This window comes from Dipteris shenzhenensis, chromosome 9 (genome assembly GCF_047967505.1).
Source record: "Dipteris shenzhenensis isolate YYH24624 ecotype China chromosome 9, Dip_SZ_1.0, whole genome shotgun sequence".
NCBI lineage: Eukaryota > Viridiplantae > Streptophyta > Polypodiopsida > Gleicheniales > Dipteridaceae > Dipteris > Dipteris shenzhenensis.
The window spans coordinates 10,393,221-10,465,309 of record NC_141604.1 but is presented as its reverse complement, the minus strand read 5'-3'; the positions used below and the strand labels follow the sequence as shown (position 1 = coordinate 10,465,309).

Below are 72,089 nucleotides of genomic sequence, written 5' to 3'. Positions count from 1 at the left end.
GACCAAAACAAACTCATGGTCTACTATGCAGACGTGATCGAAGTTATTATGTTGATCTATATGTGTTTCTATGGAAAAACCTCACGCCCAATTATAGAGTACAACTTCTAGAAGACACATTATGATGCATGAGAGTGCCCCTGAGATAATCTCTAGCTCTTCATGATCGCCACTATGGGAGAGCTAGCATGTAAGGTCTCTTATGATCGCCACTACGAGAGTGAAAGCAAGAAGTGATTCTTCTTATAAGTATAAACTGCTTGCCGTTATATCCTCTTACTGCCATAGCTGATTGAAGCAACATGGATCTCTGTTACTGTTATTAAAAATTTTTAATTTGTTTACAAGAATCTACAAAGTGCTAAGTCATTGAGTCTGGATATACCGATCATCAAGCCAGATACCTGTGTCGTTCCCATGAGTATAGATTATGATATATTCAACCACTAAGATACAGTCACCAAGACCCCATAGGCATCCCAGACAAGCCAACTAGGAGTAGTACTTTCGAGCGATTGAGTGAGAAACCAAGTAGTTGCAAGCCAGTTCAAACTTCAAATCACTCTATCGATACAGTACTTCAAATCAAAGATTATGCTAATCATGGGACCTGGAATGCAAAAGGTTCATCCCATAGGAAGAGGCTGGTAGCAGCTTGAACACTAGTCCTTCAATTTCAATAGTTTTCATCTAAGAAGCTGTTACTTATCTCCCATGCTCCACAACCTGCCGGCATGGCAAGCTCTAGACTCCATTGATGAGTGTTGATATCCATTGCTTCTTTGTGCTCAATGTGGAAAGGACTTGTGGAGAAGAAGATTGATGAAGAAATGGGAGAAGATGCACGATGAAAGCCATACGTCTATAGTAGAGCCTTGGGCATTCATGTTTGTTAGTGGAAGGTCTTCAAGGGAAGGAAGAGAGTCATCTATAGCAGTGTTTTTTTATGAGTGTTGCATGGAGGACCATCGTCCCTTACACCTCATTCAGTGTGTCAACTCCTCGAGCCCCATGTAGATGTCTCCTTAGCTTAGTGACATGTTGACGGCATACAGGAGACTACATGCTTACTCCTTGGATAGGGTGTATCTTGTGGTTGTATCCATGTCATTGATTCATAAAGATTTTCATAGATAGGGGCATCTAAGTGACTGTGTTGTAAGGTAATCCCCTTGGTTACTTCAATTGCCCTACAAACACTTAAGTGACTTTGTTGTAAGGTAAGGTCATTCATATGTTGTCCAAGCAACATAGGTGTGGTCATCCATCTCACTCATTGTAGCTGATGTGGTCTAAAATTATTTTCACTTTTGAGGTGAATACCAAAGAGGAAGCAAGAGCAAGACCAATTAGGTCTTTTTATATAGTCCCCATACAAGGAAACTACAAAGATCCCCAAGGTATAATAAATATATAGGGTCCAAGCATATACCATTAACATTTGACCCATTATGGTTCCAAGGCAAAATCCCTCTCCATCATTGCATAACTCATGGGCTCCCTATCAATAGTAATTCCGAGGAAGCTCCAGTCCTATATATCAAATAAATAATCATGGTCATGCTATAAAGTTAAGATTTCAATCAAGTCTATGAAAGTACTGCAACGTGCAAGATAGTAGTTAATAAACCCCTGGCCTTCAAAGTAACCATGATGAATTGGTTCCCGATGTTCTTATGGACAATCAGATTGCTTATAACTGCAAGAAATGCAAGTAAACCTAAGGGGATTTGTGTGTGTGTGTGTGTGTGTGTGTGTGTGTTTAGATTTAATAATCCCATCAATAAATGAACCATACAATCAATTCAATCATTTGGATAATAATAAAAAGTTGCATATAATAAATGGATTGAAATTTATAAGAAAATGAAAATTGACATAACTTTGACCGGAGTAATAAGATTAGCAATAGAATTTTTCTTTATATTGAGGTTGTAAATTTAAGCAAAGAAAGGGTGAGAGAACATAAAAAGGGCTAGACAGAACCTAAAATAAAGGCAAGAAAAGGAGAGACCTAAAATAAGAAAGAATTAAATAATAAGTAAAAATAGATCATAATAGCATTAAAATACGTTAATCTAGAAATGGTACGCTAGACAATAGACTTTTAAAATTAAAAGCTAGAAACAAATCAAAGATTTTCCTATATATACACAACTAGACAAAAGATTTTTAGAAATAAATTATAAAAGCTAGAAACATATAAAAGAAATTCTATATATAATTGTGTACATATAGAGATAGATATATCAATAAAGGTACATTCTCATCATTATAATGTAATAAATAAATATATGCATATTATCAAAATAACCTTAAAGAAAATTAGTATTTCAAGTAAAGGGAAAGGAGGGAAAAAATAGGTTAATAAAGTTTTAAAAACATATATAAACAATTAACGTATTAAAATGCTTACTGGCATTAAGAGAGTAAATTGCTAAACATAACTATAGAGGAAAAAAGGGGGGACAATATTATATATATATATATATATAAACACGGTTGGAAGGAGTTAAAAAATAGAAGAATCAATAAGGGAAAGTGATTAGCGACCGTAATTAGAGTGGCACTACAACCCAACATGTCGAACATCAAAGTGGAAGGTAAGGCAAGGTGGTAATAGGTAAAGATAAAGGAGTTGTAGTTGAGTGACCATAGAATGCTCAAAACACAAGCTTCCGTGCAAGCAAGGAAAGTCACAATGACCCAGAGATCGGGCAAGCAATGAAATTGAAGAGCATAAGGCTTGTACCGTAATGCTAAATGACGGTCGTAAGGTCATCAACCTACGCAAGCATCTAGAGAGATCATCGAAAGATAGAGACCACTGAGAGAGAGTTCTTGAGACAAAGAACTCATTGAGAACATGATCCTTCAGTTCATGAGAAAGAAATTGTGGAAGAGAGAGAGACTCAAGTGAGTGAGCAAGAGTGGGACAAAATTAGAGCCTGATGAGCAAAAGGAAGGCACTACGATTAGAACGAGGTAAAGCAAGTGCCAGAGAGCACGACAAGGGAAGATACTTTCTCTATGTAAAACACCGCCATCAAAAGAGAAGGAGTGAAAGAATCAGAGAGAACAAAAAAGGTACGTGAAAGTAGTAGGCTGTTTTGGAGACCTTAAGCAGCCATGAAGGGAGCCTGGCATTAACGAAGTGTATGTAGTAGGAGAGGATGCAAGTCAAGGCTCCAATCGTCGAATAGAAGAAGATCATGAGGGAGAATGGACCTACTTGTCCATGGCATTAGAGAAGAACACAGAGGAGGACAGAGTTAATATAGAGAAGGTAGCTGCTACAATGAGATAAGGAGAGGTCTTGTGGCGCTACTGGTCTAGCAAGGTGGTGGGAATGTGTAAGCTATTTTTTGCAGTGGCATTATCATGCCAACCATAAAGAAGAGGGCGATGGTAACGGCCACACTAAAGGAAGGAGGTGGGAATGGGTGGTTTTGTTTGAGGGTTTGGGAGTTTTGGAGAGTTGAGGTTAGGGTGGGGAGTGTAGTAATCCCATCAACAAGGAGGGGGGGGGGGGGGCGAGAATTAGAAGGTATAGTGAACTTTAATATAACTAGCGAGAATTGTTAAAAAACACCAATAAAAATTTAAAAATCCCAGAGATCTTAACTTAAGCCAAAAGACTAAATAAGAAATGTGTGTGCAGAGAAAAGGGGAAAGTATTAAGGGGGGGAAATAGTAAGTAAAAAAAGTACACATTAAAGAAGGGTGGAAATAGAACTCTTGATGAATAAAAAGGGATGGGGATAAAGAATGTGAGTTAAATCCCTTTCACTTATAACTATAAATCTTTTATGCTTCTCCAAACAACCTTTTAGGCCTCTCTAATGATTTCAACAACTTTAATGTCTACAAGCAAAAGTGACAGTTACTCAAGCAAGGTATAGTTTAAATACTAAAACCGAAACATTAAGGGGCTAGGGTAGCTAAGGTAGCAATAAAGGGGGTTTTTCATAAAAGAGGGGGGCAAGGAATTGACAATTCAAGGTGAAATTACAATTTATAAGCATAAAGGATTAGTTAAGAGGGACTATTTTAAAAAGAGGATAATACATGGAGGGGAAAAAAGGGGGAAGGTTTACAAGGCTTACTTCAGGGGAGAAAAGGACTAACCAAAATAAAGAAAGGGGTTATCTAAGGGGGGAACACCAAAATTCAACAATGTTAGAGTGGGAGTTCAGGAGGGGCTAATTTTTGTGGGCATCATGATTGTGCATGTATAAGACATGGGAAGTGTGTGTGTGTGTGTGTGTGTGTGTGTGTGTGTGTGTGTTTTTGACTGATCGCATTCCCGCAGGTCCGACACACAATCCAAGTGAGGGCAATAGTCCACCCATCACAATGGATTGGGTCGGACTACTGCCCTAGATAGAATTAAAAATAATTATAATAGTGATTTCTTCTAGGGCAACTTACTATCGATTACCCTATGTAGTGGATCTAGATCTGTGAGGCAAAAGTAAATAAAAGTATCAATCCTCTCCAGCCAATTGGTGGAGGATGGTCAAGTTTCCATAGTCATGGAAGAGTCCTTATACTAGTAGGTCAGGGACATTCATAGAGTGTATCAAGTGAAAGACGCTCACCCAGTTGGCCGAGGGTACCAATCCCACTTCGAGCTTTAAGATAGATTCTCTCTACTACATGTAGACTTTTTGTGAATATCAAACATGTGAAGAGGAATCGTGTCTTCTTGTAGACCTTCCATATCATGGGCAATGGATGCATCAAAATAATTTCATGTTGCTCCAAGCATCACAGCCTAGCCTCGAAGGGAAAGGGCTGGTCCCATAGTACCCATGCCACAATCAGGCATGAAACTTAAACCTGTCAAAACAAGTCAACCCAAGTATATGATGGAGAGGAGGTCTTATTGGAGAGCAACAAAGAAAGGGAGAACACCGAAATTGTGGGTGCTAACTCACCCAGATCAAGGTAAGCTCTTATTATGTATGTATGGTACAAAGGGGTATAGACTGGGCCATTGGCCTTTACCCCAACAACCTCCCACTTAAAGGCCAATGCGCCTTTAAGGGAGAAGATGGGCATCCTAATGTTCAGCCCACTCCTCATCTTGTCCGCTTGGCTGAGTTTCACATATGGAGACAATGGAGTACTTATGGAGTTCCCCCTCTCCATATTGAAATGCTCAAGTACCTTGCTAATGTACTCTTTTTGTGACAAATGAAGGAGTTTCTTGTTCCTATCTCGAACAATCCTCATGCCAAGTATGTGACTGGCATCATCCTTCATGTCAAAGGTCTCATGCAACCTTTTCTTCAAGGCATCCACATCCAAAGTAGATTTCCTAGCAATAAGCATGTCATCAACATATAAAATCAAAAAAAGAAGGCTGCCATCTGATGCCTTCTTTGTGTAGAGGCAATGATCTATCTCACTCCGTGTGTACCCTTGAGATCGCATAAATGCATCAAACTTATGGTACCAGTCCCTAGGAGCCTACTTCAACCCATAAAGACTTTTCTGAAGCTTGCATACCATTCGTTCTTTGCCCTGCACAACAAACCCCTCTGGCTACTGCATATAGATGTTCACATGAAGATCTCCATATAGAAAAGTTGTTTTTACATCCATTTGGACAAGCTCCATGTCCTCTCTGGCAACCAATGCAAGCACTATACGAAGGGTAGTCATCTTTACCACTGGGGAAAAGATCTCATCAAAGTCAATACCCTTCTCCTGCTTAAAACCCTTGGCTACCAACCTTGCCTTATACTTAGGCTGTTGTATTGTTATGAAATTGAAAAATATTTATGTCACCCCTTAGGGTTAGGGCTAGGATTTGTCACTTGGCTGTATCTCAATAGTGTAATTTACACCATTTTAAACCTGAATGAATGAACTCTAGAATTCGTCTTGATGATAGTTTTGTCAAATTTGGCTCTTGATTGGTTAGTTACTAGCATAACATTCTTCACAAAATTTGCCAAGGAATCTCAATTTCGGAATGCAATGTCCATATTTTGGATCTTCATTTGGGATTTTTAAAATTGACATGACCATATCTCTTGTACCATAACTCTAAAAGTGGCATCGGTTGATAATCTATAGAAATGGAATGAAGATTTGGAACATATAACACATCATCAATACATCCTTTCTTTCCTATGAAATTGTCCATTGGAAGTATTGTTTGTCTTGAATATGGTTCAACCCTTTGAATAAAATTCAATGTGTTGTCAATATTGTAAATAACATTTTTAGAACCTTTTATAGGTTTTATTTTAGTGAACCCTTTTTTTTTGTCTTATTGTGGAAGATGTTTCTCAACTATCAATGTACCATGGTCTTGATTGTCATATCTTGTATGATCTTACATTCACTTGCTTTTGAATACTCAAATTCTTTTATACATTTTCTAAATTTTACTATCATTATTCTTATCTTATTCTTGACTAGCATAGTGATTTTGATTATACTATGTCCATGATAATTACGTCTTCTTTTGAAATTGTTGTGGTATTGGTCACCTTGATCAAATTTCTTCTTCTTATAATGACATTTGATAATATCCAAACTTGTGGCAATGATTGCACTTAATGTGTGCAAAATTGTTTGGAGATTTATCCTTTTATATATACTATGAAATACGGCTTCTTTGCTGCTTGCTTCGTTGCTCCCTCCCCTCTCCTTGCTTCACCCTGCTTGCAATCTCCATCACCTCCTTTCCCTTCTTGCCCTCCCCACCACATAGCTCCTCCCCCATGTCCTTGGTTTCCTGCTTGCCCATCCCATGCCTCTGGTGTCCTAGCCCTTGTAGCTAGGCAGATGCTCATTTCCACCACCTGGGGCTCGTGTGCTACCCATGGACTTGTGTGGGGTTGATGGCTTCTCCAACTTGGCATAAGTAGCAACTAGGAGGGCCCACCCCTTGGTACCTTGAGAGGTTAACCAATATCCCCCATGAGTGGCAGTGAAGTCTTGTATGGTGGGCCTCCGAGTGGGACGCTCTTCTAGTGCTCCAAGATCACCTTTGGAGGGCATTTTCTTCAACTCCATAATTCTCCCCTTCAGGACATCTTCAAGCTTCCTCTTTCTCTTGGAACTTTGGAAGGTAGTTCAGCTCCTAATTTCTTCTTGGAGCTCTCTCGTGGTTTTTCTTTTAGGTTTTTTGGTGTTGTCTTACTTGGAGCAGCCCACAAGTGGCCTTGGGGTTGGCGGTGTTTCTTTGTTTTTTTTAAGAGCCTCTCCACACCGGTTCTTTGAAGGCGAGGCCTTCATCCCCCTGCTTAAAGCTCTCTTTGCTGGTCCTTTTTAGCTAGCCTTTAGGGACGTTCGAGAGGGCCTTCCTCTCCCAGCCTCCTCTTTTTCCTTTTCCTTCCTCTTGCAACACAACATTGTGTTTTCTTCTTATGATTAAATCTTGGCGGTGTCCTTGGCCTATCTTGAGGGGCTCACATCCCTTGGCTCCACAAGATATTTAATTTTTTTCTCTCTAGATGACAAACACGAAGTGAAGAAATCCATACAGTCACTTCAGGATAGGGCATTCGTAGGCAGGATAGTTGGCCTCATGCTAATAGGAGCCACCTTAGTGTTTGGATCCAAGTGAGCTTAGCATTGGATGGGGACACATTTAGGAGGTTACCATCTATGACAGAGGGGTGTTGCCCACCCTGGACATGAGAAATCCATATCTGCAGGGCTGCCTCTGTAAGGTCCTTCTCTGTGTACCCTGAAATGAAAGCAGTGGATGCCAAAAAACTAATTTTAAAAGCTGCACCCTATCAAGTCATTGCAGGACAACTATACAAGATGGGCAAGGACAAAGTTTTAAGAATATATGTAATGCCCCATGAGATCATGCCAATCCTGAGTGAAGTCCATGAAGGCATTGTAGGAGGACACTTCCAAGGGGAAGCCACAGCAAGAAAAGTCCTCCTCACAGGCTACTAGTGGCCAACACTTTGGGAACATGCCTATGAATATGTCAAAGGCTGTGATGTATGCCAATGCACTACTAAACCACAACACAAGGACTTCAATCCCCTAACAACAATTGTTGCACAAAAACCATTTGAAAAATGGGGGATTGACTATGTCGGTCCCATCCATCCACAGCAGAGCAAAGGGAACACAGGCACGCCATATGGATTAAAGCTAAAGCAGTCAGAAAGACAGATGCTAGAAGCACAGCAAGATTCTTATACGAGAATGTGATCACCGAATTCGGATGCCCCATTGAAATTGTGCCCGGGATAGAGGCACACATTTTGTCAATTAGGTAATCCAAGAACTCTTGTCTAGCTTTATGATGGTAATCCATAGAAAAAGCACACCCTACTACCCCCAAGGGAATGGACAAGCCGAATCCACCAACAAAATATTATGCATTATCCTCACCAAGGTAGTAGAACCACAGCGTTCTGATTGGGCAGAGAAACTAAATGCAGCCTTATGGGCATACCGAACCACACTCAAGGTCAGTACAGGGAATACACCTTTTCAATTGGTGTACAGCCTTGAAGCTGTAATCCACTGAGGCAAGATTGACACCAGAACCTAAGGCTACATCAGCACTAGCACCACCCATTGACACCATGCCAGTCCATGAGCCACAAGGGGAGCTAGTGCCAGATCAACAATATGACTATTATACCGAAGTGACTGAAATACCATTGGAACAATCCCCAACAAATACTATAGAATCATCAGGATGGCTACATGGGCACCAATCGTATCAGTAGTATCGCTAGTCCTCCTCACCGTCTGTCATTCTCCATCATCAAGCTAGCCAAATGCTCCAAATGTCAGAACTATTCACTAGCTTGGCCAAGGCCAAGGACGAACATACACAAGAATTGGAAAGACAGACTACAACAGTAACGGAAGACCAATTCTAGGGAATTGCCAGAGAGGTCAAGGCACTTCGGTTGCAAATAGATGAGAAAGAGGTTGAAGAAGTGCGCATGAACCAAGCTCTCTAAGCTTAAGAGAATGAAGTAAGGGATGTTACCTCCAACCTCCACCAAAGCCAAACACAGCTGACAGCAGCAGTACAAGCTACGGCAATCCTATAGACCTCTTATGGCTACTTGACCTCTGCACATGCTCAACAGATGGAGGCACTGGCACAAGCTCTGACTCACTCTATCCACAAAGAAGAAGAGCTCCAGGATTCCCAAGATAAGCTTGAAGACATGCAACAATCTTTGGCAATATGCACATTTAGCATTGAAGAGCTTACAAGGGACTACAGAATCTTAAAGGAACAACTTGCTACCGCTAAAGAGGCCAGCACTTCACAAGCACAAGTCTTGGACCAATGGTCCAATACCACTGAAGTCATTCCTCAACCAGCGCAAGTGGGAACGGTGGTGTACCGGAGTTGTGGCTGCTCTACAAGTGAAAGATCACCTCAACGCACGAGTGCTTATCCAATGGAAGCAACTCCAAATCAGGATCATATCCGCTCATCCAACAATCAAATGGGAACGTTCCATAGGGACCAAAACTCTGCGCATAATTTGCCAAGACTTGTCCGAAGATGAGAAAAATATCTTCTACCTATCTATACATGCCGGGTTTATAACACTTAGGATGGATGCTTTCATCGCATATGTATGCCTCATGGGTAGTACTCTCCTCAGGGTTGTTGCTACTTTGTTGCCATTACTACATAGGCCATCACTATTATTTGCAAGGGATGACATAACCGACATCCCACCCTTGCAGTTGATGATCCCATCGCACCAACAAAAAGAAATGTCAAAGATGACATGGCCTATCTCACATCCAACTTCCCATATCTAACCACTCTCTATGCCAACCTCATACTTACCCTTGTTGCTACTACCACCCTCTTAACCTTCCCTGAGCTCCAGCCTAACATCTACTCCCTTCATCATCTCTTTGCTCATGCCTCTCACCACTTTTAACTAACCCAACAGTCACAAACTTACGAGCCCCTCACACCTAGCTTCTTCCCTTCCCTTGCTAATCCCACCCTCGAGGATTACCAAGCTACTCAAACCATTTGCCCAGTTCTTCCCCCCCTCCTGTGTGATCCCCCTCCCACAACTAACACTCTTCCATATTTCTCCCCCATGTCCCCAGATTCTCTCCTTGCCCCATTATCACCTTCGACACTACTTGTGCTGCCATCAGCACAAAATGACCCAGTATTTGATTTTGAATATCAAGATCTGGATAATCTAATTCACACTCCCATGCCAAATACCACTTCCCAGTAACCGCATCAAGGAATTTTGGAGCAAATATCCTGATATGAAAACTTGAGGTGGATGGACCCTGGACAACTTCCCTACCAACCTTCATCAGCGTCAATTAGTGAAGATTGGATAAGTAAGTTGGATCCCCAACCTGATTGGTGCCGTCCCAAGATCTTTGATGTAATCTACTTGAAAGAGTACCTACATGCACCTCCATGTCTCAGAATCCATCCCAAGTTCTATGCAGTTCCATGACATTACATATGGGAAGCCAACATACACACTTTGGGTGAAGATCGTACCATTAATTAGCCAATGATCGAACCATACCTTGGTGTAGAATCGAATATCCAAGGCACACTGATCCGAGCACTTCAGCAGCATGAGAAAATAATGTGTGACAACATTGACCGCTTCCTTCACCAGAGTGCTATCTTCTGCAAAACATTGGAATACATTCTGGAGGTCCCCAACCACATCGACCGCCATTTGCCCCCACTCAGTTTCAATCCCAATGAACGGATTGACGCTCACCGACTCTATCAAAGAGTCTTCTTAGAAGCACATTACATATCTCTGTTCGAACAAATGGTGGATATAGGCTACCTGGAAATAGAGCAAAAATTGTATGGTGCCAAGGCTTTACAGTAGGATTGATTGCAAGACACAAGTTCCACATCCTTGGATTTCGTGCATGGCATCCCAGCTACGTGATCACAATAAGCCATAACTCGAGGACGGGTAATAAAATGGATCCGGGAGTATGTTGCCTTTGTGCCAACATGTACTGTACTTAGGTAGTACAGAATGTGTGTGGAGAGTAGCGGCAAAGCTCCGCTTGTACTTGCATAAGGCTAGGAATAATCTCTCTTAGGAATCCTCAACATGCATGTTCTACATGCAAGTCCTACATGTAACTCCTACATGTGAGTTCTACTTGTGCAACTCCTACATGCATGTTCTACATGCAACATGCAACTCCTGCATGCAACTTGCAACTCCTATATGCAAGTTCTACATGTAGAGAGAGAATGTCTTACAATTCCTACATGCAAAGAGAGAACCTCTCCAACTTGTATAAATACCCCATAATGGAATGAAGCCCACACTCTTTGTGGCGTTGTGTTGAGTCCTACTTTGGTATTCCAAGCAATTGTCTCCAAGTGTCCATGCTTCCTTGCACTCCAAGTCCAAAAGCATGTGCTAACCTTGCAACTCCTCCTCCCCTCTCTTCCAACCTTGCAACCCATCCTCTCCTCCTCCTCCTCCTCCTCCTCCTCCTCCTCCCTTTTCCTCCTCCCTCCTCCTCCTCCTCCTCCTCCTCCTCTCTCCTCCTCCCTTTTTCTCCTCCCTCCTCCCATGCTCTTACACCTTCTTCCTCTCCCACTCCTATGCTCCCCCTAAACCCTTAGTTCCTCAACCCTTAACCTCCATGATCTACGAGGGAGACGAGTTCTCCACCATGTACTAGACCCTGAACCTTGGATCCTCCTTCTAACCCTTGAACCTCTTCTAAACTCTGGAACCTCTCTCTCAACCTTGGAACCCCCTTCTAAACCCTGAACCTCCGTCTAACCCTTAAACTCCTCCTAAACCCTTCAACCCCCAATAAAGGTGAAAGCCTTCATTACCCCAACCATGATGATGCACGTTCCTTTCACACATGCATGCACTATGTTTGCTTACCAAGTGACAAAAAGCCTTGGAACCCTACATACTAAGAATACCTTGCTCTTCCTATGGAAGCCATAGGAAAGAGCCAATAATACAAGACGTCAAAATTCTCATCTTTTGGGCCAAAAGAGGAAGCACATTAACTGGCTACCTGTTGTTGCCCAAAAGATGAGAATTTAGGATGCCCCAAATTCTCATCTTTTGGGCCAAAAGAGGGAGCATGTTAACGGGGGCATCCTAAATTCTCATCTTTTGGGCCAAAACAGGCAGCCCATTAACACACTCCCTCTTTTGGCCCAAAAGATGAGAATTTTGACGTCCTATATCTTTTGATTTACAAATCCAAACGGGGTCATGTTACATATCAAGACGAATGGCAAGGCATGATTTAGATGATTATCATGACCTTTTGCACCATTTAGTAATATTTCATGCATCAAAATGTGAATTTAATAAACATTTAGTTGATTTGTTGCATCAGATCTAGAGGAAAGTTTACCTAATCAGGACCATGTCAATATGTTGTCTATTTTGGCTTCTACTATTGACTTCTATAAGCAAAGATTGATTTGTTTTGGGATTTAATTCATTTTAATGAAAGGGATGTACTTACTCTTTAGATTTTGTTAGATTGGTAGGATGTAAGAGTGATTCATTAGGGATGGATTTTTTGCAAACATAAAAATATGGGTTTTGTTCCAAGAGTGAAGAGAGTTTGAAAAACCAAGCATTCAAGGAGTCCTATGAAACTTTGACTGGTGTGGAAGATTTCATTGGTGATCTCACTTATGTTGGTGGAGAGAGAGAGAGCTTGATTATGAAGGATTACAAAAAATTGGATGAGTAAAAGTGAGCAAAGATAGGGTGTGTCTTTAGTAATGATGCCTTGGCAATGACATAGGTCCAACTCTCTCATGTAATTTGAAGAACTTAGACAGTTTTGCTACTAAAATAAGGGATTTTCCAATCTATTATTGTTTTTTTTTTGGCTCGCTTGCTTTTTCTTGCTCGCTTTTTTTGGTTCGCTCACTTTTTGGTAATCCTCAGTTCCATACAACTCAATGCTTTTGCCTTATTTATATATTTTGTCCCACTCAACTAAGTTTTTGGCACATTTGTCTACAGTCTTAGATTTCATCAATTAATCCATTCATTGAACCTTGAACATGGCTCTCAGTAGCAAGCGTCATAGTCTGAGCCCTATAGCATGTCCATCTAAAGTTCTTAAGTCCTTGAACTGTGGACACAAAAAATGGATGAAACAAATCAAGCACTACCAAACCCAAAACTCAAGATCCAAATGAAACAAATCCAAAAGCCAAGACAATCCACCTTTAACCTAAAACTTTGTAAGAGGGAAAAGTGCATCCGAAACCCTTACCCCTCAAATCTGAGACGTAGACTACCCAAACTCAAAGTCCAAGTGAACTTAGACGTTACCATACAACATATAATGAGAAAATTTAGAGCCTAGGTGCCATAACTTGTGAATATCAAACTCAAAACCTGCAAGTAGTAGTGTGTATATGTATATGCATATGTATACATATATGTATATGTATATGTATTTGTATTTGTATATGTATATGTATATGTATATGTGTATGTGTATGTGTATGTGTATGTGTATGTGTATGTATATGTATATGTATATGTGTGTGTATGTGTATGTGTATGTGTATGTGTATGTGTATATGTATACATTTACATGGATGATATTATAGCTCACACAACTTTGACATTAAAATGCTCAATTGGTTAACAAAGATAAGCCTTCCTTTTTTAGTATAGAAGGTTGATCTTAAGCACAAACCTTTGATCTTGGCCATGATGAGCCTTTCACAATATAGCTAACCCAAGACCTTAAAGCTCATTCAACGGAGATGGGTTTAGCTTTGATTTCAAAAGGCTCAAGCTAAGTGTAAAGGTGCTTAAGCTATAATCAGAAAGTATCCAAATGGTTTTTCTACCATTGACTTAGCAATTTTCTAGGATGACCTTACTTACACATTCATTCATCTTACATTGTGAGGAGGTAAGGATTCTTTTTTACATGCATTTGTTCTACCCATCATTATGAGCTATGAACTTATGATGGTTTTACTCAATAGATATCTTAAAGTCGTTTTCAAACCCAAACTCATGGATGAAAAGTGGTATATGAGATTCAAGTTACGGCTAGGACGTGATGTGTGTTTGAAGATGTGGAAGTGGATCAAAAAATGGAAGATGAGTAAGTGAAAGCTGACACTTCTGATACACCCCATGCATATATTGTGAAGTTTGGCCTAAAGCAAGGGTTTCTCGAATGATTATGATTTCGGAGAAATTTGTTTACATTTTTTGAAGATGTACGTGACTTGGCTACAAATGATCGGGAGGATGAACACCAACAAGCTCAAGAGAATGAAAATAAAGTATCATCTAAACCTTCTCTTAACTAGATGGTCAATGATGAAGACAGACAAGCAATGATGGGTAAGTTGTTTTTTTGTTTAGGATATGAAATTTCTGCAATATCTCAAACCTAGAGCCTCAGGGATAGAAATCTCATTATAGGTGGGATGGATTTATGTTGGAACATTATCCAAGCAAATTTTAGAGAATTTAAAGTTGATTTCACATAGTTCAAGAGTGAGAAAGGATTCAAATGATTTTCTACCATTGACACAAGAAGGTTGTAGATGACCTTATAGATACACTTACTCAAGACTGCTGCAAATGATCAATGCAAGATTTATTTTATGATCTAGTTTATTGAAGGTTTTTGTTGATATGGCCAAGGCCTTAAGGGTGACACAAAGTGAAGATTCTATGTTCAATGCAATCATAGCTCTTTTAATTTAATGAGAAGGGTAGTGAACATGCATGGCTTTGACAACGTATATGCAATCCATAAGGTTCTATTTTGGTCAACTTGGTTGCACAAGAGAGAGCTAATGGAAAATATATGATGGAGACAACTAGGTAGAGTGAGATAATAAAATCAAGGCAAATGTCGTGATAGAAGGCACTACACCGTTAAATCCAAACATATTAATAGTTACAGCACTAGTATTGCCTACATAGTCAAAGATGCTAATCTTGTGAAGGGTCTTGATTATGATTCCTAAGATTAAGAGCTTGTTATTACTGCAATATTGATGGTAACTTATTTGATTTGAGTATTTGGAACATTGGGGGACTTAGGGTTAGCTTTTGTTGATAAGCAACTACCATCTATTAAAGAAGGGCAGCCTATGATTTATGTAAATAATAAAGCATTGATGTGTAAACTTGTTTGAGAGGGGTGAAGTCCCTTGGAGGAAGGACAAATGTATCATGTGCATCGATTACTACATAGGTACATGATGAGGTCAATTGAGAGGATGATGGAGCAACATGTTCAAATTCCATGGAAGAGGCTGATGAATAATCTATGCAAGATGCTTTGTTTTACTTAATGGAGCGTTATATTTTTGTGTGTTCTATCTTCTTGGTTCCATTAATGATAGTCAATGCCATGTCCTTTGCTCTTCAACAATAGCAAAGTGTGGGTTAGGGTAGTTTTGCTTAAGTGTTACTTGATGCTTATACATATGTCTCACCACATCATACTCTATCATTGTTAGTTGGTTGGTGTAGTTTTGCTCAAGTGTTAGTTGATGCTAGTATGTAGACCTCACAATATCATACTCTATCATTGTCATTTCACCTCCCTATTAACGCTAACTTCTCAGAAGCTTTTGGAATAGTAACATGTACCCACATAAGAAGGATGAACACTTCCTTGTATTCATGTTGTAGAGCGTGTGTGACTTACATGGGCCATAGCCCGTTGGACTCCTTGACAAAGGTGTAACATGTAAGCTACATGTAGAATTTGGCTCGGTATCAAAATAACAACCATATACATTAACCAACTGATGGCACCTTGGGTTACTATAGAAGTGGTAATGAAGTAAAACGATGGAAACCCACCCTAAATGGGACACCCATAGTCTTTCTTCCACGAAAGCATTAGAGTGCCCACCATCCAAGGTAGGATTGCAAAAAAAAAACAACAATCATATCCTACTTTTTGGTAAATAAGAGATTTGGGCCCATAGTTATCCGAACAAGTAGCACTTGCTCTCTCTCTCTCTCTCACACACACACGCACACACACACACACACACACACACACTTACTATCCCTTCCTCCATTGGTTTGGCCACTTGCTCATTAGTTCTCCCCTACAAATTTTTCTAATTTCTTTTCCCTCAAACTCCCTTATTTCCCCTTAATTTGTCTCTAATTTTCTCCGTATTTTTCTCAATCTCCCTTGTTTTTCCTAATCTCTCTCTCTCTCTCTCTGACTTTCTCTCTACATCTATCTCTCTCTACCCTTCCCCTGTCTCTCTCTACCATCTCTCTCTACCCTCTCCCTATCTCCTTCCTTGGGTTTTTTAATCTCCTAAAACCCCCACCCCCAAATTAAACCCCTCATTCTTTTCTCTCTCCTTATTTAATAATAATTATTTTTTTCATAGTCCTTTATAAATTTCCCCTTTCCCTTCTCTAATTTATAAACTACCCTTAAAAACCCCCTTACTTTCCTTTTATTAAACTCTTTCTTGCCCCTTATTTACTTCGTTTATTATTGCTCAATTTTTTAGTATTGCTACTTTCCTTTATTCCTTCCAAACAGTCCCCTTATTTTACTTATCTTTCCTTTTTGTTCCCCCTTTTCCTAATACCTTGTTTACTATCCTACTTTCTTTTCCCTTAATGTTTTCCTCTTGCCCTTAATTTCTTCCTTTTTTATTCCCTAATTTCCCTTACTAATTTATCCTTTCTTGTCTAATTTTTTCATCTCTTATATATATACTCTTGTCTTCTAAATATCCTAATTCCCTTATCTTTTTTAACTCTAGTTAATTGTTAATTCATTTTTTGCCCTTAACTAACCACTAGGAAAATAATGTAAATATTATTGCCCCCCTCACAACCCACCTAACGACTCCCTACTCTCTAGCTCCCCTGATCCAATTCTCTGCATATACTTGCTTTCTTGACCCCCTTCCCCGACTTAGACTCCCTAGCCTATATAAGCACTCCTACTCTAAGTCTAATCTCACCGTTCTAGTCTCTTCCAAAGCTGCCTCCACAAACTTTATGCCCGCTTCTACCACTCCTCCCTGCTAACAAAACTCTTGCCCAATACCCCCCGTTCTAGTACCTCTCTCATTTTCACTTTCTCTAGACTACCTGACTGCCTCGCGGCTCCTTCCTATCCATAATTCACTACTACTCCAAACCTCGACTACTACACTACCTCTCCATTACTGCTATAAGTGCCTTGAATGCGTCGCCGCTGCACCTCTGCCTTCTACGACCTCTACTGCTAAGCTACTCCAAAACTCCCGTGTTGCCCCCAAACTGCTCCGTCTTCTCACTGCGGCTCCATCATACGCACACGAGTGGTGTTGCTCTCAACACGACTCCCATGATTAGTTTTCCCCATACCTTCCTCCGTCTACAACAAGGGACTCTCAGGTTCTTTATCTCTTAATTACTTGTTACTTCTTACCCCCCCCCCCCGGCCTTTCCCTTTTTCCTTTTTAAATATTTGCTTTTTAAAATACCCCTCTCGTTCCCCCCTTAATCTTTTTGCTTCTACCCCCTTTTTGTCTATCTTCTACCCCCCCCCCCCCCCCCCCCTCTTTTTGTCTATCTTCCTAAAAACCCCTTCTCTACTCCTTCCCCCCCCCTTTCCCCCCCTTCTATATAACTACTTCACGTTTTAATTTAAACCCCTTTTCTTTTGGCCGCCCTTTTTTCCTTTCCCTCTCCATTAACCCCTCCCCTTCCTCTCCAATTAAAATTTTATCCTCCCCCCCCCCCCACTTTTTTTCCTCTCTAAAATTTCCCTCTCCAAGAATATAATCCCCCCTTCCAATTTCCTCCTCCCCTACATTATATCTTCCCCCTCTCCCATCTTTTATTTCTCCCCTCTAAACTTACTCAACTTGTGCCATCTCTTAACAAAATTAACTACTCTTTATCTCCCTTATTAACTATCAATTTTGTTTCCTTAAAAACATTTGTCGTAGATTAAAACCTTCTCTCCATACTACCGAACCTTTTTCCACACTTGAACCACTCAACCAAACCTTTTTTCCACACTTGAAGAAACCCATCTTTTGTATTTAACTCATGCTGGTTTGGTTCATGGCTAAGCTTTTAATTTATTATGACCCCGATAACAAGGGAGGAGGGTTTATGACACTTGTCTTCCCAATTGAAGTTAACCTGGTTCTCATCATGTTTTCTTGTTCGATGGTGGTAAATAGGCAGACTCTCCTCTTCAATAAAAGTGATGCTTACCAGGACTTATCCAAGCTCAACTTCCATACAGTCTCCACAAAGTCATTTTTACAAAAGTGCCCACTGCTAGTTTCCTTTACAGTGATTCACCGACTTGCACAAACTTTTTTGTTAATGCAATTATTCCTATTTCATTGTCTAGCTTCGCTCTTTTGTCTTTTCACTATGCAAAGGGGGTAAAATCTTCCACACACACACGCACGCACACACACACACACGTGTGCCCGCATGTTAATGACGAACAAAAACTTATGGACTCCTCTTAGTGGCACTCTTGTTAAGAGCACTCTTGGTAATGTTTGTCAGGCAATGCCTTCTAGCAAGTAGTAAGTACTCTCGCTAAGAGAGTGACTTTAAATGTATTTGCAAATCATGCCCCTTTGAAATCCTCTCGTGAACAAGAATATTGGCCATTGCAAGTTGCAAACTCCAAGACCTCACAACACCAAGAGGAAAATGAGTAGATGCTTTCCACAAATTTTCGTAGTTTGGGTAAAATCTTACTCTCTTTCAACTCAGGTGATCGTGCGTTCACCCACTTGAGTTGATTGTCTGTGTTTAAATCCTTTGAGATGCCTCCTTGCTGCTTGGCGGTGGTGGTGTAGCCCTCGGGTACATGTGCCCCTCGTAGTTGGCCATGGGTGTGTCAAAATTGTAGTGGTTTTGTATGACAAACTAACAACATGAGAGAGTCTACCTGGAGCAACCTACGGGAATCCTCGACTAGGGGCAGGAACACAAAGTTGCATGCAACTCAGAAGGCTCGCCATGGGTCTAGTATTTAAAGAAAAGGGTAGCAGAGCATGTCTTTCCCATCATGTAAGTAGCCATCCAGATAACGCACGGTCACGTGTACTCTCAGCTCACTCCATAAATCTTTCCAAGGCATGTAGCCGGTGGATTGATGAGAGGTTTGAGAGACAGGGTACTCGTAGTGAGAGAGAGAGAGAGAGAGAGAGAGAGAGAGGAGTAGCTTTGCTTTCCATTGCATCCACATAACTCGGAGAGAGAGAGAGATGTGGTGCCCATTGCATCCGAAATAACTATAGGGAACTTGTCCAAACATCTTGGAGGAGGCCAAACGAAAGAGAGGGGATGACCGGAGAGGTCACGGGCAGCTGGAGGGACGAGAAGGATTTAGAAATAGTTAGGATAGGAAGAGGGGAATCGGGGAGATGCTCGAAAGCAATACGCTTTTGGGCAGCCTAAGGAAAGTCCCTCTTCCATTCATAGATATATCAAACACCCCACAAAAATCTACTCCCACTTTGCTTACCTTGCAGAGCCTTCACTCCTTCCTCTCTTTCTCTCTCCCCCTCCCTATACGCATCCTTCCCTCACTTCCCGTCTTTCCTCTTCAGTTTCCGGTTTCCTCTTCACCCAATTCTTAGATTGCCCTTCCCTGCCTTTTGGGCTTGCTCAGCACGGGCCTTAGGGTCGCTTGGCGGTCTGTAAGCTCTCTTTCCTCCCTCATCTTGCCCGCTTTGTTTCGACGGATCAGAATCCAAATTCCTGCTTCGCTTGATTTGGATTACTTTGACGCGGCTCTCGGTTTGGCTAGTTCTAGTTCAGCAGCTTGCTTGACCAAGTAAATTGCATCAGAAGCACCCATATAAGATCGGCGTCACATAGTTCCGATCGCAAACAGCGTACGTACTAAAGAACCGTGAATTAAGGGTTGCTTGCGCTTTGACCTGTGCAATGGATCATTCTGAACCTGGTCACGTGGAGATGTTTATGAGCGTCACGGGCGCTTCGGAAGCAGTGGCCTTGCAGAAACTTCAGGTTAGTATTATTAAGTTTGGCCTGTTTATGATGCACTTGCAAAGATTGGCTATTTCTTAATTCCCAAAATCGGGCTTGAATTCTTTGGTTGATTGTGGGGAGGGAGGGATACGTATCCTAATTTTCCGAATCAGCACGACAAAGTATGGGATTTTGAAGTTTTGTGGAAGATCAAGAGAGTGCAGGATTTAGTGGAACGACAACAGGTGTAGGGTGATTGAGGGGAGGAGAGAAGGTAACTCATGCCAGCATTAAATTTGGACAAGTACACATGCGACTGATTGATTTGCTCAATAGTTAGCGAAACCGCTCTCCAATTTCCAAATCCCAATCATGACACGACTTGCTCTATTTGACTGTTGTAGTTGTAATATTCATTCCTTTCGTTGATTTACGTGTTTTCTGTTGTCGTCTTTTTTGTTGTCTTTTCTCTTCTGTCTGTACATTGGGAGTTGTTGGGCTGCAGGTTCTTGTTCTTTGCTCATATGTTCAATCAAGAGTTGGCACATTGTTTTGTTTTGTTTCGTTCTTATATATATTATACCACAGCTTTGGTGTGATGATATCGCGTATCACTTCTTTGAAGGCAATGGCTTTCTAGAAGTGCAATTGTATTTAAGGATGCTTATTAGTAGTATCATGCGCCGTCCATGCGCTTTGAGGAATTGGATTGCTATTCATGGCTCAAACACAAACTGACACATTGTTTTGTGTATTTGATCTTAATTACACTTGTAATGTTAGAGCTGACGAATGTCAGAGCTGTGGCCATGAATTCGGAGTCTCTTTGTCCATGCAGAGATACCGATCAGCCAGTTCCTCTACTAGAGCTTGAGGAAACAGATTGAAGGAATGCTCTTGTAGCATTGATGTGCCTACTAGCGACTTCCGCTCAAATAGTAAATTCTTCAGGATCACCTCTGCCTCAAAACATGGGTGTATATATGCAGGTGGATCTAATTCGTAAATAGGTTCTTCCTGAATGGCTACAATCAATTGGTTGGCGTTTCAATTTGCTTTTAACAATCCCAAGTCGTGCTTGTTTTGGGGGTAATCATACTGATATAGGAGGGAATCTTTGGCATGTGATCCGCCTGTTGCATCTCTCTCTCTCTCTCTCTCTCTCTCTCTCTCTCTCCTTGCTCTTTTTTGTATTCGTCATGGGTGTTGATGCCCGCTTATAGGCTCCACCCTTCAGCTCGTTGTATCAGGTTCTTTCAATCTCATAGCCCCTTCGGACCTCCCCCCCCCCCCCCCCCCGACCCCAGGGCATTATCCCAACTTTCTGATGGTATGCTCCATATTGAAAAAGAAGAGGACTTGTCTCTGAATAAGTAGATTACATAAGCTCAAAATTGAGTTGCAGCATGCTAGTGTTCACAGGAAGCTAAGCCTAATACTAATACTAGGGGGAAAAACCTCCTAACTGGAGGGAAAATTGTCACAAGGGTGTGTTCACACCACACTACAGTACAAGTACTTGTGAGCATTGCCCTTAGAGGGACGAGTTTGATTTGGGAAGAGAGGGAGAGAGAGACAGAGACAGAGGGAAAGAGAGAGAGAGAGAGAGAGATGTCACTCAGAATAGAAATTGTAAATGTGGCCTAAAATAACTGGAGGGACACTTTTTAAGAAAAGTGTAAGGAGAGCACTGCCTGCAGGGCAGTGCTAACAAATCCCCCTCGTAGTGATAGCATGAACATTTACAGGGAAATGGAACAATCACCAAAGGCAAATAAGCTTAAATCCTTTCAAAAAGCTTCTCTAGGTTGTGCCTCGGTGAAGAGATTAGCAACATTGTCTTGTGTAGAGCAGTAGGTCAATCCTGCATGAAGCCCCTCTTTGACATAATGATAGTGACACTCAATGTACTTGGGGCATGAAAAACTGCATTCCTTGCCACAGCCCTAGCACCCTGATTGGCGATGAGAATGGAAATAGGTGTTTGTAAACACTCACAAAAAATCTCCAAGTAACCTCCTCAGTCATACACAAGCTACCATGGCAATGAAGGCTGCCAACTCAGCCTCAAAGGTAGAGGTGGCAAAAGCGGATCATTTCGTACCCAACCCAGATGTGAATGACTTGCCAAGGGAAAAACAATTCCCACTAGTGGACTGTCGGTATTATAATCACCTACCTAGTTTGAATCACTAAAAACATATAATTGCAAGCTGTCCCCCCTTGGATAAAACAATCCAAGATTCTGTGAACATTGTAGGTAATGTTGAAATCTCGATGCGGCAACCACATCTCCCCCTTTGTGGGAGGTCATGCATCCGAGTTTGTCCATGTCTGTATGCACTTAACAAGAGATTGCACAAATTGGTATAGCCATCCAAATACCAAAACCCTAAGGTGATGGATGTCCTTTGTCTGGAAATGTCTCTTACCATGGCTACGATTCAAACATAATAACTGGCTCTTTTTAGAAGTGTGGATTGTAGTTCCAACATCTCCCCCTCAAGCCATACTTTAGTTGAGTCCCTAGCTTCCGAACTCACAACCATGACTCTGATACCAAGTAGGAGCCTGAAGTCACAGAGGTGCTACATTGTCTATGTTCTGTTCATCTTGATTTTCCTGAACATCTGGCACCTGCTGCAAAATGTTGTAGGTCTTAAGATGAGAAGCTGGGCTTTTCTCTGGGCACAGTGCATTGTACCACTCCATGACAAATGCAATCAAGAAGTGGCTTCATTACATTTATGGGGGCCTCTCATAGATCTCTCAAGTAGTTCCTCTCTCAGCAAAATTATCTCCCAAAGAGAAAAGGTGGCTTGCCATTGTGCAAAACTATGATTTTGACATTGAATATAGAGTGGGAAATGAGAACATAGTGGCTGATTCCATTTCCAGAATGTGTGCTTGTACTTTATCATCTATATCTAAGATTTATACAGACAGGATGCATGGGATCTTGAAGTTGCCACACTATTTCAAGACTTGCAGGACCCTGACTATTGACCATAAGCTCCATAATGTCTAATATGTTACCATGACTGGATTTATCTTGTTGAGAACTCAGTTTTGGAGTTACTGGCTGTAAGAGTTGCAGTCTTCACCTTTGGCAGGTCATACAGGGCTATTGAAGACCTATGAGAGGGTGAAACAAAGTTTTTCACTAGAAGGGACTATGGAAGGATGTTCACAGTCACGTGCAAAGGTGTAAGCCTTGTCAGGGAAACATAGAACCGAATCTGTGTCCTGCTGGACTGCTTCAATCTTTACCCATTCGGGGCCACTCTGAGGGACTTGTACGAGATCAGATCTTATCTCTCAAATCATCAGTTGTTCGATATGAACATGGATGAAGGAGATATGGTACGTGACCACCTCACAAAGGTCAAGGCGGTGAGAAATCAGCTTGCATCAGTTGGTCAGAAATTGGACTTACGCCAGCTCGCATTGCTCATGCTTGGGATGCTTCCAAGGAGTTTCAAGGGTTTCATAACTACTGTGACAGTAGGAGAGAGGAATAGGCCTTTGACTTTTGAGGAGCTGTGGTAGTGGAGCTACTAAACGAGCGTCCATACCAATGCAAAATGCAAAATGCAAAAAATGCAAAAATGCAGAATGACAGTACTAAGTCCTAAGTACAACATAGTCATGTAGATGGTCGACTATATATCTCAGAGGAAGCTCCAGTAGCACCCCCACCACCCAAACTAACAATCGAGGAGGTTGAGAAGGCTGAAGAGTCCGAGGACTCAGAGGGGGTGCAGGAAGCACCAGAGCCATCTCCGAAGACCCCATCGACAGAGAAGAAGATACCCAAATGGCACTCAAGACCCTGCATGAATATCGGGTAATGAGTCTAGTTCCGGGGCCAGGAGATCTAAGCGAAATCCCTCCGTGAAATTTGCTGTAGTGGTTCAGCTCGACAAACCCAGATCCTTTGAGGAGGCAAAGGATGTTCCAAAAAGGTGATTGGTATCAAATGGGTGTACAAGTTGAAGTTCAAATCCGATGGGAGTTTGCACAGTGGTAAAGGGGTACAGTCAGAAGGTATTGATTTTGATGAGACATTTGCTACTACGGCTCAGATAGTGACCATTCGGATAGTGATAGCTTTGGCTGCTCACAATGGGTGATCCATTTTTCAGATGGACGTGAAATCTGCATTCTTGAATGGGAACCTGGAGGAGGAGGTATACGTGGATCAGCCACCAGGCTTTCAAGTTCCAGGCTCAGCTTCAATTGGTTGTATCACAATTCAGCCACAAGAATATGTCCGTTATCGTGAAGCTAACTTTATAGGAAATTTTGCAGGATTTTGCTGGCCCGCCTGGCCACGTGACATCCAGCCACTGGCCCAGGCTGTACCAGCCCTGTTGTGTGCCCCAAATCCAGGCCCATATGGACCCAAATCTTTCTGCGCCTATTCCCTTGTTCAAGGTCCGGGAACACCTCCAAACAGTCCGTACTGCTGACACAGATGTCTGTACAGTCCCGTACCAATTGCTGATGTCATCCCGCCTGTCCACGCAGCCCTTGCTTGCTGGCAACCCTGCACAAATCTGCCCTTTTTATCTGTGGACAGCCTCTGGAAATGTCTCTCCCAGATCTTCCCTCCATGGAGGCTTTCCTCTGTCAGGTACCTCTCTTTCTCTGCTGCCCACATTGCAGCCCATGTGCTGCCCATGTGGCAGCCCCATGACTAATCGTGGTATCCTATGGCACACCCCCCCAATGCACTCCTCATTTGGGGGCTCACAGGTGGGCAACCATAATCCAACACCCCCTCTTGCCGACCCACATTGGCCTGATCCCAATGCTTTGATAAGGTGCTCCAATAGCTCCCGTGTAATAGCCCTTTGGATCACTTTGTTGTCATAGTCTTTTCTTAACTTTTCATCCAGTGGCTCCTGCTCCACCGGGTCCGGTTTACAGCCTATTTTGTTGGATCCATGGCTGATGTAATCTTCCTAAGGTAGACCAAAACATAACCAATTCCAACGAGGCTTCCGCAAGTTTGAACAGGACGTTGATGGGGACAACTACAATGTCTATGAGGCTTTCAACCAATTCCTCACGGGATTGGATGAAAAGTTTGCAATCTCGAACAGTTGTTGTCACAAGGGCGTGATTTTTCGCGCGTGCATGTTGGCTTGCATGTGAGCAGGACCCTGGGAAAGCAAGGATGTAAGAAATCCTAGATTTACTATATTTAGAAATGTGCTAAGGAACAGAAAGGAGACTGAAATAGCAGAGAACAAGGAATAATTGTATTGCTTGGGTGTCTGTAGTGTAGCTGTCGTGTCATCCATACAATTGGGCCTCTCTTATATAGAGAGTGAAGAGTCACACATGAAAAGGTGTGTACTCCAAAGTGTATGTGCATGAAGAGGTGTGTACCCCTTGTGAAGGGTGTGACCCTTGATGAGAGGGTACATTACAATAGGAGTGTCTCTTCAATAGAGTGTCTCTTGTGAAGAGTTGTGCCTCATAGGAAGTGTCTCGGCGAAAGGTGTGCATGAAGAGGTGTGTACCCCTTGTGAAGGGTGTGACCCTTGATGAGAGGGTACATTACAATAGGAGTGTCTCTTCAATAGAGAGTCTCTTGTGAAGGGTTGTGCCTCATAGGAAGTGTCTCGTCGAAAGGGCATACCCTTCCACAAGTGTCCATTCATCAAACAATCCATAAGTCTAGAAATAGAGAAAGGACCCTGGTGGAGATAATGAACTGATGTAGAAAATATCACGGTAAATTCTGAAATTACTGCTGTAAAATGTTAGGATACTGCTGTAAGTCTTCATCAGATTGCCAAGTAGCGTCGGAGTCGTCCAGATCTCGCCAAAGAACAAGGAATTCCGTGATAAGTCGATGTCGAGTCTCTTGCTGTCGATGGGCCAGAATACGCTCAGGAATAAGGAGAACATAATCGTCTTCGATTTCTGGGACATAATCACCTACAGGAGGAACTGCTTCATCGCCTGGAATGTACATCTTTAGCCAAGAAATATGAAATGTCGGATGGATTTTACCCCATGATGGTGGTAATTCCAATTTGTAACTTAAAGTTGAATTTTTCTTGACGATCCAGAAAGGTCCATAGTATCTTGGTCGCAACTTAGGAAACACAGACTTAACCGTCCTATAGCGATGTGGGGCTACAAATAATAGCACCATGTCACCAGTGTCAAATTCCAGGTGACGTCTATGTTTGTTGGCAGACCGTTGATACCGCTCTTGCGCTTTTCGCATATGATCCCTGACTTGGAGTAGAATGTCTTGCATTTCTTGAACCAGTTGATAAGCTAGGGCCACTCGATGTTGAAGTACGAAATTCGTTGGTACAATCGGAGTGTGTCCATAAGCTGCTTGGAATGGAGTCATGCTGATGGCACTATGGAAAGAGTTATTATAAGCAAACTCAAGGAGTGGTAGATACTCTTCCCAAGCTGCTAGGCGTGACTGAATATAATGTCGAAGCATTTCTTCCAGAACTTGGTTGACTCTTTCAGTCTGGCCATCTGATTCTGGGTGGTAGGCTGAACTGAACAGTAGAGTTGTTCCCAAAGATTCGAACAGTGAAATCCAAAAGTGACTGGTAAACTTAGGGTCTCTGTTGGATATGATTTTCTTGGGCAATCCATGGTGTCGAAAGATGTGTTGTATGAAGAGTTTGGCTATGTCCGGAGCGTGTGCACTGCTTTTGCAAGCAACAAAGTGTGCCATTTTGGACAATCGATCAACAATTACCATAATCTGAGTATTACCTCGGGAGGATCGTGGTAGTGTTGTAATGAAATCCATGGAAATACTTTCCCACCTTTCAGTTGGAACTGGAAGAGGCTGAAGAAGTCCTGCTGGAAGTCATCGGCTTGCTTTCATTTGTTGACAAGATAAACAAGATGTAACCATTTTGATGACGTCGCTTCTCATCTGAGGCCAGTAGTATGTTGCACTGAGTAACCTATAAGTCTTGTTGATGCCTGGATGGGCAGCATAAGGAACTAGATGATGCTCTTTTAACAAAAGACGTCGAACATCCTTGTCATGTGGTACACAGACACGATCTTGATAATACAGAAGGTCGTCCGTATAAGAATAGGATGAGAAAATCATCTGTTCGGAAGTTGAAGGTTGATCTTTTAAAAGAATTTGTACTGCTGTGCCGAAGTCTTTATCATTGAAATACTTCCCTTTGAATGAATTCGGAACATCCACAGATAATGTAGAGATTACCATAGCTGATGCTAGAGTTAACCTGCTGAGAGCATCTGCAACTACATTGCGTAGTCCTGGAATGTACTCAATGGTCATGTGAAAGTTGGCCAAAAACTCAACCCAGCGTGTTTGTCGAGCGTTCATGACTGGTTGAGTAAAGATATACTTTAAAGAGTGATGGTCTGTCTTAACCACCGAGTTGGCTCCCATGAGATAATGTTTCCAAGAGCGATAAGCATGTACAACAGCAAGAAACTCCTTATCATAAACCAGGTATCGGGTTTGGATATCGGAATGTTTATGGCTGTCAAAAGCAATAACTCTGCCTTCTTGCATCAAGACTGCTCCTGTAGCGATGTCGGAAGCGTCGGTCATGACCTCAAATGGAAGGTTTGGGTCAGCAATAGCCATAACTGGAGTGGTAGTGAGTGCTTGCTTGAGTTGTTGGAAACTATATTCTGTTTCGGGAAGCCACTGAAAAACTGCTGTGCTTTTCAATAATTCGGACATAGGAGCTGCGATTTCGGAAAACTGATAGACCTTTGTATGGTAGAAGTTTGCCAATCCGAGAAAAGAGCGGACATCATGAACATTCTTAGGAGTAGGCCAGTTTCGGATTACCTCGACCTTCTTGGGATCCACAGAGATGCCTTGAGCTGAAATAACATGTCCCAAATATTCGAGTTGGGTCCTGAAGAACTCGCTCTTCTCAATGTTGATGTAGAGAGAATTTGCGCAGAGAACTGCAAAAACTTGGTGAAGATGTTGTTTGTGCTCATGTAGGGATCTGCTGAAAACGAGGATGTCATCGAGGTAAACGATGACGAACTTATGGAGGAAAGGCTTGAAGATGTCGTTTATTAGTGTCATGAGTGTGGCCGGGGCATTGTTTAACCCAAAAGGCATGACCAAACATTCATAGTGTCCTTACTTTGTTCAAAAAGCTGTCTTGTACTCATCGCCTTCTCGTATGCGAATTTGATGATAACCTGAACGAAGATCAATCTTTGAGAATTGTGTTGCGTGTAGAAGTTGATCGAAGAGGTCATCGATGCGAGGCAATGGATACTTGTTTTTGATAGTGAGCTTGTTGAGGGCTCGGTAGTTGATGCAGAGGCGCATTGACTTATTCTTTTTTTCCACAAGTAGTACAGGAGATCCGAAAGGGCTGCGATTGGGCCGAATGTGACCTTTGTCAAGTAGTTCGGTCACCTGTCTTTGGATTTCTTCATTTTGAGTGTAAGAAACCCGATAAGGAGGTTTCGACGGTGGATTACTTCTGGGAATAAGTTCGATTGGGTGATCCACTGGTCGTCGAGGTGGTAACTGCTTTTGGCAATTCCTGTGGAAAAATATCCAGGTAGGGCTGGAAAAAAGGTTGGTTGAGGTATTCAGGAGGATCCTTTGTTGGTGTCTCCTCTACTGCCGTAACCAACAGAAGTGAAGTCTTTACTTGACGTTTATGAACCCACTTCTTTACTTGTAGGGCAGAGGCAATTGGGGTTGAAGGAGAGTCCCTTGAACCAGTTAGCTCAATAAGTTTTCCCTGGTGGACAAACTGGATAGTATGGTGGCGAAAACTGATTGATGGATCATAGTCGTAGAGCCACTGTTGTCCAAGTATGACATCGTACCGAGAAAGAGGCATGATGTCGAAGTTCAACTTGTCCGTATAATGTTGGATGCGAAAAGACAAGTTTTTGGTAGTTTCATTTGCGAGTTCAATCTGATAGTCCATGAGACTAGGACTGGTGGTCAATCGAAGTTTGTCGACCATAGAACTAGCTAGAAAGTTATGAGAGCAGCCACTGTCGATGAGGATAGTGACCGTTGCTCCACGAATCGATCCTTGAACACAAAGTACTTGAGTGGCCAGGGAAGGTTCGGGGTTGCTGGCAAGGCTCAGGTGGATGGTATTTGCCATTCGAACAGCTTTGCCTTTCTTGTCTTGTGTTGGGGTAGCATCTTCTGTTTGGGAAGTGCTAGGTTCCATATTGGAATTTTGCTTTGGTCGCTTGGGACAATCGAACCATCTATGGTCACCTGTACAGATGGTACAAAGTCCTTTTGTGCTGGAGTTGTTCTTCTTGTTAGTGGCCGCACCTTTATGTTGGGGATGACGGTAATGACTTTGTGAAGAAGAGGCGCGATCCTTGGAGGAGTGCTTCTGTTGGAATCCGGCATACGATTTCTGAGACTTGTGGGGATCTTGAGACTGTCGCTGACCTTGATTACCCGAGTTTTTTCTAAACCTGGGTTTATCTTGAGGGCGAGCACCTTTGGCCATAGTAGAATTCTGTGTTCTATTAGCACTCTGCTTCCCTGTGTTTTGGAAAACAGTAATGCGCTCTGCATAAGCAATAGCGCCAGCTGTGGTGGTGATGTTTGCTTTGAGGACATCAATGCGTAACGAGGGATTTAGGCCTGAGATGAAAGCATGAAGGCGATCATCCTCAGTTAATCCATCAATCTCCAGCACCAATGTGGTGAACTGAGAGATGTAGGAAGACAGGGAGCCTGTTTGCTCCAACTGTCGGAGTTTTGAACGTGCTTGGAAGTCCGCATTGGTAGGTATGAACTGCTTACGGAGCACGTGTTCAAAACGTTCCCAAGTTAACACACTTTTGCTGTCCTTTAAGCGTCTTTGCCACCATAGGAAAGCTGTATCCTTGAGGAGGGAGGCTGCCAAGGCAATCTTTTTGCCTTCAGTGAGGTCAACAGTATCAAAGTACATGCGCAGTTTTGCGAGCCATTGGTCAACTGTTCGGCGATTTCGTTGGCGAGTGTAGGCTTCCGGAAGTTTAATGTCAAGTCTTTTAGTTTTGGAAGCTTGGAGTAAACGGTAGAGGGCACGGAGTTCAGTGTTTTCTACCTGTGGTGGCCACAAATACCATTTTTCACTAAGTGTTATGCACAACCACCAAGAAATAGTACCTGAGCTGTATTATTTGAATGCGCTCATAGCCATATCATACAATGCTTTGCACAAGTGTGAATTAAAACTATTTTGAGGTGCGTGCAAAATATCTTGCCCATCGGATAGAGTCCACGTCACGTCATCCTCTGTATGTGTGGTACTGCGAGAATCTTGGAGTTGTTGGACTTTCTGGACTAAGTCGGAGATGCTGTCCTGAAGCTGGGAAATTTGAAGTTGCAGTAGTGTTTCGCCTTGTAAGTTGACTTTAGGGGTCTTTTTTGGACTTGAGTCGCTTATCTCCGGAGAGGCTGCACGCGAGCGTTGCGACATATCTGAGGTCCCCGTGAGAAAAGCACGAACCTGCGCTCTAGTTTGTACCATTCTTGGAAGAAGATTCAGGCTGCTCCCTGAGATTGCTCATGTTGGAGGGGGTAGGAGATGTAGGATGGAACCAGCCATGGAAATCTGGTAAAGGAGGTCCTGTTTGAGGTAACACTGGTGATGCCGAAATGGGTGTTACTGCTCGTGAGAGTACAGGGGTAAGGTTGCAGAGTCCACGGATCTGAGAAGGGATAAGGAGCTCCTGTCGGAAGTGGAGGATATCCAGGAGAGGGAGTGCCTTCAGAGTGTAAATACTGTCTTGGGGAAGGTACAACCTGTATAGGAGGATATCTGGGAGCTGAAGGAGGTGGAGAGTACCCTGGAGATGCTGAAGCTGAGGGGTAAAAATCTCTCCAAAGATGGACAGCAAACTTGTGAGGAATATCGGGTTTTGGGTATCTTCGTGTCTCGTGGAACACATCTTGGACTGTGCTGAGGAAGTAATGTAACTGAGGTGCCTCACGCAGAAGGTATAGGATGTGGTCCAAATCACTAGGAGGGCACGTGACACAGAAGACCCACGATGCCAAAGCTCCGAAATGGGCTGGTTGTGCAATCTGAACACGATATTGTGTGGTAGATGATGCCTGAGGTGTCCTTGAAAGGCCGGGTGAATTACTAGGGGTTTCCATGCTTTAAGGAAACATCTTGCATTTGCTGTAATTTGATAATGACAAGAGAATCCTTAGAAGTAGAATGGAAAGAATCCACCTGGCATTGATTTAATCTGCCAATTTGTTGCGTAGAAAAGGCCTGCAGATTTCTGTCCGGAGGTCCATGTTGCAGTGGGTTGCGAGGAGCAGATTTGGGCCTGGCTGGTCCGGATTGGAAAACAGCAACAGCGCGCGTTTCACAGGCAGTCTGAATCGTGTTAAAGGGGCTGTACTGCTGCTGATCTGGCAGGTAAGATGGCGAAAAAGAGGGGGCAGACTGCATATGGCGAAACAGGCTGCGGCTTCCGATGCTGGATCGCGATAGAGGCTTCCAAGGCTGCAGGCTGGATCACGATAGGGGGCTGGCGAAACAGGCTGCAGGCTTCCAAGGGCTGGATCGCGATAGAGGGCTGGCGAACCAGGCTGCGACTATCAAAGGCTGATGCGCGGCAGCAATGGCAGGTAATCTGGCGCTGATCTAGCGCTGCAGGCTGGCAGGGAACTGGCAGGAAACCAGCGCAGCAAACCGGCGAGAGGAGGGGGGCTGCATATGGTGTGGAAAGAGGGCTGCGTAGGGAGGCGAGCCTGCTTGACGAAATCCGTACGGGCGTCAAGATGGAGCGTCCCTTTTTTTTCGTTTGTGGCTGCCTATGTTGGGTGGTTGCCCAAAATTAATGTGTGGGTTTAATTAACCCGTGGGTAATCTAGGGTAAGACCTAAGGTATGGGGCTGGGTTTTCCTTTTTAGCCCCTCTAGGTACCCTTTTATATAAGGTGCTTGGTGCCAAAAGGTGTGCCTATTCGAAGGGGTGTGACCCTTGGAATAGGTGTACCTTTTCATGAAGGGGTGTGTCCCTGTTTTAAAAAGGGGTGTCCCCACATGAAGAGGTGTGTCCTTTTTTCCACGATGGGGTGTGTCCCTTGGGTGAGGAGTCAAAACTCTTCATCAAAAGGTGTGTCCGATGGTGGAAAAAGTGCGTCCCTTGGTTTTGGGACAGCCCAAGCACATGAAAAGACACGATTTTTGTCGTGTCCATTCACATCAACTCGTGATGTGTGGGAGATGGAGAGGCCATTCATGACCTTAGGCAGGGTTGGCGCTTAAAATTTTTACGCTCATTCTCTCCATCTCTTCCATGCACAATGTGCACGGGTATCCTTCTAGCGGAAAGAGATGTATCAGATAGGCGCTAGAAGGTGGGGGGCATTTCCTACAGGCAGGAGCGAAATTTGCTCTGATACCATTGTAAGAAATTCTAGATTTACTATATTTAGAGATGTGCTAAGGAACAGAAAGGAGACTGAAATAGCAGAGAACAAGGAATAATTGTATTGCTTGGGTGTCTGTAGTGTAGCTGTCGTGTCATCCATACAATTGGGCCTCTCTTATATAGAGAGTGAAGAGTCACGCATGAAAAGGTGTGTACTCCAAAGTGTATGTGCATGAAGAGGTGTGTACCCCTTGTGAAGGGTGTGACCCTTGATGAGAGGGTATATTACAATAGGAGTGTCTCTTCAATAGAGTGTCTCTTGTGAAGGGTTGTGCCTCATAGGAAGTGTCCCGTCGAAAGGGCATACCCTTCCACAAGTGTCCATTCATCAAACAATCCATAAGTCTAGAAATAGAGAAAGGAATACGTCACAGATCATGACAAAGGAGCAAGGTCCTATGCTCTAGGTGTGCTAGTTTTGCCCCTAGGGATTGGTACCTTGGGGGTGAATTTGTTTTAAAGTCCAAAGAGGGGGCAAAATACCCTTAGGACACAAGTTTGTCATTGGTATGGTCCCCATAGAAGGGGCAAGGGGCAAATGTATCTTAAGTTTGTCATTGATATTGACCAACTAGAAGGCCTGGGGGCAAATTAAGGACCAAGGGGGCAATCCAAAACGTGGATGCCCATGCAGTATGGTTTTGGAAATGAACTCCTTGGAAGGACGTCGGGCCGCAGGATCTTCTTGACACTAAGAGGAGTAATGATGGACGACAGAGCAAAGAGGCACATTTTTGGAGGCATTCATTCACCTGGGTATGCATAGCTGAAGGTCAAGGTGCTTGGCTGGGACAGGCTCCAGACGACGTACGGAAACTAGTACGGAAACATGTACGGAAATTCGTATGGAGGCATTTGGAGGAGCAGCTAGAGTACGGACTATACGAAAAGGTCTGGCGGAGCAGCTTGTGCAGAACAGTTCATACATTCTTAGCTTTAGTGTACTGACTGTCTGTACAAGTTGTACGCAACAGCCGTACAGATTGGTACGGAAGCTACGTGTAGGGTGGCAAGTTGGCACGGGATGGAAAGGCAAGAATGAATAGCCATTTCCGAGTGGCAGTGCAAGGGAGGTGCCCTTCCATTGGAATGCTTTAGCCCGTGTATGAGCTGGGTTGGTGGCTCCGAAGTTGACAGCTAGTCTCTTATGCCTTAATTTGGGGCTTTGAAGTTTGAGCACATCATTGGTTTTTGTGTGCATTTGTTGGCAAGCAAGGGACCTTTGTAATCTAGTATCTCTCCATTATGGATTGCTGGTAACAGCCCAGAGGCTAGATGTGATTGCCTGGGACAGAATTGGATGCTTGCAGTTCAGGTTCTTGTTTCCGGGGTTGTGGGCTGATCAGTTATGCGCTTACCCATTGCTTGGGTATTTCAGTGAGTCTGTGGACACTTGTGGCAGTGCGGGGAGTTGAGTGACCCCGTATGGGTTGTTAGTAACAACTCCAAGCCTCATGCAGGTGTATGGACAGAGATGGATGCCTATTGCCATTGGGGTGTGAGAGCAGTGTTAGAAATGACCCAACAGACAGCGGAAGACTGAGAGAATTGCCCAGGAGCTCACACAGTGTGATGTGGGGTGTGGAATCACAAACTTCTTAACTTATGTGCATAGATGTGCAAGCCAGTAAATAGACAATGCTCAGAGACAAATATAGAAGCAACACTTTATATTTCCGTCCGTCCAGAAACTAGGACAGGATACAATACCAAAAGGTTCTTCAACTACAAGCCTGGCACTTCTAGATCTCTGAGCCCGCATGCTCCACCTCGAGCATATGTAGACTCTCTGTCTAGATCCCTTCCACCTTGCTGTCCTGAAGCCAGCCTAGGTGGGCAGCCACTCTAGCTCAGTCTGCAGCTTCTCCTAGGTCACCTTGTCCTCCTGAATGTAGGCCTAAGGCTCCCCCTTTGCTGCTCCTGTCTGCTGTCCTGAGGCTGCTCCAAGTGATTATGAATGAGGGCATGGAAGCCCTCCTTTTATGGGGCACAAGTCCCCCTTGAATGGACCGATCAGCCAGCCTCATCCTGGCCGACCAGACTGGCCGACCAGTCTGCTTGCTCGCTCCTGGTTGGCTGGTCCAACCAGCCCTTTATAAGGGACTTTGGCAGCCCCTTTTGGGCTGCTGCATTTGCCCATTCCTGCGCCTATTGCAGGCCTTATGCCTGCCCATAGACCCCCGCCATGCAGGCGTACTGCAGCCGTACAGTTGTGCCACCTGTCCATTATTTGGGGCCTGTTCCAGCCCGTACAGACAGCCCTTGAGGCACCTTTGACAGGCTGATGTGCTGTTCTTTCCCTGTCAGGGACAATGTGCCTTGAAGGAATTAGCAAAACGACCCCCTAGACTGCTCGAACAGCAGCAGGAGGCCTGAGAACCACATGCGACAGAATGGCAGGTTCCTGGAAATCGCATGTGAGGCTGGGTGGCCAGAAAAACAGGAACGTAGTGCAGAAAACTACTGGTAGAAGAGCAGAAAAAGGAGAAGGGAGTGAGGGGGGGAAAAGGCGAGGCAGAGGGAAAGGAGTAATGGAAGTGGAGGAGAAGGGGCTAGGTGGAGGGGGGGAAGCAGTGTGAACGAGAAGGGGCTGAGCATTCCTGCAATCTTCCAATCTTAAGTTTGATTCCACAGCTGAGTCTCTTGCTCAAGCTAAACTCAACAAGGAGTTTCCTATTCTGTCCATTGCAACCCATCACATGCCATTATTATGAGTCCAGCCCATGACTCGTTCTTTTCCAAGTCAACAGGTACATTTTATTAACGGTTTTGTGCTAGTTGTTTCCATTGGGTATTTCTACTCTAGTCTAGGGCTTGCCTAGCCTAAGCTCCTGCTAAACTAGTCTTTGCTAAGCTAGAGTCAGGACTGCCTCTGTTTCACATGCCATCTTGGGCAGCTAATACATCTCTTTGATGGTCTGGATAGGTTAGAGTTGATGCATGAAATGGATCCATGCCATGAAATTATAGAGCTTTAAGCTCCTAGAACAAGCCCATTTTGTGTGCGCAAGCACGTGTGCATGTGTGTGCGCGTGCAATTCCAGTAGATCACCCTCTACCTTTTTTTTCCTGTACAAATCAGCTATCTGTGTGGCAGTGATCATGGAAGAAATACATTGAAAGAAAACTAGCTTTTGGCCAGCTTGTTTTCAGAGAACCCAGCTGGTATACGACTAACAAATGCCTCGCTCCGTGAAAATGTAGAAGACACCTGCAGGCCAAGCCTTGCAGAAACACGCCTACCTCTCAACGGTCGTTCTAGATTACAATGAAGAGCCATTGTGTCACAAGGATGCCTTTGATAGCAAGGATTGGATGGAAGCTATGAAATCTAAGCTAGACTCAATTCATCACAGTGAAACTTTGGAGTTGTGTGATCTGCCTAAAGGCAAGCGTGCTATAGGCACCAAGTGGGTATATAAACTCGAAAGGAAAGCTGATGGTAGGGTTGACCGTTAAGAAGCCCGTCTCATTACAAAAGTTATGCTCAGCAACAAGGCATTACTACTATCAGGATGTGTCATTGCTATAGCCATCCATCATCATAAGTGCATCAACTGGTTATCAAAACTACTTTTCTTCATGGAGACTTGCAAGAGGTGTATGTCATGCAGCCACCTGGTTCTTTTCTCAGACTTGGTTTTCATAACAGTCCTATGGAGAGCACTCTTTATGTTTGCAAGCGTGATGCCGAATTGCTGATTTTAATTCTCAATGTTGATGATATGCTGATTTTGATTCTATATGTTGATGATATGTTTTTGACTGGAACTTCTACTCAGCATACTGTATACAGCCTTTAAGGCTGATTTGCAGTGGTCATTTGCAATGACAGATTTGGGCCAGCTTCACTATTATCTTGGAATTCAGCTTGCTCATGTTGAGGGGGGTATTATGAAGAGGTTTAAAAGTAAGCTTGCATCTTCTTTGCTGAGAGATGTGTCTTGCTGTTTAATTGATAATTTGGAGAATTTGTTTGAAATGTCTGCCAGATTTTCTTAATATTGTTCTGCTTCCTTGCATAATTTATTGTGTGTCGGTGCTCTCAACACCTATATGTGAGGCTGTGATCTCAGTTTTCTAAGCTTAGTAGGTTTTCTTTTCAAGGAAATTTAAGCTTTGTGACATTATGTCAAACAGAATGATCAGGGCATTATTATGGGGGTGCTTGTAGCAAATGTTGGCTTCACATCGTATGTCTGACTAGCATTTGTTTTCTGAATCTTTATAGGCACATGGAGGAGATTTGAATGCTGCTATCAATAGTTTTTTTAATGAAGGAGAAAGTCCTTTGTAAGTCTCTTTTAAACCTAGTCCAGACCACATTGCATGATTTATATAAGAAAGATGACCAGTTCTCAGCTCTATGTTGAATTAATTTTTGAAGTTATCAAATGCTCATGCTTGAATTCAATGTCTGATGCTGTTGGAGATCCACATCGTTCATGAGTGTACCAGTTTGGATTTAAGAAGGGGCTATCTAGCTCTGAGATACAGGTGCCCATGCAAGGAAGCAGACCTTGCACTAGAGGCAGTATCAGTTGGATTTTCTGTTCTAGGATCCTCTGTTGGAGTCATAACCTGTACTAGCAGTTGGATTGTTGTACAAGATGACCCAGTGTACCATTACGAGCCAGAGGAGTGTACCTAGCACCAGTGGCCTGGGAGCAACAGTTCCAGGTTTCCAGTGATCGTGCTGAGGCGGTTCGTGCCATGAGGGGGCTTCTTCGACAGTACCTGTGGCGATCTTCAACGGTGGAGTATCACACAATGGATTCCTCCAGTTGTTTCAGTGGCACACCCATCTCCCTAGTGTCTCTATTCCATCCAGAAGAAGCTTAGAGGGGGTGTTGGAGGACATCTCCTGACGTCACCTTAGAGAGAGAGGGCCTTGATTGTGGGTGTGCCCACCCAATGAGTGAGGGTAGAATAGAGAGAGAAACTGTGTTGTGGGTGTGCTCGCCCCCGTGAGAGTAGGACTGTGTGGCTTTCCTCTGCTTCATGTGTTGCCACGTAGGCTATGGAGGTTTTTGGGAGGGATGCAGAGCTCTTTGGGCAGATATGTCTTGTTGTGCTGCATGGGTATGCCCTTGTAGGTGCCCTAGATGAGGGCTGTAGAACATAGGGTGGGCCGACCTACAGGTCGGCCACCTTGGCTGGTGTCAGCCCTTCATAGGCTAGGGGAGAGCCCCCCTTTATAGGGCTGTGGGCAGCCCTAGTGCTGGGTCGGCCTACACATGCTGGTCGGTCCTACAGTAGGGGGGTCGGCCCCCTTTAGATCAGCTGACCAGGCAGGGGGGGCTGCCTATATATAGGCCCCGCATTCTCATTGTTTGGCATCATCTCTTGGAGCAGTATAGCCACTGCTGTCTAGTGCCTTGTGGAGCAGCATAGCCGGCCTTGTAGTAGTTCATCCACTCTTTGTGTCTCCATTTCTCGAGGTTGTTGAGCTGTTTGTCTGAGCTCTCGAGCAGCCTGTTGGTTCCGAGGTTTTACCCTTGTTGTAGCAAGGTTTTCTCCAGGGATCACTTGCAATTCTCTTGTGCCTTTTCTCTCTCCTTTCTCTCCTTCTCAGTGTGTGTGTGTGTGTGTGAGGCGTGCTAGTAGTTGATATGAGGGCCAGCCTGGATTAGCAGAGCCGACATTGTGCCACCGAGAGAGGGGCACATATACTACACGCGAGAGAGAGAGAGAGAGAGAGAGAGAGAGAGAGAGAGAGAGAGAGAGAGAGAGAGAGAGAGAGAGAGAGCCTAGAGCACGGTTCACTGCTTTCCTCAAGGAAGACCGACAGATTGACAGAGACGAGGGGTCACTCTGGACATAGCTCAACGAGTCTCCTTGCGGACATAGCCCAGAGGGTTCTGAGATCGGCGAGACCGTGTCCCCTGCCATAGCGTGAGACAGCTCGACAGACCACATCTCACCAGAGAGCCACCACTGTTCTGGGCTTCGGTTTCTAAGTCCCAACTTTGAGATTGATTTGATTCAGTTTGTATTTGATTGATTGTGATTTGCTAGAGCCTCTGAGCTCAGTAGAGCACCATAGGTTAGTACTCAACAAGGGCCCTAGTGAGCCCTTTACTCTAGCCCATTGAGACTTCTATGAGTCTTCTTTTTTGCGATTTGTCCCATAGGCCCGCGAGGCCTCCTGCGGAAGTTAATACATCTTTCTTCTTTCTTTCTTTTCTCTCTCTCTTTCTCTCAGCTTGATATGCTCAAGGGAGCAATGAGGGATGCTAGAGAATAAGACAATCATGAGAGAGATGCTCAACAAGAAGAGGGGCAAGATGATTGCAACATGGACTGCAATACTTTAAAAGTGCTTCTGATGCACCTTGTCTTCTTGTTCTAAACCCATAAACCTCTCGTGTTTATATAGATGGACGTCATATACTTTTTCAAGCAGCCTTTTATTAGAATAGCCTTCTAGCCTAAGATTATCACATCCAAAAGTGGACACTTTAGAAAGAACTAGGTATCCAAGATCTACACAAAATTAAAACCTTCTAGAAAGGTCTAGCTAAATAAGGAGACGATGGGGCCACTCGCCTTATCCACTCACCCAATCCATATATAAATACCACTCTTTTGACACCAATGTCCTATACATACAATAATAATCTTTGCACCAAGCACCAGGTGCCCAATAGCAAAATTTTCACACACAATATTCTTTCCAATCCATTCCTTGTATGGATGCCTTTCAAAATGCTAGCATTGCCTAAGTACCTTGCAATCTTAATTGGGAATAACCCTTTTGGAGGCTTTCTCATGGATTTGACTGCGTAGGGTAAGGAGTGTTGTGCTGCTAGCTTGTGCTTCCTGACTCTGAACTAGAGGTGTATGTGCTACCTCTTTTGTATATGTGTCTCCTTTGGAGGTCCATCAACTTGAGCTGGATATTGTGCGTCCTCGATGTACTCAACCATGATCTTCGTATGCATTCTATTTGGCCTTAAAGTAATTGTGGTTCAACAGACAACAATTTCGACAGAGCCAAGAGATTGACCCCAATGTTGTCTATAATTTCCCGCGCTTTGACTTTCCAAAGGTGGCTTGAACACGTAGTGGAATGAGCTAAAGAGAAAGCAGCAGTGGCAGCTAGAAAAGGCTTGACAATATCTCTTGCCAGCAGAGGATAGCTCAATGATTGGTCAGAGAGGAGAGGGGAGGGAGGGGTCACAGGAGACGGGAGGGAGGGCTTAAGCGAGAGAAGGGATGCACATAATGCCCAAATGTGGGTACAAAAAAATAAGAAAAAAAAGAGCGTAACACATAGAAGTTGGCCCATGCCGTTTCTGCTTCTCTAGAATTTTGTTATGTTCTAGTAAGGAGGTGGCCACTACCCGGTCCTTGCGTGTCACTCTCTAGCACAAATCTTTGGAAGTACAAGGTGCACTTTGAAATCCAATGGCATGATTCTATTTGTGAGAGGGGGCCGTCTACTTGAGACGATCTCTTTGTGTATATGCTTCCCATTTCCCCTTGGTCTTGGTTTCCATGACCAAGGTAGGGCTATTTGCATGTGTGTGAGATCCTAAAACTTATCAAACTAGAGGTGTCCTACAAACTCTCTTCTTTATATGCCAATGATACATGGTCTTTAATTGGACAACTAGTATATAATGAAGTTCCTTGCGCGCCGTTCTCTAGCACAAATTGTTTGAAGTAGAAGGTGCACGTTGAAATTCAGTGGCATGATTCTATTTGTGAGAGGGGGCCGTCTACTAGAGACGATCTCTTTGTCTATATGCTTCCCATTTTCCCTTGGTCTTGGTTTCCATGACGAAGGTAGGGCTATTTGCATGTGTGTGAGATCCTAAATCTTATCAAACTCGAGGGGCACCGAGAGAAGAGCTTCCCCTTCTTTCGCTACACAGTTAGAAATGCCCGGAGGTTTCAGCTCAGCAGTAGAGGTTGGAGGTCCTTCAGAGCGCCCCATTGGGATAGTTTTCAGATTTTCGCAGTTGTGCGGGAAAACTTTCTTTTGGCTTTCTATTCATGAAGGGATTGCAGTGAACCTGTGGAGATCCAAGTTCGGGGCTGACCCTACTTGTCCTCGTTGTCACATTGCAGTTGAGTCAGTATAGCATTGCCTTTGGGAGTGCAGACAGGCGTGGACGATCTGGAAAGGTGTTGCTAGGATTTTCAGCATCTTTCATACAACACCTTTCTATATGACTTGGGGTTCAATGGCTTGAATATCTCTTACTGGCCCTCAGGGGTTTTTCAAGGGACATGATCCAGATCCAGCTCTCATTGTACGGCCACACTCAGTGGAGTCTTGTTCCCTCCAGGATGTTCCCTTCACTTCTTTCAGAGCTACTTATGCCTCAGTAGACACGTCTTGGGAGATTTTGGCTAGCATTGCAGCTTGGCATATTTGGAGAGTCAGGTGTATAGAGGTGATGGAGGGTATCCAGGTTCACCCTTCCTAGGCTATGGCTAGTATTTGGACCGACACACTACACACTCTGATGGCCATTTGGGCGAGTATGCAGGGATCTTGCAGAGCAACCACTGCCAGGAAAGTTATTTTTTTCAGAGGTTGGAGAGGATCTCCTTTCTTCTCTGAGTCTCCCTCAGGGTTGAGATGGCATTTTCAGCCTCCGCCTTCGTTTTTTATTAGCTCATTTTGAGCTCTTTTTTTTCCCTCATGCATTGCATGATGTACTCCCGCATTTGAGCTTGCTCTCGCGGTTTTCATTCATACTTAATGAAGTAATTTTCTTGAAAAAAAAAAAAATCTTATCACACTCGAGGTGCCCTACAAACTCTCTTCTTTATATGCCAATGATACATGGTCTTTAATTGGACCTAGCATCATGTTTGGCATGTTGTAATGAGGCCTCCTGATTGGTTGCCTTTGTCAACACCATAGCCCCCTTGGAGACTTCATTAGCAACTCTACAACAACGTGTAATAGGTGTTGGATGTCACTGCTATGAAGCTTCGTCTTTGATTGTTCGGAAGGTCCTCCCCTTCTCCAAACATCTAAGAACTCCAAGCCAACCAATGATCCCAAAGTAGATACTTAAACTTTAAAGTCACCAATAAAACATAGAGAGAATCCTTGTGTCTTGCATCACAACAAACCATGTATCCAAGGACAACGCTGACTTGTTTGGTTACTCCAAGAAGGTACTTGGCAACACCAACTAGAGCATCAGGAATTTGTCTTTGCAGGAAGTTGCCCTTACAGGAGGTGATTTCAGTCTCCTTGGACACCATCCTCTAGTACAACTTCCTGCAAGGACAACTTTTTGACGCTCTAGTTGGTGTTGCCAACCTTCTCACACTCCTCGTCTGCTTTTGCAAGAAGTTGCCCGTGTAAGAGGTGATTTTAATCATGACATTTTGCTCTCAGCCTTTGGCAGCAGATAGATGGATCAAGCAACAAAAGGAGGTACCGCTTTGGTTACTTGGGAGAACTTCAAGATGGAGTTTAAGAAATATTTTCTATCTCCTAATGAAGTATCAAGAGTGTGGGATGTATAAATGTATCTCAGGCAAAATAATTTATCGACTAGGATTGTATACCAATGAAGATTCTGAAGCATTGCCATAATTTGTTTAAGTCAAAGATCATATTTTGGCTTGAATGATTGTATAAAAATAGAGGTAAGAGGGGAATATGTAAACACATTGGACAATGCATAGTAATTGTATTGAATTATGAAGATGTCTTATCACTCAATCCGAGTACTTGAAAAAGCTTGTTTTTGTAAGGAAATTTGTGAAGAAGGGTTAGAGAAAATTTGTAAAGAAGGAAGCGTTGCGGTCATTGTTAGAATTTGTTCACTTTTATAGGAGTCGTGTCAAAGCATATTCTAATATTGTCTGACAATTAACTGAGTTGACCTTAGATAAAGTACCTTACGTTTGGGGAAAGAATCGTAAAGAGAGTAGTTGCTCAAGGGTTAGAGTTGAAAATTGTTGATACTCATAAGTTGTTTTTCTAGAAACCAATGCAAGCTATCATGCAGTAGGAGTGGTTTTATTGCAAGAGGGAAGGCCAATTGCTGTTGAAAGCAAGAAGCTTCCTTCTTCTGAGTGAAATTGGCCAACTCATAAACAAGAGTTGTATGCTGTTATTCATGATGACATTATCTATATGGTTTACAGTTCTGAAATATTTTGTAAGCAGCGTGACTTGTCCGCCAAGCTAGGTGGGCAGAGCTCATGCAAGAATTCCAATGTTTATATACCTTGATTAGGGGTCTGTCAGAACAATAACAGTCTACAATGATAAGGGTTGGCAACGTCTTCAGATACTTGGGTTACCCGCTAGGCTTGGACATAACCATGAGACAACGACTTGATTGGTGCTTGGAAAGGATTCTGCAATACATGGGCTAATCTAAACTGGCGCCACATGTTCACAAATGGCCATCCGTTGATCCACTTGTTGAGTCCCAGAGTATTATCAGCTTGTAGACGACCAGCTCCTCGCCATCTATATCAGCCAACTCCTTAACACCATAATGGTATTAAACGGTTGAGGATATTAGACTATTTAATCTATATAGGAACACAGACATTAGGAGCTTTTGCCATGATGCATTGACTGAGTCTATACCGAGAACTCCTTGTTGTTCTACAAAACTACCCATGGTTGAGGACTGTATAACGTGAGAAGCCATTTAAAACCCAAGCGATTGCACTTGGCCTTGAGAGGCTCTATGCCTAGTCCGCCTTGCACCCTTGGCATATTGACATAAGACTAGGGAGGAAGTGCCATTGCTCCCACCACAAAACATCCCTAGATAATTTTTCACCCTCCAACAAGCTAGCTTGCGAGAATGGGAGGATTGTGTATGCATAGACCATCATGGGTGATAGAATGTGTTTAAACACCATCACTCTGCCTAACAAAGAGTGCCGCTTCTCTGGCAATTTGTGAAACTTGCCGCAAACACTTGAATAATAGGGGAATATGTATATGGTTGGATCCCTCGACACCTCAAGGGACCGCTCATGATGGTGGTATCTCCTTGGCCAACTCGGGAACGGTCTTCATTGGGAGGAGCAGTCGAGATCCCATTCCAGGGATCTAGCTAGATATTAACATGCGTTACGTGAGATTCCCAAAATAGAATAAGAATATTTGTGAGGAGTGCGGCTATCACCCCTCAATGACAAGTACAGAAAGAATCAAACTTCCAATCAATCATTACACTTGGACTCTTCACAGGAAACATTTTTCCACTGTACAGGAGCTGAGCGGTCGGTGTTATCCATATGATCCAAAGGAGTCGTTTCTCTCATCAACCTTCTTTAGACTCCGAGTTGATTGGCCTACTAGTCTAGTACTAGTGCGTCTAGTTAATTTACTGGGTTGGGTAAATGATGAAGGAAAAGATCTGAGCCACCTAATTGTGAAGGATGTATTGTGCATTAGGCTGTCATGAAACTGGCATGGAGACAATATGTGCCTCTAGACCTTATTGAAGTTTGGGAGAGGTGTCTGCACAAGAGTTGCCTGCAACACCATCCAATCGCCTCAACTTCCATCTGTGGCGAAAAATGACCAGTAAACTGCTGACAAAAGATCGCCTAACGAAGTCGAAGGATGTCTCTCCCCTATGCTCATTTTGCAATGTGATCCTTGAGACCCATTACCATTTACTATGGGGATGTATCGTGGTAAAGGCATTATGGCGATCACTCCAAAGGTGGCTCTCTACAACGCATACTGATTTTCCCCTTTGATGGAAACTACTTTTACTAGGAGATAAAGGTCAGCTGACTGATGCACAATTTAAGATGTGGAGTCTCGTCCGTGCAAGGGTTCTGCAATTCATTTGGACTCGGTGAAATTCCATAGTATTTCACCATACTAGGTTCCCAAGCGATGCGTGTCACTGCATTCAGCTTCGTACTATTGATTTGTTAAAATACTTTGGCACTCATGCTATGGAATTCTTTGTGGCTGCGAAGATATTGCAATTGACTCTCTAGTCAGAGCCGAACAAGAAGTTCACGCTGCTTTGTAACTTACTCTTCTCAATTTATTCACCCCCCGAAAAAAAGAATTCGACATGGAAATTTGGTACCGAATAGGAAGGATAATGAAGGTGCTTTAAGCATTATGCATAATATAATTTTCATAGTATTAGAGAGCACTTTAATGATTTGTTAGCACTTGTAGGTCAGGTCAACTCTATGAGTTGACTTATTTGGTCAACCATATGGTTGACTTGGGGACCATATAGGCCACCCTTCATCTTATCCTTTTGAGCAGTACTTCGTTTTTGCTTCAGTCTGTTGTTTGCTCCCTTTGCACTCCATTGCTTCCCGCACCCAACAGTGGTATTAGAGCATGTTCATTGCTCTAGGCACCTGTTCCCTTGCTTTGCCTCGATCCTTGCTGCTCTTTGAGCTCCCTATACGGTGCTGTATGTACTCCATCTGCAACAGCAGTCATCCATACATATGTACAACGTACCTACGTCAACTGTACCACGGCAACCCGTACAACCCTGCGTACAAATTTGTTGCAAATCTGCATCCCTGTGTGAAAGTGCCATACAAATTCGTGGCTGAGCACTGGTCACCCATACACACGCTTCTGGGGTACACTCTCCATACAATAGGCAACGTACAACACGTTCACTCTTGCCCGTATAGATTTGTTGCCAAGGTACAAATCTGCGTCAACCACCTCACGCTGCCGAACGCTACGCACAAAGGAACTGCTCATCGACGCTTCTGTCACCTCCAGCATTGTGTCTTCGTCAGTCATCGTTTATGCCTGTGCGTACACAGTGCTGTCAGCAAGCGACATTGCAGTCACATTGCAAGATATTTTGTAACATTTGCTTTATTTCAGCAAAATTTGGGGCTTTTGGTCATTCACCCCAAATTTGATAGTTTTGCCCTTCCAAAAATTGGGGGTTTTGTCAATTTTGTTGAAATTTGCAGTGACATTGGCTTGGTACAGCCATTTTTGGGATTTTGGTAGACATTGCATGCTGGAACATTGACATTGGCTTCGAATTGCAGCACATTGAGTCACAGCACATTGAGTCACATTTGCAATTTGGAGCACAATTTGGGGCTTTTCCTAATTTGCCCTCTCAAAATTTGGGGCTTTTGCCAATTTGCTGTCCATTGCAATGATATTTGCTTTATTCAGCTAAATTTGGGTATATTATGCATTTGCCCCTTGATTTGGGCTTGTTGTCCTGCCACCATCTGGGACATTTACAACTCAATCGAGCATTGGATACATTTGCAGACATTTGCCCCTTGTTTTGGGCTGATATTTTTGCAAGACAGCTATCTTTGGCAGGGGGGTCATTTGACCGGACAAATATTGTTTTGCAGGTCATATTTTTGGGGACAACACGTGTATTTAGCTCATTGTTTGAGCAGTCAATTTTTGGTTGGTCACTGCCTGACTTTTGCTGTCATTTTTGGACAGCCAACTCATTTTGCAGTGAAAGCCTTGAGGCTACTCTTGAGCACACATTTTTCCTTCAGGGATTTATTTTTGCCAACAATTAGATGGGTATGTTCTTAGCTGAGGACAAGCTCGATGGCCCCAACTATCCCAATATGGTCATACATGGTGAAATACCTTCTGGTGGCCAAGAAAATTTTGGTGTTGTCTTAGGATCGGACCTTTGACCTTCCTCTGTGGCATCCACTTGTGCTACTGCTATAGCTGGTGCAGCTGTTACAGCCACATCTGAATCTACTGCTACAGCTGGTGCAGCTGTTACAGCCACCTCTGGATCTACTACTACTCCAGCCACACCTCCCACACCCAAATAGGCCAGATGGGATGGTAGAGATGCCCAAGCACATTCTATCATTGCTTTTTCAGTCAAGAGGCATATTATTCCTCACATTCGGTCTTGCAAAACATGAAAGGCTGCGTGGGACATCTTGGCTAACCTTTACCAGGTTCGCAATGAGGCACGTGTTGCTTTCTTACGCAGGCAATTGGAGAATGTTAGAATGGAAGAGGGGTACAGCATGGATGCATACATCATAAAAATCAAGGGTTTTCAAGAGCAGCTCATTAATGTGGATGAAATCATTCCAGAGGCTCAGGTAGTGTCCACGATACTCAATGGACTTCTTGAGTCCTATCAAGGGTTTGCTACTACATTGAGGTTGGTTGCTATGGGCAATCCCAATGCTTATACTTTCGACCAGCTTGTTTCCAGAGTTGCACAAAATGTGCTGCCTCTCAAATTGCAAATTAGGCTTTTGTCACTAAACATACCAATAAGGGAAAGAATAAGCACAATTACAGCCAACCCAAGCCTTCTGGAGGCTCATCTACTGCTGGACACTCATCTAACTCTGCCTCGTCTAATGCAAAGAAGAAAAACAGCAAATGCTGTAATTATTGCAGGAAGCCAGGACATGACATTTCTGAATGTCGTAAGTGCATCGCTTCTGAAAAGAAAAAGCAGCAAAAGGGAGTTGCTGTTACTACTACTGCTGCTGCCCCAGATCATGGTCATGAGGCAGCAAACATTGCACACCATGTGTGGGATTTCATGGTGACATGCCAGTACCATCCAGAGAAGCATGCTATAGCCTTGTCTGTCTTAGATTCTGGAAGCACCACTGTCGAAGCACCAATCTGACTTAAGCACATCACTTCTTGCAGATCACTCTTTCAGACATTGGGGGCTGCTCCACATGGTGGCACATTGACATGTGTCAACGATGCATCATATCCCGTGAAAGGGATTGGCTAGGTCGAGGTCACTTCAATTTCAGGTGATACGATCACACTCATGGATGTTTTGTTTGTCCTAGGTATCAAGAAGAACCTCATCTCCATTGCAGCCATATCCTTGAATGGCTTTCGGGTTCTCTTTGATGGTTATCGATGTGCCGTGTATGACAACCGGTACAATGACATCATAGTACTTACTGGGTCACTTTCTTCTGGGCTATATCATCTTTATGAATATGACAAACAGCCAGTTGTAGAGGCAAATTTGACTGCTGAATCTGTAATGTCAGATTCCCACTTATGGCATGCGCAGGGTGTTACGACACTAGGGTGTTACATAGTGGTAGCTATTTTATGCTTGGAGCTTCATGCATCTCTTGGCTCAGCAAGAAGCAGCCTACAGTTGTCACATCCAATTGTGAGGCTGAGTAGAGAGCAGCTTTCACAGCTATAGTAGAGTGCATTTGGCTTCGCAAGCTGCTTGCAGATCTTGATATCATTCAGCCCGACTCTACTACGATCTACACCGACAGCCAGAGTGCTTTGGAGGTTTCTAGAAACCCAGTGTTTCATGCATGCACAAAGCATATTGAGGTCCACCATCACTATGTTCGAGAGTGACTGTCTGGTGGAGACATCCAGTTGTCCTATGTTCCCACCGAGAACAACTTGGCAGATCTTTTCACGAAAGCTTTACCACAGCCCAAGTTTGAGGCATTTCGACATGCTTTACACTTGCCTCCTTTTGTTACTTGAGGGATCACTCTGTACATATCATAGGTTGCTATATCCCTCTGGGACGAATATGTGCAACCATGATGTAGTTTCCAGGTATTCCTGATATATTTTCAAGATACTTCAGCCATACCATGGAGGGGGGTTTGTTAGCACTTAGCCTCGGATGAGCCTTGTAGGTCAGGTCAACTCTATGAGTTGACTTCTTTGGTCAACCATATGGTTGACTTGGGGGCCAGATTGGCCACCCTATGTATTTTCCTCTCCTTTTGAGCAGTACTTCGTTCTTGCTTCAGTGTGTTGTTTGCTCCCTTTGCACTTCATTCTCATTCCATTGCTTCCCGTACCCAACATGATTGAGAGTAAGAAACTCAAAAATTGGGCGAGTAAGTCTAGAGCCCTTGGCCTAAGGCGATTGTAATTAGACTTGGGATTATAGTTTTGATTTCGCAGCTAAGGCAAGCCGTTGCCTTAGTGCTTTCTTGTTTCTTGGCTCACATTATTTTTTCATTGCAAGTAGATAGTCTGAACTGTGATAATCGAGTTTTTGCTTTTCTTTCATTGTCAAGTATCTATTTGATATTGAGATACTTGTGGACATTAACAGCTCTGGTAAATGTTGAGAAGATACACAAGTGGTGTCTGAAGCCTTGAATGTAGCTGAAAATGCACTTTATTATTATTTTTATGACTGGCAATTCTCTGTACTATAGAGAAGGTTAATAGTATTTCTGCATGTTACTTCTGAGATTCTCAACACCAGCATACCAAGTAAAATCGTATCTTTGTTTTTTAATGCAGCCCTCAAATGCAGAATGAGGACACAAACAGGATAGATTGGATGGAAGAAGATGAATCTGTACCTAGGCAACCAAGCCGTCCGTTGGTTCCTGCTTTTCCTTCTGCCCCTGCTTGGGCAACTGGATTGCATGCTGCTTCAGGCCTTGGGGGTGAGGATATGGGGGCTCCTCGACTTCCCACAAGGAACACAGTCCCATTTGTCTCTCAGCCAAGGGATGTAAGAGAAGTTCCCATTGATTGGAAAGATGAAGAGGAACCAAGGGTGAGGCCTCATACAGGTCCTTTGATAGAAGAGATTCCAGCAACAGATGATCCACAGATTGCATCCCAGAGTCATGGTCATATCATCATTGATGACGAGGATGTTCCAAGCACTGCTTCGTCAATTTTAAGGGGGGGCGGTGATGCAGCAGGAAGGTCACTCTTTGGCAGCAACACTTTTACTGGAGAGTTTCCATCTAGGACTCCCAGTATGAATGCACCTATGATTGATGAACTTCCAGCAATGGCAAGTGATGAAGGCAATGACATCGAGGAAGAAATGTTACGGGCAGCTATTGAAGCTTCTAAGAAAGAGGCTGAGGCAGCCACCAGAAGGGTAAGGCCCGTAAGGCCCTTCTAGAGCTGGAATTGTGTATAGTAAGCTTCTGAAGGAAGCACTTATGAAAATGGTATTTTTATTGCAATAAATTCAGGGTTTGAGTGGTGCTGGACCTGATGAGTCAAGAATGCAGACAGAGGATGACGATCTTGCACGGGCGGTCTCGCTTTCCTTAAAGGTTCTGCACCACTCTACAAGCTCTGTTGATAGCTTTGCAGCGTTTTCTGTATAATGAGCTACTCGTGTGTTGGATTGTTTGTAATATCAGTTATTGGCAAGCTAATTTTAAAAGGACGTTTAAGATGAGGTTATTAGACTTGTGTACATGACCGTGCCAAAATTTTAAAATACTCTGTGCTGTCTGAATTTAGTATGTCACAATAGCTACTCTGTTTGAAGGCTTTTGGGTTTTGGGCGTTGCGCTCGTCTTATCTCTTGTTTGTTAGTCTATTGGGACTTGGATCCTGCAAAACTGAGGGTTCCTAGTATGATGATGAAGTGGGGCTCTTTCTTTACATTCCCCAGTAGTCAGGGGCCACAGAGTACTATATGCACCTGCTTTCACACTACGGATGATGCATGGGATAGGTAGCTGCGAAGTGTGAGGTTAATGCAGTGTGGCTAACTGTCTTGTTTTGAAAATATTGGACTTAGGGCTATTCAAGATAGAAAACTTGGCACTTTTCTGTGACTTTCCTTCTCTCATTTTCCCCGTATATATATTTATGGGCATTTTTTGAATTTTGGAATTATGTTTTTGTACTTTGTTTCTGGCCCTCCTAAGTAGTAGATGCCCTCATGAATTCTTTTTGGAAGTTAAATCATCATATCGAGAAGCATGGGTGACCTGCCTTTCATTATCTGGGTCTGTATGTGGGATGAATGACAGTTGGTTAAGGGCCATGCGGTTCTGTTGGTTTCAATAACTCCTTACTATTTAGCTCCAATGGCTGCACCATTGTGAATGGCAGACAGCAGAGAGGGAGAAAGCACTGCGTGAAAGTCAAGGTTTTCTGGGGACCCCTGAAGAGGGCTTAATGCGTGAGGAAGCTGATCATGGAAGTCCTGATGGAGACGGGAAAAAGCATGACATATCCAAGAGGTGGTTTCAGGTTTACTTCAATATGTTTATCCCATGCTATAGAGCTATCATAGATATGAGAGGTTGAGGTTTGGGATTTGAAGCTGACCTGCCACTTGTCATATTCCACACAGGAAATTTATGTGGAAGTTGTGTCGTGAATAGTTGTGTGGTTGTCTTGTTTTGTAGGTGGGGATCTGCGTCTACATCTGATAATTTACAAATCGATATAGGAACACCATTAAATTCCTTGTCTGCAGATCATTCTAATTTTCAAAATCGGATTAGTGGTGCAAACATTGCTCCGAGCGGCCCTCCAGAAGAAGTGGAGGAACTTGATGAACAGCCTCTGCTGAGGAGGAGATCTGGTCGTCGCCTACCTCCAGCGTTAGACTCTGCAATCTCCCAGCATGGATTGCCTGCTCCACATCAAGGGTCAAGTAGTGCTGCTACTACTGCTGCAGATGATGTTCATCTCAATGCACCCTTGGAGAGAAATGGTGATGTTTTGCATAGCGATGAGGTAATTCTTGTTGGAATTGTGGCAATTCCTTCTTATCTTTCAAGTTTCTTCAGGTGATAGCAGATTGTTTATGTGTGTTACTTTGTTTTCCCTTTTTATCTCACATTTATGGCTTGTTTTTACTTTATCTTTTTGCTTTGAAGTGGGGAGGAATATCATCTGAAGAACAAGAGGAGGCAGTTATGCTTGAAGCAGCTATGTTTGGTTCACTACCAGAAGATGCAGCGTTGAGATTTCACTACCCTTCTATTCGTGGAGTTGTGGGTGATGCAGATGCGGATGACACAGGAACACGTAACTATGGCAGGCCCATTCCACAACCACCATCGCCTATAGTGGTAGCTCAACGTCGTCTACGCGAACAACAGGTATGGCTGTGTGCCTAATGCTAAATATTTTGTGCTCAGAATTTCAAAAAAGGCTTCAATCAATTTCTTGACTTCTCTTCAAATCTTAAAACATAGTGTAAAATAAGAGGAAGTATATTCATCTACTGTTTCATTGATTATCTTATCAATTTCAATTGCAAAATCTGTTCCATACTTCCTGCTACAGGATCGTTTGACTCCGCCCTTACCATCGTTTGGAGGTGCCGTATTGGACTCTTCCTACTCTTTGCATAGAAAGATTTCCCATTTGTCCTCTTGTCTTGCCCCAACACACCTATCTCAAAGGAGATTCCTGTCACCACAATGTAAATATCCTAAGTCAAAGTACAGTTGACCATTTATTTGATCATAATTAAAGAGTTTTTCCATCTAGGTTAATTACGGTCAAAAGAGTTTTTCTATTGGTCAAAGAATTGACTACGGTCACAGATACTTGACTTCGGTCAAGTAAGCCTGATCTCGGTCAAGAAGACTTGGTTTATACCAAGAAGGTTAATTGCGGGTAACCAAGATGTGCCAACTTCGGTTGGAGAGACTTGACTATAATTAAGGCGCCTTGACCCTTGGTCAAAGCCCCTTAATTATGATCAAGAGCATTGACTCCGGTCAACCAGAGAATAAATATATTTTTATATTTGTTATGTGTGCACATGTGTTCAGTGGGGACGCCCACCGTGACTAGAATTAGTCCACAGTGTGCTATTTGCATGCAAAGCGCTAACAATTAATGGGTGCCATGATGGTGCGCTTTAATTAATTGTTGCAGGTACTAGGAATAGGTATTTTCCTAAGTGCAATGGAGCCTAACAAGAGTCTAGGAGGCGGTTCGCGTGACCAAGTGTTTTGAAGACTCCAGAGTTGCCCTTAGTGGCATGTAATTAGGAAAGTTATATAAAGTTTGACAAGTGGCTTGTTGCCAAGAAAGAGAGCCTAAGAGCTCATGTAATGATTCATTCACGTTTTGATTATGTATGAAGAGCTTCCACGCTGAACTCATGTACTCCATTTTCTCTCTGATGAATAAAAACCTTCGGGGGGGTTCAGCCCGACGATTGTCCTGGGCCCTAGTGTATCTGTTGAGAGAGGGAGAGCAAATGAGAGTGTCTTTGCTGTCTTTTACGAAGGAAGTTTCATTGGTATCAGAGCAGGATTAAAGGCTTTCTCAAGCCTTTGACGATCCAAGCAGAGTGTTGCTAGCTTAGGCAAGGATGTGCAAAGGAAAGGAAGAGCTTTGCTACATGGGATGTTGGATGAAGTAAAGGCTGAAGGTCAGCGCAGGATAGCGAATCCGTGGCGCAAAGTGACCAGGAATGATTTCCTTCTTGGCATCCACGAGCTTAACCGTGAACTAATATCTTATTTTCAAGAAGACGTCAAGGCTATCTGTGCACAACTGAAGTTCTGATCCAAACGAGGTGTCAACCTTGCCAGAACAGGATTCACGTAATCTTACGGGAGATCGTTGACGGGTACGAACGGGAGATTGTTGACAGGTACCAATTTCAATCAGGAGATTGTGATTGCGGTGAGAGGAGGATTACTAATCAAGACACCCGTGCGCTTAATTAGCCGGTACTGAGGAGATATGATAGGCGAAAGCTGAAGAGGCTCATGTACTGCGCCAACGTTGGATTGAAGATGCTCACGTTATGCGCCAATTCTGTTGTGAGCGTCCGGTAGCATGGAGGCGTCGTGAAGACATGGACGACGTTCACGAAAGTGTATCCTTGATGGAAAGCGTCGATTCCTCGCGCGGGCACTAGGCGTTGCTTAAGGGAACAGGGTGCCGACGCGACACGCGACGCTAACCAACGGCCAAGGTCTGGAAACCTTAGGCCATGACACGTGGCATGCTAGCAGGTGCTGACATGGCAGTTACCCTGGTTAAGTTAACTTTGATTAGTTGACTCAAGTTAAGGGTGTGGTTACTCATAGCTAACTAGTCTGGTCAACCTAACTAGATCAGTTTGGTTCAGCTATTTCAGAATCTGGTTAACTTGGTCAGGGGTCTAGTTGCAGACTAACCAAACTAGAACTAACTAGTTTGGTTAGTGTAACCAACCAGTTATCCATCCAGTTACTGTCCCAAAAAAAAAGAAGAAGACAGTTGCAGAGACTGTTTCTGCTAGCAGTTGTCACCTACCTGAGAGAGTATTTACTGTCAAAAAAAGCAGAAATCAGAGAAAATCAGAGATTTGCACGAGTAAAGGAATGCATGCCTTTGTGCTTAGAAAAAGGGAATCAGATGCATACTCAATGCTTTTTGCAGTAGCCAGAAAAGGGACAATATAGTTGTTGATGCTTTGGCAACTTTGTGGGTATATATATGCCTTGAGTTGACAGCCCGGTACTGTCATAGATTGTGAATGCAAGACACCTCTTGTTGAGGTAATTTTTCTCTTTGAAAAGCAAAGGCAGCGTGCATTAGTTGCATACATAGTGTGTGTGAGAAACTTGCAGATCTCAGACAAGTTGTAGGAGAATGGCTCAATCACCTATCCAGTGGGATTCACAAGATAGGGATGCACATCCAAGACAGAGAAGTGTGCAGCGAACTCAGCAAGAATTTGAGCAGATGGTACGCAAATCTCAGAAGGGATCCAAGAGCGCAGAATTTGTTTCAAGCAGAAACTATGCCTAATGCAGCTTATGATGTGCCAATGCCAAAGGCACACTCTCGTGTACAGCCCGGACGGTCTCATAGCAGGAAGAGATGAAGGCATCATCACTGATCTCCAAGTCCTTCACCGTCTACCTCGAGCTCGACTTCTATATCTTCTTCTTTATCATATAAACCATTAAGGGAAAGAAGGAAACACAAGAAGTCTAGGAAGAGCAAGTCTTTCAGAGAGACCAAGGAATCCAAAGATGGAGGTAAATCTGCCAAGTTTATGACCTATAATGGACAATATGGTCATACAGACAAAGCACTGCAGTTCATTAGACAGTTTGATGCTGCATTCGGTACATAAAAGTTTTCAGAATCCTCCAAGTTGAGAATGGTTAGTTTGCACTTGACAGCAACAGCTAGTGCATGGTGGAGTGCACAACTCCAAAGAGGTGGAAGGGCTCCAAGAAAGCCTTCTACCAGTAGTTCATGCCTAAACAGTTTAGAGATCACGTTCTTCAAGATTGGGATGATTTGCATATGGATGGAGGAGGTACAGTGGATGTGTACAACCAAAAGTTTTGGGATGCTTATTTGCAGGTTGCACCTTTCAAAAAATCTCCAAAAGAACCCAAATGAGAAAGTACAGAGCAAGTCTCGTCCAAAAATTCAGGCAGTGGTGAATGCTTTAGGGGCAAAGAACATTCAAGACATTATGCATTCAGCTTCAGTAGCTAGTCTCGTGCCGTTACAAGATCCATCCACAGTGCTATTCTTGCATGCAAGAGGTGCTGAAAGGAAGAAAATTCAAAATCAGAAAAGAAAGAGTATCCCAAGGTTGAAAAGAAAGGGTCAGCCTCAGAAGCCAAGGGGTACTCAGCTTACAAAGTCATATAAAGGCAAATCCCCATTCACCCCTGAACAGATAGCTGAATTCCGCAGAGATAGGAAATGCTTTAGATGTGGGAAAGAGGGGCATATGGCTGCCTAGTGCCCTAAGAAGCCTTCGGGTTCTATGGAGCAGAAAAAGCCACTAGTAACACCGAGGCCAATGGTGGGAGCAGTCCCAGATGTTTTGGGTAGTACCTCAGACCCAAGGGAAAAAGAGCTTTTGCTATCGTGGGGGAAGGTAAGATATCAACAAGCATTAATCCTATTTAATCCAAGGTCTACAGATAATTTCATATTGGAAGATTTAGCCCTAAGATTAGGGATTAAAACTGAAGAGCTAGGCAGAGCTCTTGATGCTGATAAAATGTTCCAGGGAAATCCAGTGCAAGTTACTCCTTTGATTGCATGTGCAGAGCTATGTAGATCAGGAGGACTTCTTAATTTCTCCTCTCAAGCAGCATGATGTTGTACTTGGTACACCGTGGTTCCATCGAAAGGAAGTAAAGGTAGAATACCCTGAGAGGGTGCTGAGTTTTATCCATAGGGGGAAAAACCAGCGTTTAGTTGCCAGAAATAAAGGGGAAACTATCCCCATTGTATCTGATGTTACATGTGGTAAAGCAATAAAGTCTGCAATTTTCGCGTACATGGTTTTTGTAAAAGAAAAAGAGAATGATATGTATGCTGAAATGAATGATGCAGACAAAGATAAATATCAGTTTCTTGTAAACTTTAAAGATTGTTTTTCCGATGCTTTGCCAGGGGAGTTACCCCCAGAGAGACCAGAAGATCATGAGATAGAGTTAATGTGTGGTAGTGAGCCACCAAATAGACCAGCTTATAGAGTCAGTGCGACTCAGAGAGGAGATTATGGCTCAGGTGCAAGACTTGCTGTCCAAAGGGTTGATACAGCCCAGTTCATCTCCTTTTTGCTCACCAGTCCTTTTAATACAGAAAAAAGATGGTTCTTTTCGAATGTGCATTGATTATCGTGCATTGAATAAGATGACCATAAAAAATAGATTTTCGATACCACGCATAGATGATGTGCTTGACCAGCTCAGAGGAGCAACAGTTTTCAGCAGGATAGACTTGAAGAGTGGCTATCATCAAGTCAGAATACAACCACAAGATGTGCATAAGACAGCTTTCGCACTACATTTGGGTTGTATGAATACTTAGTGATGCCTTTTGGGTTGACAAATGCTCCAGCCACATTCAATAGAATGATGGATCACATCTTCCGAAAGTACAGGCACTTCACGGGTACTTTCTTTGATGATATCTTAGTCTTTTCAAAGACAGAAGAAGAGCACAGGAAACATCTTGCTTTGGCAAGAATGGCTTGAGCTGAAAATCGTGCATGAGGTCCATAGTTTTTGGGGACTTTGTTGCTACTATAGGAGATTCATTAGGCATTTTGCTGATATCGCAGTTCCACTACATGACCTTACTAAGAAAAATGCAGCCTTTCACATGGGGAATGCCACAGAAGAAAGCATTCAATACACTCAAGGAGAAGTTGACTACAGAGCCTATTCTTGTAGTCCCGGATCTGTATCAATCTTTTGATGTTGATTGTGATGCCTGTGGAGAGTGTGTTGGGGCTGCATTACATTAGAATGGACATGTAGTAGCATACGAGAGCCGAAGATTGCGTGATGCTGAGAGATATCTGGGAATCTATGAAAAGGAATTTTTGGTTGTAGTTCATGCTGTGAATACATGGAAGCATTATCTTTTGGGTGCATATTTTACTGTTAAAATAGATCACCAAAGTCTGAGATATTTTGTAACTCAGACAAAACTTTCCGAGAAGCATATGAAATGGGAAAATATGCTGTCAATGTATCATTTTAAGATTGTCCATACTCCAATAATTTGGAACAGAGTGGTAGATGCCTTGTCCCAAAGACCCCAGGTCAACAATGTGACCATTGCTTATCATTAGGACCTGGAAGGCATGAGGGAGCAATATGCTAATGATGCAGATTTTGGTGAGATTTTATGGCAAATGCAAGAGGGGCAGTCCACTAGTGACTATTCCCTGAAAGATGGGTATTTAATGAAAGATGACTACCTATGCATAACCCAGGAGATGAGGAAAAAGATTCTGGAGGAATGCCATGCACCTCCCTATGCTGGACATAGAGGAATTACAGCAACAACTCTAGCACAAGAGAGGTATTTCTTTTGGCCAGGGATGCGGAAAGGTATACATCAGTTTGTTACTGAATGCCTTACGTGTCAGAAAGTGAAATATGATAGACAGAAGGCACCTGGCCTACTTATGCCTCTTCCCGCGCCTCAGGCACCATGGGAAAGTATTACAATGGACTTCATTTTTGCTTTGCCAAGATCAAAGTCAGGTAATTATGGGATTTGGACTATCATTAATAGATTCAGCAAGCAAGTTCATTTCATTCCGGTTCGCAAAACCATAAAGGCAGATCATATGGCTAAGCTCTTCATGGCACATATTTTTAAGCACCATGGTATACCTAAGTCCATTGTCAGTGATCGAGATCCCAAAATGACCAGTCTATCCTGGAGAGCTTTATTTGATAATATGGAGACGAATCTGAATTTTTCTTTTTCTTTCCATCCCCAGATGGATGGTCAAAGTGAAGTAGCAAATTCTATTAGCATTGGATATGCTGAAATGTTACGTGGATGACCAAAGGTTCAGGCTGGGAAAAGTACCTACCATTGGTAGAGTTTGCTTACAATAATACAGTACATAGCTCTACAGGGAAAGCCCCCTTTGAGGTCATCTAGGGGAAGGTGATTATGCCACCTATCCTAAGGATCAAGGACGAAATATTTGTAGCTGATCAGTTTGTGAGAGACCTCCAGACAGCTTACAGCCAAGTCCAGACAGCAATTGAAAGGTCTCAAGAAAAGCATAAAAGAGCTGCAGATAAGCATAGGAGATAGTTAGATCTCAAGGAAGGGGATTGGATACTTTTAAAGTTCGAGAAAGCTAGGCTGCGCAAGTTCAAAGGCAAACAGAAAGTGTATGCAAAGTTATCTCCCAGGTACTATGGCCCTTTCAAGGTTACAAAAAGAATAAATGAGGTTGCATACAGGTTAGCATTGCTAGAGCTTGGAGGATTCACAATGCATTCCACGTGAGTCTTCTAAAGAAATTTCAGGGGCCATAGCCTACAGAGGCAATATCAGAGGATCCACCAGAAGTGGATGAGTTGGAAGAGGTCCTTCAGCCAGAGTGTGTACCATACTGTACACAGAGGCAGGGCAAGGAGTTTTATAGGTACCTTGTAAAATTCAAGAATTATACGGCATTGGATATCAAGTGGATGGATGAAGACTTGTTGTCCGATCATCCACAGCTTCTGGATTTTTATAAGGAAGCTTTTCAGTTGAGGTCAACTGAACAGAAGCCGAGGGGATGTCACCACAATCTAAATATTTTAAGTCAGTATAGTTGACCTTTTATTTGATCATAATTAAAGAGTTTTTCCATCTAGGTTAATTATGGTCAAAAGAGTTTTTCTATTGGTCAAAGAATTGACTATGGTCACAGATACTTGACTTCGGTCAAGTAAGCTTGATCTCGGTCAGGAAGACTTGGTTTATACCAAGAAGGTTAACTGCGGTCAACCAAGATGTGCCAACTTCGGTTGGAGAGACTTGACTATAATTAAGGCGCCTCGACCCTTGGTCAAAGCCCCTTAATTATGATCAAGAGCGTTGACTCCGGTCAACCAGAGAATAAATATATTTTTATATTTGTTATGTGTGCACATGTGTTCAGTGGGGACGATCACCGTGACTAGAATTAGTCCACAGTGTATTATTTGCATGCAAAGCACTAACAATTAATGGGTGCCATGGTGATGCGCTTTAATTAATTGTTGCAGGTACTAAGAAGAGATATTTTCCTAAGTGCAATGGAGCCTAACAAGAGTCTAGGAGGCGGTTCGCGTGACCAAGTGTTTCGAAGACTCCAGAGTTGCCCTTAGTGGCATGTAATTAGGAAAGTCATATAAAGTTTGACAAGTGGCTTGTTGCCAAGAAAGAGAGCCTAAGAGCTCATGTAATGATTCATTCACGTTTTGATTATGTATGAACAGCTTCCACGTTGAACTCATGTGCTCCATTTTCTCTCTGATGATGAATAAAAACCTTCGGGGGGGTCCAGCCCGACGATTGTCCTAGGCCCTAGTGTATTTGTTGAGAGAGGGAGAGCAAATGAGAGTGTCTTTGCTGTCTTTTATGAAGGAAGTTTCAATTCCTCTACATACTTCATTATTGTGGTCCATGTTCACATGCTTTTGAGACATAGATAGTGGATTTATGATAACGTGCATATAACTCAATTGACATGGGATGATATGCATTATGATTAACAACCTTGAACTGCGACAACTTTGTGTCACCACATCTCCATTAAGTAGAGACACAACACAGACGTAGTCATGGAAGTGGATCTATCGCGAGAGTGGCCTAAACCTGTGCCCCTTTTGAGGGAGGCAATGGTACTGTCCTCAGATCTCTTAGTAGACGTGGCAAGTGCATATGAACTCCTCCTTTGTCTCCACCTCTGCTAGTGTGGATAACCTGCAAATCTGCTGCTCTCTGGGAGCTCTCCCTGCCTCGATCTCCTCCAAATACTGGGGTCTGATAATCACTCCATCCTCCATACACTCAGGAAGTGGTCATGATAGAATGGAACTTGGTGGGAAACTCCTGGTTCAATCGTATGATGCGGTTGGTTTCATCTAACGAGATCTAGAGGGATGAGGCATCCAAGCTGTACTGGAGCGGGGGAGATAGTCTATCTAATGCCTTGACTGGGAAACCATATCGGTATGCATGCGTCATGCCATGCTAATCTCACTCTTGGCTAGTTGTCTGGATGACTCTAGTACCAACTACGGTAGTCTCTAGCTAAGCAAGGGCCAAACCCCGTGAAGATATTGTTAGATATCAATGCTCCACTCTTGTGTAACTACGCGGGAATCAGCTAACTCTACTTGTAAGCCCCCCCATATGAGGAGAAGGCATTTGAGTAGCTTGGTTATCCGGTAGGTCCTGGTTTGGACACTAGATGGGGGCCATGTGTGGCTTGATGGATGGACGGCTTCAGATAGAGTTGACACACTGCCAACTAGGCTACATGCAAGTGCGGGAAGGCATCCCATGATTGATCGCACTGAGGGTAGACGGAGCATTTCTCGAGGCAGTCCACTCTCGGACTGCGGGGTCCATTTGGAGCTTTAGATGATCTCGGATGGCTGTGGGCCGAACGGACACTGTAGGTAAGTTGCTCTATTCTGCGCCACGGTTCTATCGTGTGGTCGGTGGCTTATTTCGGGACCGACCTCCAGTCGGCCGGTTTGGGCGGATTGGGTCGGTCTTTCGATTGAATCTAACCGAGTACGACTGGCTATATAAGAGCAAGCCCGTAAAGCCCATATTCATCACTGGCTACAGCAACCCTGATTCCTTAGCATTCAGTCTCCGTCCTCTACTGTTTTCAGCACGCCATTGAAGCTTCTCTCACAGGAGTGCACGGTTGAGAGGCAGCGCCATCTATTGTATCAGTTTTACGGTTTAGGCGGACTGGGTCGGTCTCTTAATTGAGTCTAACCGACTACGACTGGTGGCTATATAAGAGCAAGCCCGTGAAGCCCATATTCATCATTGGCTACAGTAACCCTGATTCCTTAGCATCCAGTCTCCGTCCTCTACTGTTTCCAGCACGTCATCGAAGCTTCTCTCACAGGAGCGCACGGTTGGGAGGCAAGCCCGTGAAGCCCATATTCATCATTGGCTACAGTAACCCTGATTCCTTAGCATCCAGTCTCCGTCCTCTACTGTTTTCAGCACGTCATCGAAGCTTCTCTCACAGGAGTGCACGGTTGGGAGGCAGCGCCATCTATTGTATCAGTTTTACAGTAATCAAATTTTTGATTCTCCATACTATCTGCTTTTCTCTCTTGCATACGAGATCCTGTAATCTGTTGAGCACAGACGTTGTATTGTTTTCTTACATGGTATCAGAGCTTGGGCTCTAGCAAGAAGATTTGATAGTGTGTTTCTGTTTGCGAGCAGATTGTGAAAGATGGTCCAGCCTGCAAGACTGCGAATCCCACCGTTCGGCGAAAGCGAAAAGTTGGACGGCACTAACTATCCACTCTGGAAGTTCAAGATGAAGACCATAAGCGCATACGAGCTTTGGGATACTGCTAGTGGGGTGGACATGAAGCCGGTTGCGAGATCGAATCGAGCCAATGCAGCACAACAGATAGTACCAACTGCGGATGAGATTCTCGCGTGAACAAGAAGAAATGCAGATGCGCTGTGTTCTATTGTCTGCAGTGTAAGTGATTCTGTCATGGCGTTAATTCAACATGTCACCACAGCGGAGGAGGCATGGACGGTCTTGAAAAATCAGTATGAGACCATGAATGAGACGCGGATTCAGAATCTGGAGACTCAACTCGCGAACGAGAAATTGTTTGAGTCTGAAATGGCAGAGAAGTTCATCCCCAGGGTGAAGACTCTGGGCGATCAGATGACTACAATTGGCATCACCATCACCAGCGAGAATCTAGCACGAAGGTGCATACGAATTCTTCCACCAAAGTACGACGGTCTTGTTACGTCGCTGAATACGCAGAATAGAAATCCGTCTCTCAACTTTGAGGATTTTAGCGCAATGCTTCTGGAGGAGGAGATGCGTCAAAAGACGAGGATTGGAGAAGATTTGGCTTTCTATGCTGGATCAAAGAAAGGTAAGGGTAAGGACTCTGGTAACCCATCTTCTTCTGATGATAAAAAGAGAAAGAAAAAGATCAAGTGCTTCTATTGCAACAAGGCAGGGCACAAGCAGAATGAGTATCGGAAGAAGATTGCAGATGAGAAGAACGGAGTAAAGAAAAGAGTCCAGTAACAGCGCGCAGACAGTATCAGTAGAGCTGTTCGTAGCAATTGAGGAGATTTGCACGGAGGCAGTTCATGTACCTGCGGATGAACCTTGGATTATTGACAGTGGTGTATCGCGTCACATGACCAGTCGGAAGGATTGGTATACCTCTCTACATCCGGTAGGGAATGACATTCTGGTAGCAGTCGGTAATGATGCAAAATGTCCAGCAAAAGGAAAAGGTACGATTGCTCTCAAGTCAGATGGAGTTGTAAAACAGTTGTCCGATGTTGTTTATGTGCCAGATATCAAGAGGAACTTGTCCGTTTCTACGATCACGGATCGGGACGTCAAAGTTCAATTCGATAAGAATAGCGCACAGATTTTGGATCTTCAAGGGAAGGTCGTTGGTAAAGGTACACGGCGCAACAACATCTACGAACTCTCAGCTTTCAGTGCTCGAGCTGACGTGAGCAACACTAAGCTGTGGCATGAGAGGTTTGGTAATCAAAATCTTAGTTTTTTAAAGGAGATGCATAAAAGTGGAATGATTGCAGACCTACCAGAAATTATAGATCTGTCCGATGTATGTGAAGCTTGCATGATGGGCAAGCAGCATCGGTAGCCCTTTCCTAAAGAGGTGAGTAGGGCAAAGGCTCCTCTAGAGCTTGTTCACACGGACCTCTGCGGAAAGATGGAGACAGAAGCTTTGGGTGGTTCCTACTACTTCATGACGCTGATCGACGACTACAGTAGAAGGATATGGATATACTTCCTGAAGACTAAAGATGAGGCGTTTAGTAAGTTCAAAGAATGGCATGTAATGGTCAAGAAAGAAACGGGGAGGAAGGTGAAGAAGTTGAGATCAGACAGAGGTGGTGAGTTCACATCAAGTGAATTCGAAAGTTATTGTAAAAGTTACGGGATCAAGAGGCAGAAACCCCCGTCATATACATCACAGCAAAATTGAGTAGTAGAATGCAAGATGCGCATCATCTGCGAAATGGGCAGGAGTATGATGAAAGGGAACGATTTGTCAAAGACTTTCTGGAATGAAGCATGTAACATGGCAGTTTACATTTTGAATCGTAGCTACATGAAGGCTGTGAACGGGATGACTCCACTGCAGGCCTTTTCTGGTAAGAAACCTTCAGCTGTATGTTTCATAGTTTTTGGATGTGACTGTTTTGTGCATGTCCCTAATGCTAACAGGACCAAATGGGAATCGAAGAGCCGGAAGTGTATTTTCTTACGCTACAGTGAAGAGGCGAAGGGTTATCGTCTCTATATTGTCAAACTTCAATCCCCAAACAGAAATGCATCAGTCCGAGGTCTGTCATTTCAAAGTCTCTTCCTAGCAAATGCTTTGTCTGCGAGATCTTCTCTTCATGGTTCTCTGTTATGACAAGGTTGCCCACATAAAGGACCACGATCATACACCTACCTCCTTCTCTCTAGTTATACAAATTTGCATCAGATGGACTCCTCCTGAACCCGTTTTGTAGAAAGTAGGCATCAATCCACTGGTACCACGCTCGTGGGACCTGTTTCAACCCGTAAAGTATCTTCTTCAGTTTACAGACTTTACCTTTTGAACCGGGGATCACAAAACCTGGTGGTTGTTCCACGTATATCTCCTCCTTGAGATCTCCATTCAGAAAGGCGGATTTTACATCCATCTGAAACACGGGCCAACTTTCTTGTGCTGATATAGCCAAAACACTACGAATTGTAATTAGTGGAGTTATGGGAGCAAAAGTATCATGATAATCAAAACCATGTACCTGTGCGAATCCTTTTGCTACGAGCCGAGCCTTGTACTTATCCAACGTGCGGTCGGACTTATACTTGGTCTTGTACACCCACTTGGTTCTGATTACCTTGCGTTTTGGTGGTCGATCCACAAGGTCCCAAGCCTCCATCCACCTATCATCACCATGTGCCTCTTCAAGACACTTGGGTTCTTCAGCACGGATTACCTCTGTCATCAAAGCATAGTTGAGCAAGTATTCATGCGCCCTTCTTTACTCCTCTAATCTCTTGGACCAACGGTGTTCGGATGGTTCCTCCTCAATGGCTGGAGGTTCTTTGCCGTCCAAAAGCTGCTTTACCCACTTCGAGAATGGCCGTTGCCGCTGTGGTTCCGCATGCTCTTCTTCCTCTTCTTTATCTTGAATCCTCCCAAGCACCGTTGGGGAAGTTCGGTCTGCTGTTGGTGGTTGTACTTGATGGATATCCTGATCCTGGTTGTCTGGGAAGGAAGTATTCTCCTCCAATTGATGCGGCTATTCTGAGAAGACCACATCGCGACTTACTATTACGTTCTTAGTAACAGGGTATGGAAGTGGACGTGAAGCTCTCAAATGAGGATTCATCACCACTGGTGGACGAAGCGAAGTACAGAAGGCTTGTGGGCAGCTTGATTTACTTGTGCAACACGCGGCCGGACATCAGCTTTGCGACTTGTGTACTAAGCAGGTTTTTCAATAAGCCCTGGGAGAACCATTGGAGGGCAGGGATGCGGGTGCTGAAATACATCAAAGGCATACTTGATTATGGCATCACCTATACCAAGGACAACATCTTGACCGGATTCTGTGACTCGGATTGGGCAGGAGACGTGGACAGCTGGAGATCAGTGACAGGTTACTGTTTCTCACTTGGATCTGGAGCTGTGTCATGGGTCAGCAAGAAGCAACCTACATTTGCTCTTTCTTCTACCGTTGCAGACATTTAAAGGCTAGCATGAGAGAGCCTATCAGTATTTCAGATTCTATGATTGTGCATATTCAGGATGCAAGCAATGCCGAAGGAGGCGTGGGATACTTTGACAAAAATATATAGTACAAATACGCAAGCCAAGGAAATGCAGCTCAAGCCAGAGAAAATATGAGGATCAATCACTACCACATGAAGATGAAGAAGATTGCAGATGCACTTGCTTCTATTGGGTCGCTAGTGGAAGATGATGATTTAGTTTCTGTGACCTTGAATGGTCTAGGAAAGGATTATGCACAATTCCGTACATCCATTGCCATTCGTGAGAATTTTTCTGATTTTGAGGAGTTGATTGCTCTTTTAATTTCTGAAGAGCAGAGAAATGGTGGTGCATCTTCTTCAGGAGAAACTTCAAAAGAAACTGTCTTCTACTCCTTCTACTCAAATGCTGGAAGAGGTAGAGGCAGAGGCAGAGGCAGAGGCAGAGGCAGAGCATGCCGATCTGGAGGCCATGGCAGAAATCAAAATATGCAGCAAATTCAAGAAAACCAGCCCTATGGAGGAGGACCTGGTAACTTTAGAGGCAGGGGGAGCCAAAGAGGTCGTGGTGGATGGCAGAGAGGCCAAAATGCAAACAGCAATGATGAATGCCACTATTGTGGTAAAATGGGTCATATGGTTAAAGATTGCTATAAAAAGCAGAATAACATCATGATTGAAAAATTACAGCAAGGCAATTATGCATCCTCTAGTAGACAGGGTGATGACAGAAATGAGCATCTGTTTATGGTGCAGCACATGACCAATTCTGTCACAAGTGCAGAAGAAAGCAATGATGTATGGTATGTTGACTCAGGTGCATCAAATCACATGACAGGTCGTGCAGAATGGATGCAGGATGCAAGGAAAATAGAAAGACCAGGATTTGTGGAGATTAGTGATGATACTGCACATCCTATTGTGCAGATTGGTAAAATCACTTTGTCTATGAAGGATAAGAAAAAGAAATACCTGTCTAATGTATTTCATGTCTCGAATATCACCAAGAACCTGGTTTCTATTGGTCAAATGGTTGTGCAGGTCAGATTTAATCCTCATGGATGCTTTGTTGAGGATATGAAAAATAAAGGTCGCTTGATAGCAAAAGGGAAGAAGAAGGACAAGATGTTTACATTGAATGCGGACATGCCTGAATTGAGTGTAGCAATGTTTGCACATGGGACTGGTGTAGTTGTAGATATTGATATCTGGCATAAATGCATTGGTCATGTTAATGTACAACGACTTAAATTAATGTAGGCCCAAAATCTGTTGAGCACAGATGTTGTATTGTTTTCTAACAGATATGTCACTGTCGAGAAGATGGCATCAATGTAGAGTAATCTCATAGCGAACTCTGCCTATATGATTTGATGAGGGGTCGAGGGCTTACTCTGAAACATCTTGGCCCCATAATCACATGTAGCCTCTCAAATCTACACCAATCGGCCGCCGACAGGTCATTCCCTCAAAAGGGTGCTGCATACATGGCTGTCGACCTCACAAGTGTGTCAAATAACCATCCCTTAGTTAGAGGGTCCTGGAATTGTGCCTGAAAGCACTGCCTCCGTAGTCAAGCCAGAGCTCCCTGCCCACATATGAGTCGTGCCTTGGTTGCATGAGTCATCGTGAAAACTAGCCCCGCGAAGACTTCCCCTAGATAGGTATATGATTGCACAATCTCAACCAGCTCCCCTCGGTAAGTGAAGCTGTGTTGATGAAGTACTGCCGTGAAGTGTTGAAGATCATAACCTTGGTATTGCCAAGGTTGACTAGGTCTTTCTCTCTGCAACACACCTCTAGAGCTAGATCAGCAAGCAGGGATCCCTCCCCTCCTAGGCAATCGATGAAAGTCTTGATCTCATCAATGTAGAGCCCAGAAAGTGTTTGTGAGAGGGAGCATCCTCGCTTCACTTCGATCATGCTTTCGATCTAATTTGACAAGTCTCCGGCGCCCCGTACTCTCCCTCTAACTGACTCATATAGGCTCATCACCCCCCAAATTGTGTCTCCTCTAGAGAGAGAGAGAGAGAGAGAGGTGTTCAATACAGCTTGGAATGTCTGAATCTGTCAATACTAAAGCATTGTTGGGGTTATCTTTTCCAAGCTTGGGAAACATTTCCCAATCTACTTTCTTTGTGTTTTTGAGTCCATCCATTTCATGTAAACTGATCTGCAGGCTAGAGGGAAATTCTTTCCCTTTTTGGAGGCATTGATTGCAAGTATCATCAAGGTCTAACCTGGTTTTAGAAGGTGATGATGCGATGCCCTTTGTCCTATCCAATTGGGGATGTTATTGAGATAAAAAGAGGTCAATTTTGGGGGAGCTGGTCCTTGGTTGGCATGGCAATACTGAGAGCATTGAAAATTTGGTTTGGATAGCTGTTAACTGGGGTCATTCCAAATTGATGGATTCGGAACTTGGTGCCATCTAGAGCCTAGAGAACATCAATTTGTTTGGTCGAACATTTTAAAGAGACTCCTCTTTGCATACCTGAGTGACTCAATACCATGCCTATTGTTTGGCATGATTAATCAAGAGATTACATGTTGAACGGGCTGTAAATGTTGAGCGAAACCAGCTTTAGAAGTGTTGAAGACTTAGTTGCTGGGCTTGGAGTGTAGTACATTTTGGAGAGCTCCCTTTCTTCCCCTACGGTTTTTTTAAAGTTCTCGGGGGGGCTGAGATTGCTTATTGGCAGATTACAAAAAGGATATGTTGTTAAAAAGAGGCTATCATTTGTATTTTTATCTCTGGAGAAACGATTTCACTCAGCATACTAGCATGCTCTGACTATAGGACTTGCAGTATTGTTTGATGCTGATAATGTATGTGTAAATGCTGCTATAGCATGCAATCAGCTTTTTAGTAGCCATATTTGTTAATTACAATTGAAGTTCCACACGTGAAGTTAACTACCTGAATGTTTACAGGATGATGAGTATCTTGCTTCATTGGAGGCAGATAGGGAGAAAGAGCTCAAGGCACAGTTCGAAGCAGAAGCTCGTCGCTTGAAGGAGGCAGAAGCTCAAGCAGCTGCTCATGCAGAAGAGAAACTTCGACAGGAGGAAGATTTGCAAAAGCAACTTGCAGAAGAGGTTTGATCACTTGTTTGCTATCTTCATTAATGATAAATTCTGTACTTACTTTTAAAAAGTTAAAATTTGGAAGACATTAGAAATATCAGTTGTAACTCCTCAGTGGACATACACTTTTTGATCTGATGAGTAAATATATTGTATGCATCTTGTTAGAGTTTTATGATACAGGTAAATTAATTGTCACCTTCAGTTCCAATTATGCCTCTTGGCTTGCTGTCCCTTCCCTGTCTTCTCACATCCTTTCTGCTGCCTCCCCTTTTTGTCCACCTCTTTTCACCAGAGCTCCACTTTTAAGTTCCTTACATTTGCTACTGCCTGCTTTTCCAACTTTTTCGTTTCCTCCTTCAGGATTTTCCTTCATATACGCCTTTTCCCTAACACGCCCAATTTCTAGCTTCATCGGAGAGCCTGGAAGGAGAGGATAACAACGAAGGCTGAACTTTAGAGACAGAAATCTAGATTTTACAGGATGCAACGCTAGAGAGACTCGAGCGTTGTGAGTGCATGCCTTGCAAATAGTGTCAGGGCGCTGGGCTGTTTCTCCCCTCTTGCATATCATTTAGTGCCCTGCTTCTGAGAGCATTTGTCTACTGGGGACGATTTATTTCATGTTGATAAATTTGATGAGCCAATGTGTGTTGGATGCTAAGTCCTCAACAATTAGGGTTAAGTTAATTTGCACCTTGTCCACTGAGAGCATTTGTCTACTGGGACGATTTATTTCAGGTTGATTTTTGATGAGCCAAAGTGTGTTGGATGCTAAGTCCTCAACAATTAGGGTTAATTTAATCTGCACCTTGCACAGCTCCAATAATAGTGTAATAGAGCAAAAGGGGGAGGTTCACAGAAGAGTATCAAATGAGTAGAGGTTTCCATTGCAACTTCTGTTGTTTGCTTGGACACATGCTTCTTGCAGGTAGCTGTGCCTTAGAAGCAATGGCCAGGACTCCATTGCTTTACCAGGAAAGGGGAATAATGCTAGGGGAACAGGTGCTTACTGTTAGTGTAAACATATCTGTTGATACCAATTCATGCAGGCATCTTTGAAGGAATTTGGCATCATCTTTGGCATCGTTGAGGGAATTTGTGCTTTTTCATCTCTTGGATTTGCAAGAAGACTGAGACTCTGTGGATGTGTTCCTTGATAGGAATTAAGGAGACAATCAGCAGCCAAAAAAGCAGCTCTTCCTGATGAGCCCTCCTTAGATGATACTAGTGGTGTGACTCTTCTTGTACGTATGCCAGATGGAAGCCGACTAGGAAGAAGGTTCCACAAGTCAGATACTCTTCAGGTAATTGATTAAGGAGATTCTATTTAAGCAACTTACTTTTGCAACCTTACGACACTGACCGATTGCTGTACATGTGCAGTGCTTGTTTGATTTTATAGATGTTAGTGGTGGAATCCTTCCAGGCTCTTACAGACTGGTGAGTTCTTTCTCTTTCTGCAGAGACGAAAGGCTCTATTTATTTTGCCTACTTACCTGATTTCTGATTATACATGTTTTGTCCCCCTTGTACTGTGCTAAACATTCTTCATCTGCAGACTTCTGTTATTGTAATGCTTAGGAATTGCCCTTCATAGCAAACAACAGAGGTGGGCTATAGTGCCTTTTTCCGGCTTGGCTAGACTTGAAGTGGGACTGGGATCTCTTCCTGGACGAGCAGAGAAAGCCATAACACCAGTTACAGATTTGCACCTATTACTCGAAGTTCTGAGATATTTGCAGCCTTCTAGGTACAGGGTGTTGTGTAGGGTCTTTAGGCATGCCAGTAGTATTGCTTGAGCTTTGTTAGAATCACTGACATGGACATTAGACATCTTAGCAAGATTGGAGGGCTCTGCTAGGAGCCTCGTTGCTTTGTGTTAACTCAAGTCTTATCCCAATGGAATCTCAGCCAAGAGCCTACAATTTCATATTGAAGGTTCGCCCATTCATTAAAGACGCCTTTGACGCCCACTTACAAGCATCATGAATTGCTTCGTATATGGTGGAAATTTTTATAACACAAACATGATAAATATAGAAGCGTATATCTTTAATTTGCCTCTAAACTGATCTAGAAAATATTAAGGGGAAAGGGGTTAGGACAGTAGAGCAGAGGAGTGGAAGGGGAAAGGGAAGCTGGGAGAGAGAGAATGGGTAAGAGGGAGGCTTGAGGGCGAAGGAAGCGCAAGTAGAAAGAAAGAAAGAGAGAGAGAGAGAAAGAGAAAGAAAGAGAGAAAGTCAGTCTACAAGAGGATAAAATTCCAGGATCTGAAATACATTGTGCTCATACTACCCATGTAGGGCAACTAGAGCTGTCTAGCACCCCTCTTCAAAATGTAGAAAAAATTGGATAACAGGTAGTGAAAAAAAGGCACGTCTCAGGTCTAGTAAGAGGGAACTAAGCAGGTTCTCTGTAGCCCCTGATGTCCAAGAAACATGTCTGAGATCTGCATCTATTGTTTGTGAATCTGCTCCCCTGGACTCAACTGTGAGTGTCCCAGGACGGTCCTCTGTAATGTCAGGGTTAGCTAAACTTGTCATGGGATCAGCTGTGACAGGGCGGAGCTACGAGTGAGCGAAGGCACCCATTTTGGAGTCCTGTGTCTCTGAAGCATGTCTGAGATATGTCTTTGTCCCCCAGCTCTGTGTGTGGGCCTCACGTGAGGTGGTTGTATGGCATAGCGCTGTGATGCTACGATGATAGTGCCTCAGATTGGGCGACTACTACCTGGCCTTGTCTTAGTCCTCGTGCTGGTATGGCGGGTATGAAGATCGGGCTCAGGGTCACATGCACGAGAAGCATGAAGTTGGTGATCAATGCAATGACCACCCTCAATTGCAGAGTGATACCATTTTGAGGGTATTGCAATTTAAGATTTATTGAGCGTGGTATCACTCGGAAATCACTCCACTCTTCACCATATTGCAGTTTGCGATTTACTTTAATTTTTAAATTTTAGTGTTTTAAGATTTAATTTAAATTTTCCTAAAATTGGTTTCTTTGAAAAGCTTAGCTCCATGCATTGTTGTACGTCCCTTAGAGCTGCTTTTTTCCATGAACTGAGTATTTTTGAATAACTGTTCATTGAGTAATACTGAGATTTACCCTCTCCTGTTCCTTATTCCAATAAAAGCTGACACTTGTCTCAATGGAGCAGGTTAGGCAATATCCTCGAACAGCATTCACCGATGCAGAGCATGGGTACTCATTTAGTGATCTAGGATTGACAAGCAAGCATGAAGCACTGTTCTTGGAACTCATTTAAAGCCTCAAATCCTTGTCAATCCAGTTCAAGTCCTTGAAGTTGATGGCTTGCAAGGAACTGGCCTGTGTGGTGTTTCCTGTTATGATTTGATTCTAGGGACTCAGATTGTATATTTAAATTAGGTGTAGAAGATTTATAGTTTTTCATACTTAACGCCTACAGAGGTTGCATACAGCAGACAAGCGAGAGTAACCAATAGAGAATATTGATTAAAATTAATTGGCCGTCTGTTTTTGGCAGCTATGGTGCTTATTCTTGAAGACCAATAAAAGGCCAACTACAACCAATAACTAGAGTATTCCTGTATTTGAGTTGGTTTACGGATACATGAGAATGGGATCGAGAAGATTGAAAGTAGATGTTTTAATTGGCATGCTTATATATATATATATGACGCCTACAGAGGTCGCATACAGTGGACAAGCGAAAGTAACCAGTAGAGAATATTGATTAAAATTAATTGGCCGTCTGTTTTTGGCAGTTATGGTACTTATTCTTTAAGGATGCACTTTCCATCTAATTTATTGTCGTTTTAAGACCAATAAAAGGCCAACTACAACCAATAATTAGAGTATTCCTGTATTTGACTGGGTTTACGGATACATGAGAATGGGATCGAGAAGATTGAAAGTAGATGTTTTAATTGTCCGCATAAAACTAAGTGTCCCTATGCTAAAGCTAACTGCTGAGTTGTGCTATGGGTCCAGTCCAAAGTGGGATGGCTTATCTGTGAATTGAAAATGAACTTAGGGCCTAGAGAACTATGAAATGCTAAGTTGGATTGAATTGGACTATGAATTGAGAGAGAGGTGAAAGAGGGCTTGGCGGTGTGACCTAAGTTCTGGGTGTCGCAACTTATCTCAGCGAATTGCTCCTTGGTGAAACAAGTGCAGGTTGTATTTTTGGGGTGGCGGACTGTTCTTCTAGTGGAAAGTTATAGAGACAAGGTGAACGGGGGGGGGAGAGAGAGAGAGAGAGAGAGAGAGAGAGAGAGAGAGAGAGCATGATCTAAATGAAAAGAGACCGTGCATTGTTACCTTGATTGAATAAATGTTTGTCTAGGAGAATTCCGAGCAGGAATGAATTGGACATATGGTCGTCAATTTGGGATCACAGAAGTAAAGTATGAGTGTCAACTAAAGATGAGCATGAAAATAATTGATTATTATGAGGCATTTAATGAGTGGAGGCTCATCTCTCCCTCTCTTAGCCCCAACTTTGATTCCATGAGCAATATACAAAAATGAAATGAATTAGGGGGATGTATGAGAGGGTTCATGCCCTTTGATGGATGTAGGTGGGAGAGCATCAAGGGGATTCATGAGAGGTTCTATTTCCC

General features: G+C 43.3%; 1 protein-coding gene across 3 annotated transcripts; it reads left to right on the top strand.

The window, feature by feature from the left end:
• Nucleotides 1-19,390: 19,390 nt before the first annotated feature.
• Nucleotides 19,391-71,005, top strand: LOC147898175 (plant UBX domain-containing protein 8-like). 3 transcript variants are annotated; one of them, XM_087379059.1, is made up of 12 exons: nt 19,391-19,681; nt 19,833-20,015; nt 36,642-36,703; nt 48,648-49,245; nt 49,343-49,426; nt 50,220-50,350; nt 50,519-50,852; nt 50,996-51,220; nt 67,327-67,491; nt 68,643-68,786; nt 68,866-68,922; nt 70,643-71,005. In XM_087379059.1, the coding sequence occupies exons 2-12, from the start codon at nt 19,932-19,934 to the stop codon at nt 70,748-70,750; spliced, it is 1,992 nt and encodes a 663-aa protein (XP_087235185.1). In that variant the 5' UTR covers nt 19,391-19,681; nt 19,833-19,931; the 3' UTR covers nt 70,751-71,005. The 3 variants fall into 3 exon arrangements, with proteins under 3 accessions (XP_087235185.1, XP_087235184.1, XP_087235183.1); XM_087379058.1 differs by having other exon boundaries at nt 19,792-20,015; XM_087379057.1 differs by having other exon boundaries at nt 19,391-20,015.
• Nucleotides 71,006-72,089: the final 1,084 nt, after the last annotated feature.

What these genes read in the sequence shown, in the direction of transcription:
- LOC147898175 (XM_087379059.1), top strand. Translation starts at nt 19,932, where the DNA reads ATGGATCATTCTGAACCTGGTCACGTGGAGATGTTTATGAGCGTCACG. An exon ending in CGGTCTCGCTTTCCTTAAAG is followed by an intron (nt 49,427 to 50,219) that starts GTTCTGCACCAC and finishes TGTGAATGGCAG; the next exon opens with ACAGCAGAGAGGGAGAAAGC. An exon ending in AAAAGCAACTTGCAGAAGAG is followed by an intron (nt 67,492 to 68,642) that starts GTTTGATCACTT and finishes GTTCCTTGATAG; the next exon opens with GAATTAAGGAGACAATCAGC.